Source organism: Mustela erminea, chromosome 2 (genome assembly GCF_009829155.1).
Source record: "Mustela erminea isolate mMusErm1 chromosome 2, mMusErm1.Pri, whole genome shotgun sequence".
NCBI classification, from domain to species: Eukaryota; Metazoa; Chordata; class Mammalia; order Carnivora; family Mustelidae; genus Mustela; species Mustela erminea.
Genome location: NC_045615.1, coordinates 90,600,440 through 90,672,528, shown reverse-complemented (window position 1 = coordinate 90,672,528; position 72,089 = coordinate 90,600,440). Strand labels below are relative to the sequence as shown.

Genomic DNA, 72,089 nt, shown 5'->3' with positions numbered 1-72,089 from the left:
TTCCACACAAATTTCAGGATTGTTTGTTCTAGCTTTGTGAGAAATGCCATTGATGATTTGATAGCGATGGCATTGAATATGTAGGTTGCTTTGGTTAGTATAGGAATTTAACACTATTTGTTCTTTCAATCTATTAGCATGGAATGCTTTTCCATTTGTTTGTGTCATCTCCAAATTATATAAGTGTTTAGTAGTTTTTAAAGTATAGAACTTTTACCTCTGTCAAGTTTATTTCTAGGTATTATTTCCAGGTATCTTATGGTTGTGGTGCAATTGTAAATGGGATTGATTCTTACATTTCTCTTTCTGCTGCTTCAGTATTGGTGTATAGAACTGCAACAGAGTTCTGTATGTTGATTTTGTATTCTGTGACTACTAATTTTGGGTATCACTTCTAGCAATGTTTCAGTGGAGTCTTTTGGGTTTTCTACATAGCACATGATGTCATCTGAAAATAGTGAAATTTTACTCTTTTGTTGATTTGGATGAATTTTATTTCTGCTTGTTTTTTGATTGCTGAGGTTAGGACTTCCAGTGCTATGTCAAATAACAGTGGTACGAGCGGTCATCCCTGTCTTGCTCCTGACCTTAGAGGAAAATCTCTCACTTTTTTCTCATTGAGGGTGATATTAGATGTGGATTTACTTTATATGACTTTTATTACATTGAGGTATCTTCCCTCTATCCCTATTTTGTTGAGGATTTTTATCATGAATGGATGTTGTACTTTGTCAAATGCTTTTTCTGCATCTACTGAGAGGATCACATAGTTGTTATCCTTTCTTTTATCAATGTGATGTATCACTTTGTTTGATTTGTAAATGTCAAACAATGCTTGCAGGCCAGGTATAAATCCCCTTGATGGTGGTGACTGATTCTTTTAATATACTGTTGGATTCAACTTGATAATATTTTGTTGAGAATTTTTGCATCTTTGTTCATCAAGAATATCGATGGAACTTCTCTTTTCCAGCGGAATCTTTGTCTGATTTTGGAATCAAGGTAATGCTGGCCTCATAGAATGAAATTGGAAGTTTTTCTATTTCTATTTTTTTTAATAGTTTGAGAAGAATAAGTATTATCTCTTCTTTTTTTTTCTTTTTTTTTAAGATTTTATTTACTTATTACACAGAGAGAGATGCAGCAAGAGAGGGAACACAAGCAAGGGGAGTGGGAGAGGGAGAAGAAGCAGGCTTCCCACAAAGCAGAGATCCTGATGTGGGGCTTGATCCTAGGACCCTGAGACCATGACCTGAACCTGAGGCAGACACCTATTCCCCTGTGAAGCCATCTGATCCTGGACTTTTGTTTGTCAGGAGATTTTTGATTACTGACTCAAATTCGTTGCAGGTTACCAGTCTGTTCAAGTTTTCTATTTCTTCCTGTTTCAGTTTTGGTAGTTTATGTTTCTAGGCATTTATTCATTTTTTCCAGGTTGTCTCATTTTTATAATAGTCTCTTGTAATTTGTATTTCTTTGGTGTTGATTGTGATGTCTCCTTTATCTTTTGTGATTTTATTTATTTGGGGGCTTTCTTTCTCTCTTTCTTTGGTAAGTCTGCCTAGGAGTTTACCAATTTTATTAATTTTTTCAGAGAACCAACTCCTGGTTTCATTCATGTGTTATACTGCTTTTTTAGTTTCACTATTATTTATTTCTGCTCTAATCTTTATTTTTTTTTCCCTTCTGCTAACCTTAGGCTTCCTTTGTTATTCTTTTCTAGCTTCTTTAGATTTAAGGTTAGGTTGTATATTTGAGATTTTTCTTGCTTCTTGAGGTAGGCATGTATTGCTATATATTCTTTCTGAGGACTGATTTTGCTATATCCTAAAGGTTTTGGACCCCGTATTTTTTTTTAAACATTTTATTTATTTGACACACAGAGAGCACAAGTAGACAGAGAGGCAGGAGAGAGAGAGGGGGAAGCAGGCTCCCTCCTGAGCAGAGAGCCTGATGCGGGGCTCGATCCCAGGACACTGGGATCATGACCTGAGCTGAAAGCAGAGGCTTAACCCACTGAGCCACCCAGGTGCCCCTGGACCCCGTATTTTTAATTTTATTTGCTTCCAAGGATTTCTTTATTTCTTCTTTGATTTCCTGGATAAAACATTTATTCTTTAGTAGCATATTGTTTAACTTCCATTTGTGCTCTTTCCAATTTTTTTCTTATGGTTGACTTCAAGTTTCATAGTATTGTGGTCAGAAAATATGAATGGTATGGTCTCAATCTTTTTGTACTTGTTGAGACCTGATTTTGGCTTAGTAGATGATCTATTCTGAAGACCCATGTGCATTTAAAAAGAATGTTTATTCTGCTGCTTGAGGATGAAATGTTCTAAATATATATGTTAAGTCCATCTGGTCCAGTGTATCTTTCAAAAGCACTGTTTCCATGTTGATTTTATGCTTAGATGATCAGTCCATTTCTGTAAGTGAGGAGTTAAATCATCTACTGTTTTTGTATTGTTATCAATGAGTTCCTTAATGTTTGTTATTAATTGTTTTATATATGGGTGATCCCAAGTTGCAGTCATAAATATTTACAATTGTGATATCTTCTTGTTGGATGGTAGGTTTCCTTTATTATGATAAAGTGCCCTTCATCTCTTGTTACACTCTTTGGTCTAAAATCCAGTTTGTCTATATAAGTTTTGTGATTCTGGTATTCTTTTGACTTCCATATGCATAATAAATACTTCTTCATCCTCACTTTCAAACTGCAGATGTCTCGGTCTAAAATGAGTCTATTCTAGGCAGTAGATAGATGGATTTTTTTTTTTGTTTGTTTGTTTGTTTTTGTTTTTGTTTTTGTTTTTGTTTTTTTTTATTTTTATTTTTTTATTTTTTTTAATCCATTCTGACAGTCTATGTCTTTCGATTGGAGTATTTAGTCCACTTGCACTTAACTTATTTATTTTTTAGATTTTTTCTTTTTTTTTTTTTTTTTTTTTTGACAGAGAAACATCACAAGTAGGCAGAGAGGCAGGCAGAGAGAGAGGGGAGATGCAGGCTCCTTGCCAACCAGAAAGCATGATGAAGGGCTCGATCCCAGGACTCTGGAATTATGTATGACCTGAGCCGAAGGCAGAGGCTTTAACCCACTGCACCACCCAGGCACCCCAGTCCTTACATTTAGAGTAATTCTTATTAGATGTATTTAACACCATTTTATTACTTGTTTTGCCATTGTTTCTGAGGTCTTCTATGTTCTTTTCCAGTCTTCATCGTTATGGTCTTTCCTTCCCCCTCAAAGAATACCCTTTAATATTTTTTGCAGGGGTGATTTGGTAACCATGAACTCCTTCAGTTTTTGTTTGTCTGGGGAACTCTCTGTCCTTCTATTCTGAATGATAGCCTTGCTGGATAGAATATTCTTGGCTGCATATTTTCTGATTCAGAATGTGGAATGTATCATTTCACGCTCTTCTGGCTTGCCATGTTATTGTGGAGAAATCTACTATTAACCTTATCGGTGTTCTTTTAAAATTAGGGACATCTTTTGTCTTGCTGCCTTTAAGATTTTTTTTTTTTAAATCATTATATGTTGCAAGTTTAACTACAGTATGTCTTGGTGTTGTCCTGCTTTTGTTGATTTTGATGGGAGTTCTCTGTGCCTCCTAGCTCTGAATATCTGCTTCTTTCCCTAAATTAGAGAAGTTTTCTAGTATTACTTCTTGAAATAAATATTCTATCTCTTTTCTCTCTCTTTTTCCTCTGGGATTCCTGATACAAATGTTATTACATTTGATGGAGCCACTGAGTTCCCTAAATCTATTCTCATGATCTATAGTTTTTCTTTCTCTCTTTTGTTCAGCTTCCTTATTTTCCATAATTCTATCTTCTATATCACTTATTTCTTCCTCTATTTCTTCAATCCTTGTGGTTATTACATCTACTCTGTTTCAGATCTCAGCTATTATGTTTTTCCATTTCCACCTGCTTTTTTTTGGTCAACAATTTTACTTCTGTGGCAAGGGTTTTTCTGATGTCTTCTATGATTTTCTCAAGCCCAGCCAGTATCCTTTTGACTGTTGCTTTAAATTCTCCATCAGGCATGTCACTTATATTTGTTTCACTTTGATCACTAGCCATGACCTTTTATTGCTCTTTCTTTTGGAATGAGTTCCTCTGTCTTGGCATTTTTGTCTAGGTTTCTGTCTTCTTCTCTGTGTTAGGAAAGCTGTTATGGGGGCTCTAAGGTGGCTCAGTCAGTTAAGTGTCTGGCCTCAGCTAAGTTCATGATTGGGATGTCCTTGGACCAAGCTCCATGTTGGGCTTTTTTTTCTCAGTAAGGAGCCGGCTTCTCTCTCTCCCTCTGCTTGCCACTCCCTCTGCTTGTGCTCTTCTTTCCATCAAATAAATAAATAAAATAAAATAAAATAAAGAAAGAAAGAAAGAAAGAGAAAATCTTTTTATGTTTTTGGGTCCTGAGAGTGATGGCTTTATGAAGAAGAGGGCATATAGTGTTATAGTGTCCAGGGCCTGACACTTCAGGGAATGTCTCTGATGTGTGTTGCATGCCCTCTGCTCCTGTGTTTTGTCTGCTTTACTCCTTTATTCCTCCTCAGAGGCTCTCCTTGCCTGCGGTGGGCAGTGTTTGTGCCTTAGCCAGAGTGGAGCAACTTTTAACTAGGCATGCTAAGGTCTCTTGTTAAATGTAATCTGATGCTACTTCCACTCAAACTGAAGCCTTGCAGAACTGTATGGTCAGTAGATGTGGTTTGTGTAGAGGTTTTGGCTGGCCTTCTGGGGAATGGCCCCATACACTGGTCCTTAGGAACACTTGCTGGAGAAAAACAGAAGCAACAGAGCACAGGGGCAGGACTTGGTATAAGCAGGTTAGGCAGCCAGGGTGAGCACTATGCTGGTTACCAATAGTAGTTTTGTGCTTATGCTGAGGGATGGGAGAAGGTAATGGTGTCAGCCAGATCCTTTGTCCCCAGAGTTAGGTCTCGCTTCTCACAGATGTGCTAGAAAAAGAGCATATAGCCTCTCCCTTCACAGCTTATGCAATCTTAAGATTGGGCCATCCCCTGGTTGCTTGCCTAACTTCTCTTCAGGAGTAGGACAGTGTCCTGAGGGCTCTATTCCATCCAAGCCAATGACTTCTAAAACCCCAGTCTTTGAGACCTATGATTGCAAAAGTTCATGCAAATCTCATTTTCCAAGCCAGTGGCTTTGAGGAAGTGTTTCCCTTGTGGATACCACTCTGTTCTCTCTGTGACCACAGCTGCCTCCTTTCTAAAGCACCGATAATCTCTTTCTCCTCCAAACCATATCTCCGCTCTTCCTAACTTCCTCAGTGTTGTCCCTTATCTTCCTCCAGTTGTGCAGGTTGTTCTTTTAGCCCTCATGTGGATTTCTTGATTATTCAGAATGATCTGATATTTTTCTAGTTGTGTTCAAGGAGTGAGACAAGCTTAGGGTCCTCCTACTATGCCATCATCTTATCTCATCCTACCCTGTGTGGGCCTGATTCAATTAGTTCAAAGCCCTTAGAAAAGAACTAAGGATTCCTGGAAAAAGAAGAAATTCTATCTGTGTACTGCATCTTTGACTAATGCCTGAAAGTTTTTCCTCTTCCCTTCCTGACAATTTACTCCACAGAGTTTAGGATTAACTAGGATGTAATGACCACAGGGGTAGAAAAAGTAGAGGAATAAATAAGTGTGCCCAAAAAATATTTCATAGACTAAACATTAGAATGAGTTTATAGATAATATATACCACAACTGAGATTAAAAAAAAAGACATAACAAGAGAATAAAAATTAGAACTAAAAAGAAGAATAACACAAACAACATTGCAAGTATTTATAGAATGTGCATTCACTAAAGAACTTATGTGGTAAAATTTGTATGTTCATGAGGTCTGATATATTTATACTCATTAATCTCACTTTAAGGATATCATACAAGAGCATCTTGAGAAAGAAATGCTAATCTCCTGACAGTCAATCTCTACATTTTTTGGAATTTATATATGAATCAACAGAGGATTTTGCAAAATGATATTCCAGTTGCTTTTCTGATCACAATTCAATATGGAAATTAAAAAAAAAAGAAAAAGAAAAGGATATAAGGAAATTGAACTAGAATAATAAATAGAGAGAAAGCAGGTATCATCCTCAGAAACAATAAATACATCTTGAAAAGCAATATGCTAATTCTTTGTATACAACATACCTTTTTCCCCTTAAATACCATGAAAGCAAAACCAAATGATTTGCTTTGTGCACCTGGCACCAGACACAATTAGTCATTTCTGAGTATCCTTAGCAAAGCACAGCTTTTCTCATGGATGTAAATGCTTTCAGCTCATTTCAATAAAAGACATTTCTGTCCTGTGGCATCCTTTTTTGAGACAGTGGATTTGGAGCATTTAGATAAAAACAAACTCCCTATGCTCAGAATGAGATTATAGCCACTGTGTGGGCAGAGAGCAAAGGGGTCTTAGACATCAGTCTGCATCTTGTGATATGCTTTCACAGGCTAGTTGGTAAAGATGAGACTCACTCAAAAAAGTAGGGCTGTCTTTATTTCCAAAGTCAGTTCTAACTATGGCATGAGGCTGAAGACCCAAGTATACTGAATTGCTAATTAAGTTAGTAGCAATGGAAATTTCAGCAACCTCAGTTTATGCACTAAAATAGGAGAAAAATCTTAGGAATGCACAGGAGGGTTTTGTTTAGCCATCTCTCAAAATGATGCAATTAGATTTTCTTTTTGTCTTTGTCTGCCTCTGAATTATGAAAATAGCATTCTCAATTTTGCACATTTTCTCTTCTGCTACCATCAACAATGTGGTGCATTTTAATCCTTGTCTTTAGCAACACCTTGAAGCAACTGGAAATTTTGGCTGTTTTGCTTTTTTTTTTTTTTTTTTTTACTTGTGTTTACTTAAATTGTAGCACTCTTCAAAGGAAAGCATTCTTTGAAATCTAAGATCATATTCAAATAGACAAGCTGTTTCTACTTTTTCCATAGTTAAGTATAATATTACAATCAATAAAACAACAGGTGGTTAGTGCTGGACTCTCATAGGAAAAGTAATATGTTAGCTGTACCTATCTCACAATATAAATCTTGTAAAGTTTTATTAATCTTAAGGCAAAATAAGAAAAGGTATAAAGTATAATGTGAAACCATCATGAAGAGGAAGTAAAATGTAAAGGGAATGTAGTTAAAATATTCGAAATTCAGAAGAAATAGGGCAGATCATCCCAAACTGTATTCTCAAAATAACACTGGAATACATACATTAATCTTTTTCCTAGCCTTCCCTCAAGGGATCTGTAGATATTTACCAGGGTGACTGTGAATTGGAGAAAGGAAAATAATCAGATTTTTCCAGTGTTCTCCTCCCTCCACAAAAAGGGATATCCTCAGGGCACCTGGGTGGCTCAGTGGGTTAAAGCCTCTGCCTTCAGCTCAGGTCATGCATGATCCCAGGGCCCTGGGATTGAGCCCCACATCCCCACATCAGGCTTTTTGCTCAGCGGGGGGCCTTCTTCTCCCTCTCTCTCTGCCTGCCTCTCTGCCTACTGTGATCTCTGTCTGTCAAATAAATGGATAAAATCTTAAAAAAAAAAAAGGGATATCTTCAAATACAGCATTCAAAATCACAAGGTTCACAATGTCCAATGGCTTATTACAGGCTCTGATGGGTCCTGAATTAAAATATAAAATAAAACAAAACAAACCATCAACTAAAATTTGTGTCAGTTTGTCCAAGTCTCAAACTTACGTGACCATTGATAGCTCTTTATGGAATCTTATATTTCATCAAAATATCATTTTGTGCATGTGTTTAAGTAAAGCTCCATTGGAATATTTACTTCACATTGTCGATTTATTTTTTAAAAATCAGTTGTTGTTGTTGTTGTTGTTTCAAATGAGGTTAATTGCTGGGTTTTTTTTTTTTAATCCCTCTCATGTTTTTTTGGAGACCCCAATCACATCCAGTAATGTCGCTCTCAGTCCTCTCTACAGATTCATTCCCTAATCATGTAAATAGTTTGTATAGAAGTTCACATACAATGGTAAAAATATTAGATTGGCAGCTGAATTATCCACAGAGACCTGGCAGGCCAGAAAGAAGTTCACATTTCTATAGTCACATTGCTTATCATTCCTCAAAAGACTGTTTTATTCAATTTTCTTTCTCCTCACATCTTTCCTTTCTCTCTTAATGCTGGTGACTTTTTTTTTTTTTTCCCACTGAGAAAATAGAAGAAATAAAAACAGACCTGCTCATCTTTCCATGAACAAACCTGTCAGTGTATCTGCCCTCACATATCCTCCTTTTTGATGTTACAAACAATCAGATCTATAGAAATATTTCCAACTTAAAACAAACAAAAACCTCTTTGATACTCTGTGCCCTCACATAACTGGTTGCTACCACCTTCACATCTCCCTGTCCTTTTCTAACATTATTTTTAACAAAATACTAATTTTGACTGATAAATTAAATACTAGTAAGTAATTGCTATTGCTAACGTTATCAGAACCTTCACTGGCTAACCCCAGTGATTAATGTTAACCAACATACATGATGTTAAGAATCTTTTTATACAATACACTATCCCTTCTTTCATGAAAAGTTTTCTTCTGTGGATTCCCAAATAAAAACCTCTACTGGCTATTTTTCGTTTTAATTAATCCTATTCATTCAAATTAATCACTTATTCTCCAATTCTCAAAATTTGTGTGTTCACGTTCAGATCTTTTCTTCTCTCTTTTGTGTTAACTATACAGATGCGCATGGATTTGAATTTATTTTATACACTGACAACACTCAAATGTATATATTGAGGCTTAATTTGATATTTCCAGTTCTAAACATCTTAAGTATGAATTCAGCATGTGAAGCTTAACATAGTCAAAGTTGATTTCCTGACTCAAAAGCCTGCTCCTTCTAACACTCTTTGTTATCAGTGGGTGATACCAAAACCCCAGGATTTATCCTTGCTGTCTCATTCTCTGAAATTGCACATGCAGTCTATCAACCAACTGGTTGCTGAGCCATCTTTGAGCTGGTTGCTGACTGTCTGTAGCTTAACTATAGCTTTCAAATAGAACTTCTCCTAATTCCTTCTACTGCCACTAGTCGAAACATCATATCTTTCCCAAATTACTTTTTTTAAAGATATTTATTTATTTATTTATTTGACAGAGAGAAAGAGAGATCACAGTAGGCAGGCAGAGAGAGAGGGGGGTAAGCAGACTCTCTTTGAGCAGAGAACGTGATGTGGGGCTTGATCCCAGAAGCCTGAGATCATGACCTGAGCCAAAGGCAAAGGCTTAACCCACTGAGCCACCTAGGTGCCCCCCAAATTGCTTTTAAAACCTATTAACAAACTGGTCTCTGAAATTTAACCTGATTCACTACCTATATCTTACACAGAACCAAAGTAATCTTTCGGAAACATAGATCAAATTGTATCTCTGTCTTGTCAAAACCATTCAGGGTTTTTCTATCACAGAGCAAAATCTAGATTCTCTAGGTTATAAGGCTCTACTTAATATTTTTTTTTTTTAAGATTTTATTTGCCAAAGTCTCTGAGACTATCTCCTACCTTTTGTTCACCTCTTGATTCTGATTCACTTCCTCTGGCCTTACTATCCTTGATCCTACAAGGGTCATTCCTGTTCACAGGTCTCTTTGTTGTTGTTTTTAATTAGGAATGGTTTTCCCCTAATCTCTATTAGCTAGTTCCTTTATATTATTCTTGTCTATTTTCCTTTTTTATCATCTCAGAAAGGTGATGTCATCCCTCAGCACCTTTACCACCTAATTTCTCCCTTCCCCTCACCCTGCATTCTTGCATCTGGCTTTAATTTTGTGTATGCCATTTAGAATTAACCTGAAACTATAACTTAAGTATGTGTTTATCTCCTGTATCTTCTACTGAAATATGAACTATAAACAATAACACATAATCTGCCAGTTTATTCCTTTATTCTCCTATCTTTGGATAAGACCTATCACAAAATAGATTCTCAAAAATATTTATTGAATAAAATAATTATATGCTTCCTATGTCACATGTTCTGTGCTATATCCTTATTTTATGAGTAAATGACATATGGTTCCTGAAGGAGCTCATACGTAGCAGGGTATCCTGATCCAAAACAATTAAGTATATACTTTCCTCTTTTTACTGTATTTAAAATTTTAACCTAGTAAAACATTATCAAGTTGTTTCAGTTTTTCTTTAAAAATCTTGAAGAATTGGAGTACCTGGGTGGCTCAGATGGTTAAGAGCCTGACCTCAGCTCAGGTTATAATCTCTGGGTCCTGGGATCAGGCCCCATGTTGGGTTCCTGGCTCAGCCAGGAATCTGTTTCCCTCTCTCCCTCTGCCTCTTTCCCTGCTTGTGCTTTTTTTATCTGTCTCCCAGATGAATAAATAAAATCTTAAGATAAAAATAAAAATTAAAAGAATTATTTGGTATATAATGAATTAAGTCAAGTAGGATTGAGTCCTAACTTATAGAGTTATTATATTTTAAATTTACTTTTCCAATATTCTTATTTTACAGTTCTTCTCTATTTCAAGACCTCTGCTTCATGATCTTACAAAAATATTTTAAAGATGCTCTGAACTTAGTGTCTTATGAAGAAAAATGACAATGTAAGCATATAACTAGAATTTAAATACAACTTTGGAGAAAAAATAAAATGCATAAAATAACATATTCTATAATATGTTTTTGGTACAGTGTGATATAAAATGAGAAAGCAATAATAATTAATGCTGCCTATAGAAGTGAAGTTGAGTTTCACATTTAGATAGTGAGGCTCTGGAATGGAAGGTAGAAATTAATGTTATAACTGGCTGTCTACTAGCAAACATTCTTTGTGCTTGATCAGTGCCCACATAGTAATAATTCCTGTACACTTCAAATATATCACTTCGTTAAAGGAAATGTGTGGATATTTCCAAGTGCACTCAAGTCTGATAAAAAGAGTCCATGTATACCACCAGTGTAGACTTAACCATAACAAGTTTATCTAGAAAAACACTATTAAGTTCTCTATTCAAGTATTAAAATCTACAATCTTGTATCATCTGTTGAAACAGTTCTGTCTTTTGACCTCTATCAACTCCCTTGGTGCTCTCATCCAATCTTCTTGCTATAAATGTCACCTAAACACTGCTGACTTCCTTCTTTTTCATCTCCAAATGCAGACATCTATCTCTTTTGCACTCCTCAGCTTGCGTGTTCAGTGACTTATTTGAGTTCTCCACTTAAATGTCTAAACTGAATACTTTTAGTTCCTCCAATTATTCTTAATGTTCCGTTTCCTTGATCTCAGTTATAGCAGCTCTTTCTTTCTAGTTGTTTATCCCCAAAGCTGTTACTCCTGTGTCTTCTCTTTCTCTTACATGTAATATTCCATTTGTCAGGAAATACTGTGGCTATTCCAAGAATGTCCAAAATCTAGTGACTTCTCACCACTTCAACCACTCTCACCCTCTTCCAAGACACCATTACCTATTGTGGGGTTTTTGTAATATTCTTTGTGACATTTTTCTTCTTCTAAGTCAATGATAAGATTGTTCTTCTCTATTCCTTTTAAAGTTAGACATGACAGTGTGACTTGTTTTGGCTAATGAAATGTAAATGGCAGTGACACGAGAAGGTTTGAGAACTGATGCATGTTTTGCCACGTACACTTTTCTATCTTATATCCTGCAGAAACCACCAAGACAGAGCTCTTTCTGGTTTGAGCTTCTTAGTGGCCATGATGACCAGAGGAGCCTTTAAACCTGTGTTGGGCATGAATGTGTAAGAAGTAAATTTATTGGGGTGACTTAGTGAAGTTATGGGATTGTTCGGTACATCAGCATAATCTAGACTATTATAACTAGTATGAATTCCTGAATGGAACCCATACCTCTACCTGGTCTATTCTTAAAAGTGTAGTCAGATCACCCTAATGTAAGGGAAAACAAGTCTTTTCACTCCTCTGACCAAAACCCATGTATGATTTCTCATTTATTTCCAAATAAAAGACAAATTTCTTACTATGACATCCAAGGCCCAATGTGATCTGAGCCCTATTCCCTCTCTGATCTTACTTCTTTCTACTATTTGTCTAGTTCACTCTACTGTAGTCATCTAGTTCACTCCAGCTGTAGTCATCTCCTTTTTCATCATACTTGAGACATGGCAGGCATGCTCCCAACTCTGAGGCTTTGTACTGGCTTGTTCCCCCACCTGAAGTGCTTGTTCTTATATCAGATATTCCTGATGGATAACTTCCACACTTCTTTTAAAATTTTTCTTAAATGTTACTTTCTCAATGAAGTATTTTTCTATTTCTTTTCAAGTTGCAATCTCTCTCTAAAACACATCATGCTCATAAATATTATCTAGTTTTTCTGGCACTATCACCTTATGCATATAATTTGTTAATTTATTATATTTATGGTTCTCTATCTGACATTATATACTAGAATGTGAGCTTCACTAGGGCAAGGGATATTTTGTCTGTTTTGCTCAATGGTGAATCATAAAGGCTAGAACAGAGCTTGACATCATTGAATGTATTACTGATTAAATGATGTATGAATACAATTGTAGAAGAGTTTATTTTTAACTCATTCTATTTTACACATACCATTGAATATCTTATTAAGTAAAATATTATTGGAACATCGACAGAGCCCTGATTCCCAAACAGGAAAAATAATGTAAGCTTATCTGTTTCTGTGATTTTCTGCTTTTTAAAGGGATATGTGTTGGGGTGTGGTCCAAGATGGTGGTATAGGAAGATCCTGAAATTAGCTCCTTCCACAGACACACCAAATCTACAGCTACATATGGAATAATTCCTTGTGAAAAGGCCTGAAAAACAGCTAAGTACCTCCTTCACAACAAATGGTAAGGTGGCCACAATGGAGAAGGAAAGATTTGGTTTTGCCAAACACCACACCATCGGCATGACCACACACAATCAGGAAAGACTCACAAATACAGGGTTTCCCACTGAGGAGTCAAAGGTTGATGACCACATCAAGTACTGCAGCTTGAGATCTTCAATAGAGAGACAAGCCACCAAAGTGTGTGGCTTGGAAGACACATGGGGATCATAAAACCTCAAGGGCTGGAGGGAACTGAGATACTTCTTTTGGAGGGCTCATTGGCAGACTCACTCTTCCTGGAGATGGTCTCAAAAGTAGCAGTTCGAAAAGCACCTAGACTATAGCGAGGGAGACTAATTTGCTAATCTTAAAAGTGCAAAAAAGAGCCCCTGCCAGAACCTCTGGTTGGGTGCTGGCAGGGGTTCTTTTTTGCACTTTTTGTCTATCTTGATAGTGCTATCAGACAAACTCTGACCCTGTACTCTCCCATAACCCCACAAAAGCCAGTGGGCACACTCCAACTCTGTGCTCTCCCCTGCCTTGTGAAGGCCTATGGGAGAGTGCAGTCCATATAGGGGACATTCCTTGATTGCCTGGTTCCAGCAGCCATGGAGCTTTTATTCTGGATCCCACAGAACTGTACATATCAGAGAAACAGTTTTTGGCAGGCTATTAATCTCAGGGTACTCTAAAGACTAATCTGATCTTTCTGTAAAAATAAAAGCCTATTTACTTGCCTTGGAGCTTTAGCCTGAGGGGAAGACATCAGGTTTGCCATATATCTAGAGGCCTCAGAGTTCTTAGGGAACATATGCAAGGGGAGCCATCTTTGCTCCATCCCTAAGCATCACTATAGTTGGTTGGTACTTTCCAGAAAGGAGGTTAGCACTCATCTGAAACACCAGTAATTGCAACTGTCACCCAGATTGCCTGGTCTGGAGGTTAGCAAAGTAAGACATATTTTTATACATAGAAAGCCCTAAAAATTTCACCAAAAACTATTAGAACTGATAAATGAATTCAGTAAAGTTTCAAAGTACACAATTAATATACAAAAATCTGTTACATTTCTATAAACTTACAGTGAGCTACTAGAGAAATTAAGGAACTAAAATAATTTATAATTGCATCAAAAAGAATAAAATGTCTAGGAATAAACTTAAGCAAGGAGGTGAAAGACCTGTACACTGAAAACTATAAGACAGTGATGAAAGAAATTAGACAGAAATAAACAAAAAATATATTCCACATTTATCAATTAGAAGAATTAATACTGTTGAAATCTTCAAACTAGAGATTCAGTGTAATCCCTGTCAAAATCCCAAAGGCATTTTTCACAGAAAAAGAACAAATAACTCTAACATTTGTATGGAAACACAGAAGATAACATATAGCCAAAGAAATATTGAGAAAGAAGAACAAAACTAGAAGCATCACTCTCCCTCATTCCAAAGTATATTATAAAGTTATAGTAACCAAAACAGTATGGTATTAACATAAAAACAGACACATAGATAAATGGAACAGAATCGAGAGCCCAGAGATAAACCAATGTTAATAATGTTAATCAATTTATGATAAAAGAAGAAAGGATATGCCATGGGAAAAGACAGTCTTTTTAATAAATAATACTGTAGAAACTGAACAGTTACATGCAAAAGAATGAAACTGGACCACTATCTTATACCATACACAAAAACTAATTCAAAATAGATTAAATAGTAAAACAAAGAACATAGGGGAAGGCGAAAAAAGAAGGAGGGAAGCAAGCCGTAAGAGTCTCTTAAGCATAGAGAACAGAGGGTTGATGGAGGACAGGTGGGCCAGTAATGTGATAGATGGGTAATAGGTATTAAGAAGGGCACTAGAGGGCACTTATTTTAATGAGCACTGGGTGTTTTATGCAAATGATGAATCATTAAATTCTACTCCTGAAATCAATATTACACTGTATATTAACTAACTAGAATTTAAATATAAACTTGAAACAAAAAATGGGTTAAGTAAAATGTACGACCTGAAACCATAAAATATCTAGAAGAAATCAGCTGGTAATCTCCTTGACACAGGTCTTAGGGATGATTTTTTTGGATCTGATTCCAAAAGCAAAAATAACAGAGCAAAAATAATCAAGTGGGACTATATCAAACAAAAGCCTCCTGAACGGCAATGGGAACTTCCAACAAAACGAAAAGACAATCTACTGAGTGGGAGAAAGTATTTGCAAATAATATATCTGTTAAGGGTTTAATATCCAAAATATATGAAGAATTCATACAATACCAAAACAACAAACAAAATACATCAATCTGATTTAAAAATGGAAAGAGAATCTAAATAGACTTTGCTCATTTCTTAATTGGGTTGTTTCTTGGATATTGAGTTTGATAAATTCTTTGTAAATTTAGTTCATTTTTGCTTTGTTTCCTTTCCCTGTGGTGATGTGTCTAATAAGAAGTTGTTATGGCTAAGTTCAAAGGAGTTTCTGCCTGTGCTCTCCTCCAAGATTTTGACAGTTTCCTGTCCTACATTAAGGTCTTTCATACATTTTGAATTTTTTTTTGTGTGTGTGTTTTTTTTTTTTTTTTTTTTTTTTTTTTTATTTGTGAGTATGGTTTAAGAAAGTAGGGGGCACCTGGGTGGCTCAGTGGGTTAAAGCCTCTGCTTTCAGCTCAGGTCATGATCCCAGGGTCCTGGGTTTGAGCCCCGCATCAGGCTAACTGCTCAGCAGGGAGCCTGCTTCACCTCCTCTCTCTCTGCCTGCCTCTCTGTCTACTTGTGATCTCTGTCTGTCAAATAAATAAATAAAATCTCTAAAAAAAAAAAAAAAATTTTTTTAAAAATGTGGTCCACTTTCATTCTTCTGTATTTTGCTGTCCAGTTTTCCCAACACCATTTGTTGAAAAGACTGTCTTTTTTTCCCTTGGACATTCTTTCCTGTTTTGTTGAAGATTAGTTGACCATAAAGTTGTGGGTCTATTTCTGGGTACTATATTCTGTTCCATTGTTCTATGTGTCTGTTTTTGTGCCAGTACCATACTCTATTGGTGAGTACAGCTTTGTAATAGAGCTTGAAACCCAGAATTGTAATGCCTCCATACATATATATATATATATATATATATATATATATATATACACATATATAATTTATATATATAATTATATATAAATATATATTAAAATATATATATTAAATTATATATATATAATTTTTTTCTTTTTCAAAATTGCTTTGGCTATTCAGAGTTTTTTGTGGTTCACAAAAATTTTAGGATTGTTGGTTCTAGCTCTGTGAAAAAAGGCTGGTACTCTTATGATAGAGTTTGCATTAAATGTATAGATTGCTTTGGCTGGTATAAGCATTTTAACAATGTTTTTTCTTCCAATCCATGAGCATGGAATGCTTTTCCATTTCTTTGTGTCCTCTTCAATGTCTTTCCTAACTGTTCTATAGTCTTCAGTGTATATATCTTTTACTACTTTAGTTAGATTTATTCCTAGATATCTTATTGTTTTTAGTGCAATTGCAAATGCAATTGATTCCTTGATTTCTTTTTCTGCTCTTTAGTTATCAGTGTATAGAAAGGCAACAGATTCTGTACATTGATTTTATATCCTGTGACTTTGTTGAATTCATATACAAGTTCTAGCAATTTTTTGGTAGAGTCTTTCAGGTTTTCTACATAGAATGTCATGTGGTCTGCAAATAGTGAATGCTCGACTTCTTTTTGCCAATTTGGATAACTTTTATTTATTTTTGTGGTCTGATTGTGGAGACTAAGACTTCCAGTACTATGTTAAATAGTAATGGTGAGAATGGTCCTTCTTGTCATGTTCCCGACCATAGGGAACAAGCTTTCAGTTTTATCCCATTGAAAATGACATTAGCTGCGGGTCTTTTGTATATGGTCTTTATGATGATGAGGTGTGTTCATCTATCCCTACTTTGATGAGGGTTTTTAATCAGGAAAGAATGCTATATTTTATCAAATGCTTTTTCTGCGTCTATTGGCAGGATCATATAGTTTTTATCTTTTCTTTTATTAATGTGGTGTATCATGATTTGTGAATATTGAACCACTCCTGTAGCCTAGGAATAAATCTCACTTGATCATGGTGAATATTTTTTTTTCTTTTTAACCAATTTTTAAAAATTTAAATTCAATTGATTAACATATAATGTATTGTCTGTTTCAGGGGTACAAATCTGTGATTCATGAGTCTTATATAATACCCAGTGCTCATTACAACACATACCCTCCCCAATGTCCATAATGTACTGGGCAGAAGACATGACTAGACACTTTCCCAGAAAATACACCTAGAAGAGTAAAAGACACATGAAAATATGCTCAACACCCCTCATCATAGAGAAATACAAGTCAAAGCTTGATGAGATACCATCTCACACCTATCAGGATGGGTAAAATTAACAACACAAGAAACAACAGGTGTTGGCAAGGATAATGAGAAAGGGGGACCCTCTTGCACCGTTGGTGAGAATGCAAACTGATACAACCACTCTGGAGAACAGTATGGAAGTTTCTCAAAAAGTTAATGACTCAGTAATTGCACTATTAGGTATTTGCCCATAGGACATAAAAATACAGATTCAGAGGGACAGATGCACCTCAGTGTTTATAGCAGCATTATCAATAATCAAACTATGCAGGGAGCTGAAATGTCCATCGACTGATGAATGGATAAAGATGTCATACGTGTGTGAGTGTGTATACACACTATATACTATATATATATATAAAATATATTATATATGTATATACATGTATATATGTGTATGCATATATGTATATAATGTATATATACATATATAGTATGCTATATATTCATAGTGTATATGTGTCTATATACACACACACACATACACAGTGAAATAGTATTATCCATCAAAAGGAATGAAATCTTGCCATTTGTAATGAATGGATGGAGCTGGATTGTAGTATGCTAAGTGAAATGAATCAGTCAGAGAAAGACAAATACCATATGATCTCATTCATATGTGGAGTTTAAGAAAGAAAACAGATGAAAATTTGGGAAGGAGGAAAAGACAAAAAAAAAAAAAACAAGAGAAACAAATTGAGACTGTCAATGATAGAAAACAAACAGGGTCAATGGAGGGAGTTAGGTGGGAGATGAGTTAAAAGAGTGATAGGTATTAAGGAGGACATTTGTTATGAAGACAACTGGGTGTTGCTTGTGAGTGATGAATCACTGAATTCTACTCCAGAAATGAATATTTCACTCTATATTAACTACCTAAAATTTAAATTTAAAAAAAGAAAAAAAAATAGACATCGTTACAAAGAAGACATACAAGTTGCCAAAAGGCACATGAATACATCCTCAAATTCCTTAATCATCAGGGGAATGTAAATCAAAATCACAAGATGCCATCTGTTAGCATAGCTATTATCAATGTATCATATATATCTATATGTATAACAAAAATCCTGTTTCCCACCTATTCATCCTTCTTCCTTCCCCCACCACCCCTGAAAATTGATCCTTTTACTCTCTCAATAGAGACAAGAAAAAAATCTATATTTTTAATTAATTACCTTTATTTTTTCTTTTGTTGTTGTTCTTTCATTCACTTTTAAATGAACATTCTATGTCATTCTATTTTGCTGTTCTTTTAACATATCTATTATACTTCTTTAAAAAAAAAAAAGATAATTGTTGTCCTAACATTTGCAATATACATTTTTAACTAATCCAAGTCCACTTTTGAATAATACCATACCACTTAAGTAGTGTAGATCCCTTATAACAGAGTATGTCAAGTTTCTCCTATTTTTTCTTTACAATCTTGCTGTTATTCATTTCTACTACATCATTTTTTATTTCTGGTATTTCCTTTTTTTTTTTTTTAACATTTCCATCCTTCCATTTACCTTGCCCATATGTTCTGGCATATTGTCTACCTTATCCATTAGAACCTATAGAATATTAATCATAGTTCTTTTAAGTTCCTAGTCTAATAACTCCAGAATTTTTGTCATATCTGTGTCTGGTTTTGATACTTTGTTTGTCTCCTCAGACTGTGATTATTGCCTTTTAGCATGCTTTATAAGTTTTTGTTGAAAATCAGACATATATTAGATGGATAGGTCTTTACTGTGATGTTTTATGTCATTGGACTAGGAATTCCTCTGTGGTTACTGTTTGCTGTTGTTATGGTGTCAAAGGCTAAAGTTTCCTCTAGTGTCTTGTCTCCCCTACCCGTACCATTGTTTTTAATTGTCCTTGGATGCTCCTTAAATAGGATTTGGGGTTTGAAGTTCTTTTTTAGCTGTCATTCCTTTTATCATAGGAAAGGCTTATTGATAGTGAGGTGATGTGAAGGTGAGGGAAAGGAAGCTTTCTCTAATCCTGTGAATAGGGTTTGCTCGTTATGACCCTTAAACCCTCTCACTGGTGTTTACTGGTATTCTTAGATACCAGATATGTGTTGCATTTTAGTAGTAGATAGTAGTGGCCTAGAACTTTTAAAAGACTCGAATTTATTCTTTTCAGTACTGACATTTTTGGCATACGACCAAGCCCTGGACATGTCTGCCTTTTTCATGATCCTAAAATCTCCCAGGAAACTTCCAATATATTCACCTTACAAGATCCGTGGGCTCTGTATCTTAAGTCACTACAGTTGGATCTTTTACTCTTTGCAAATATAATTGCATCATTTATTCACCAGAGATTAAGCTGAAAACAGTCTCTTATTACCCATCATCTAAGGATTACCAAGAGCCTTACTTTTTTGTTTGTTTGTTTGTTTTTCCCATGCCACTTTATTTTATTTTTTTTATTATTATTATTTTTTTATTTATTTCCAGCATAACAGTATTCCCCATGCCACTTTAAATCCACAGAGATTCTGAGGGGAAATCTGTATTGAGACAGTCTATGTTTGAGCTTTTCTTTCTCTTTTTACTTTCACTCTCTCTTTTTTCCTCCTTTCCACCTCCTCCCTTCCCTCCTTTTTCTTAATAGTGCCTAAAGTCTTCTAGATTCTGATCTTAATTATTTTTTCATAGTACAATTTTCCTTCAAATGCATGGGAATAATGATAATAATTCACATTGAAGTTTCATTTTTGGTATACTGATAGCTCCTTGAATGACAACCACTTCTTGCTTGGTGGGATTCCAGGGAAGTATCTTTATTGTTTCTAAAGAACATATGAATCTGCTATTATAACTTACATTTGTTTGCTATCTTCTCACTTGAAGTACTTCTAGGACCTTGGCCAACTAGTCATTATGCCTCCAAAGTATATTTTTGTTCTTTAGTTGAGACTTTAGCAAGATTAATACATGAAAAATAAATGAAATAAAGAAATCAAAAGCTGAGAATAAATGACTTACTTATATTCAATCACTTTTAGAGTAGGTTGTTTTAGTTGGCACTACTTCCATCTACCCCTGACCCCAGGGTACTAATCTTACTTCTCCTTCCTAGTACCATATGGTCAGGGTTTTCTTGTCTGTGGTCTTCTATTTTATTTTCAAATAGGTAAATACTTACGAATTTATAGAGTACTATCCACCTAATCTCTACTTAAAAAAGCAAAACTCAACATTGCTTAGAATTTAAGACTTAGCACTCTAACTCACTGGAAGGTTCTTTACTATAAGTTCATTTAAGACAAAGTTGGCTAGAGATTTTAGGAAATCCTTCAACTTTTCACTTTTGCAACCTCTTACCCCTGCAGTTTGTATTACTGTTGTGGTCTGAGTGTGTTTCCTCGGAATTCACATGGCAAAATCCTAACTTCCAAAGGTTATGATATTAGGAGGTGGGGCCTTTGGGACATGCTTAAATCATAAGGGTAGAGCACTGATGAATGTGATTCATTTATGACTTATCAAAGAGGCTCCAGAGAGATCCTTAATCCCCATGTCATGTGAAGATACAATGAGAAGTATATGACCCACAAGATGGTCCTCACTCAACCACACTTGATAACCTGATTTCAGACTTCTAGCCTCCTGAACTGTGAGCAATAAATTTCTATTGTTTTTAGAAACAGAAACAGTATTTTACGCTGTGTTATTTTGTTATAGAAGTCTAAATATACTAAGAAATATCACACTTTGTATGCCCCAGCCAATAGTGAAAATGTTCCTAAAGTCACTGGAGTATTATAGATGAATAAACACATTAATGGTTTGCTTCAAAAATAAGAGGAAATAGTCTTCCCAAAGACATACAGTAGTTACAAAGTAATCTTTGTGAGCTAGTTAAGTTTCCTGACTGAGGCTAACAATGCCACTATGTATGTTAATTACTTATAAAAATACTTGAAAGAATTACTTTTTAGGATTGTAACAACATTCTAAATCAAAATCCAATGTATTTAGAGAGTATTAGAACATTCTGACTCTTGAAAGGAGGAGCTTTTGGGGGGGGCTGTGGGAGGGAAATGCTGCATTACAAATGAGAAATCCAGCCAATCTAAGTTGTCAAATGAGAGTCATATTCAAATGGAAAAAAAAAAAAAGTAAAATACTTGCATATTTTAATATATTGTAAGTCAGTCTGATATTGAGATTCAGATAGCATGGATCAGAGTTCTATTTTAAGGTGGAATAGAACTATAATATTGGAAATGGATTACTTATTTTTCTCACTTATTTCCTTTTACCTCTAAATTGAAATCATCAGATAATTGAAGGATGAAAATGCAACTATAATTTTTAAATGTTCACTGTATGTTTTGGCCTACCTCTAATATTTCTACCACTTTTTATAATTAATTGAATTGTTTAAAAACAGTTGAGTCTTGATCATACCAATATTTTGGACTAATGGTAAGACTCAGTTTTTTCTCATGATTTCTGTGATTTTTTCCATGTGAGTCAAAATAAACTATTTTTACTATAAATATTTATTCCCTCAATAACAAATTTTTAAAAACATTCTGAAATAAAAGCCATGTAGTTACTTTTTATTCAATCATTATTTTGAACAGATTGCACTGAGATTTTGAAAACTCACATTTATTCCAATCCATCAATTGAAATTTAAAACCAAGAGTAAAGATACTGTTTTTAATAAAACCTTAGAATAATGTTTTTAAAAATATGTTCCATTTATTCCTTTTATCTCTTGAAAATGTGAGCAAACAGACTGCAATACAGTAAAGGAATTGGAAAACCTCCAAGTATATTCAAAGTAAACATTTTTTCAGAGCAGAATAGTAATTAGCTAACACACTAAAGAATTTCTTCTGAAAGCATCTTGCAAAACTTAAGAGATTTTTTCTTAAAACATATTCATGCCTGTAGGTAGAGATCTGCCTATAGGTGTTTATCTCCCTGTCTTCCCTGAAAATGAAAAAAAAAAAAAAAAAATAAGGCAATTTTTTTTTTCTAGCAGTATATATTAACCTTCTGTAGTCTGAAAGAAATGTCTGAAAGCATATGTACCTACAGATGGGAATGCATTAGCAAGATTTTCTGCTAAAGGCCAATATCAGTAAATTAGACCAGACTGTGTATAAGTTGGGATAATCAAGGGGAAACACAAATAATGATACTAAATATAAATTAATAATATGTCACTCTGCATAAAAAGTTAGAGAAGTAGATATTGTATGCTTGTTTATTTTGCTTAGGCCTTTTCTTTAGGATTATGAGTTATATTTTCAGCATTCAATGTCTGCTGGAATACTGGTATCCCCCCCAAATAACTAATTTTTAAGGTAACCAAATTCTGTAAAGCCTCTTTCTAAGAGAAAGAAACAGAAACAAAAGATAAAAGATCAGAACAACAACTTTTCTGCTTAAAGGGTTGGTTAAGGTGGTAACACTTTTTTTTTTTTAAAGATTTTATTTATTTATTTGACAGAGATCGCAAGTAGGCAGAGAGGCAGGCAGAGAGAGAGGGGAGAGCAGGCTCCCTGCTGAGCAGAAAGCCCGATGCGATGCGGGACTCCATCCCAGGACCTGAGATCATGACCTGAGCGAAGGCAGAGGCTTTAACCCACTGAGCCACCCAGGCACCCCGGTGGTAACACTTTTACTTATGACTTCAGAATAGCTTAACTGTAAGTCGAGGATCTGACTCTCTATGAAATACTTTCATAAGACCAAGTCATTATTTTCATACCACCCAAATACTATTATATCTAAATCTTGACTCAGTTTTAGCATTTATGTATTTTTTTTTTTTAACTGAGTTCTCTAACCCTATATTTATCCAAAGGAATTTCAAGTGATAATTAAAAAAAAAAAAATCACATTGCCCAAAAAACATCTTTGTGCATTTCTCTGTTTATATTTTATGAAATATAGATCTACAAATCCACAGTGAAATTCTCATTTCACATCATGATCATATACTCCACATGCTTACACCATCTGCATATAACGTACATATACATCCAGTCATAAAACTCCCATAGTCACTGCATTTACATATTACCTTAGAATTTTCCAGGAAATAAACTTTCATTGTCTTAATTCTTAGAACAAACCTGTGAAGAGATTTTACTGTACTCAGTTCAGGGAAATGGAAACTATGTTTTGTAGAAAGCTAATTGCAAAATAATAGTCATATTAAATGGCGAGCTCTGATTTCTAAATCAACTAGCAACAATTTGTTTAAGAAGCATACTCTTAAAAGCTTTGAATGCTAGAGCTTATTGTAAATTCCAAGTGGAAGTGCTATATGGTTATACTCTTAACACTAGTATATTAGTATAAAATGCTAGGATATGGTTCACAGGTGATGGAGTTATGCCCAGCAGGTGGAAAGGGGCAGTGAGTAGACAAGAAAAAAGGCAGAAATTCAAACTGGTTTGAAGAGGGATAGAAGCTTGTTATAGGAGATACACCATTTTCCACTTTGGCTTAAGGTCTTTCCCTTTCTTTTCTTTTCTCCTTTTCCTTTCCTTCTTGTCCCTTCATTTCTTTCTCTTATCAGAGTGGGCTACCTCTTTCTTGATTCTCTTCTTGCCTTCTGTGTGAGGAGGCCAATTTCATATGTAAGTCAGAGAATTCCATACATTGTGAACAAACAACACTCTAGAAGCTGGCCCTGCTCCTAGGACACATATACAAGATATCTTCTGGGATTAACCCAGGAATGGACTTAGTATGTTCTCAGTTATAAACAATTTCAGCTTTGATAGGTGCCAAAATATTTTCCAAGGTTATTATACAAATGCATGCCTACATGTCTATATGCAATATATAAAATTTGCTGTCATTAACTCTTGGCATTTTCAGACTTTGAAATAAGAATGCTGTGGCCATTAGAAGAATGGACAACCTCCTTCTTGACAAGTTTTTCACATTTCTGCAAATAACATTTTCATTCTCCCAAATTCAATTTTCACTCCTTCATTTTCTGTACTGCTTTGCATAGGTAAGAGCAACCGACACTACTTTAGTTACAACTCTCCCGCACAAACTTTCTGTTCTATTTTATTTTTCTCATAGTAACTTATTACCTGTGACAACCTAATAAAACTTATGTACTATAGTGTTTTTGATTTTTAGAAATCTTTTGTTCATTACTGTATGTAATTTCCTGGAAAGATGTCTAGTAGATGCTAATAGCTCAATAAATGTTCATTGAGTGAATGAATAAATAAATGCCTATGTAGTTGGTCAAACAATCTATAACGCGGATTCTTAAGAATATACATTTATGTCTGAGAGGTAGTGTAATAGAGTTCAGAAGCAGCTCTGAAGCTTTACCACCATCTGTATTCACCGTTGCAGTGTAATTTTGTAGTGCCTACAATTCTGACTCCGGTTTTACGAATATTGCTATTTAGGAATTGCTTTAGTCAATAGGATGTTAGTAGATTTTTACGCAAGCAACATTTACAAAACACTTCAGTGACTGGATTTGCTTTCACTCCAGCTTTCTGCCTTTTCTATGATAATATGTATGAGCTATCTTAGTGAAGGATGAAAACATGTGGAATAGAAGTGTTACAGTCAAAGCCATCCTACGTCAAGCAAGAGATAGTTGGCTTTACGTATGTGAATAAACCCAGTTAATATCAGTGTACCTGCCTTAATAGACTATTGCTGATTATGGGAAAGCACAGATCGGGTTAGAAAAGTCTAACCCAGATCTACTGAAATCTTACTGACTCATGAACTAATAACTTTCTGTTGTTTTATGTCAGCAAAACTTAATGATAATTTGATTTGCATCATTATTTTAGGAAGAGATAGCTGTTAAAGATCATTCTACTTGGAGCCACTCTTATGACCACAGGTGAGTAGCAGTCAAAATCAGGATTTTGAGTCTGAATTTCATCCTTGTAAAATCAGATAGTAGGATATTACTAACTATTTGCTGATTTACCTTAGCAAAGGAGAACTTAGTACAAAGGAGACCCATGAGCACCACAATCCAATAGAGCTTTTTTTTTTCCAAATAGAGGGGAAATCACCTGAAATACGGCCTCTGCTTATATGGAATAAAAGTAAAGGCAAAAATAAAATTACATATGAAAAGTTAATGAAGTTTTTAATATATGTAGAGTAAAATATATGTTTCTTGGTTGTACACATAATCCTTATCCAAATCTTTCCTTTAGCAGACTGATAAATAGTATAACTGGCAATACAGACTGACAAGAAGGAGTCCTTTTACCCTTAGTGTACCTGCACTCAAAGGGAAGTTATTACTGATAAAATTTATCTTAAATAATACCTATCAAAAATCATTCCTGCAAGTATTCCCTATCAATTTGACTAATCAGACTAGAACAGCAACAGTAATCAGAAAAGCTGTCAACAGCAGTGACATATTACTGACAATTCTGAGAAATGATCAAAGGTCAATCTGTCAGAAGCAGGCAAGGATAAGACACGGTGCAATGAAGCCTCCCTCCCTGCAGGACACCCAGGTCAACTTTGGCAGGAATCCTAAGTCTGGCATGCAGTGGTAACCTATACATTTGAAACCAACAGTCCTTTACTGTGCTCAGTCTGTGATAGTAGATGTGTTGTCATATACCTTACAAAGATAGATTCAGGCTGTTTTGGAAGCAATATGAGTCATTCAGTTTCCATCCACAGCTTGATTCCAGTTGATGCTTTCATAGGAAAGGTCCTTCTGCGAGCATCTACATGAGAGATTCATGTGATTCAATCAGTATCTGCTGATTTTTACCCCCCACAGTTCACGTGATCCACACACAAAAAAAGATGTTTTAATCATTACTCTGTTGTTTTCCAAAAAGCAGACCAAATAGCTAGCTGGGTTACAGCTACAATTCAAGATCCAATGAAAGTATCACCAGACTCATCAAGGGAACATAGGTCAGTGTATAAGAATGTGCTTGAGTTATGCCCATAGAGCAAAGCAACTACATTCCTTTCAGATCTGCATAGCTGGCCACAGCAGCCTAGTGGACGCATTTAATTTTCCAGATAACCAGGACCAGGCATTTAGGAGAAAACTTTTTGAATCATGGGCTATGGTTCAGGCCATTTAGTGGGGGACATGTTTCTCCCAAAGGAACAGCTGCTACTCTTTCATGTAAAACAAAGATGCCTGCTAGAACTAAGCTGGAATCATTCACCCATTATTCAGAACAGAAGAGTGACAGGAATAAGATCTGATTGAGGCACAGTTTGGAGCCCAAAGACACTGGTTATAGAACATTTCTTAAACTGTTTAGAGATTATGTTATTTTATCGTTTTCTGAACCATATGCATATATGTGTGTGCAGGCATATACACAGATACATACATAACACTCTCATGAGTGTATATATAAAATAAAAACAAATCTTAGCATGATACTTGCCATTTGAGACTACAGTCTATTCCCTTTTCTTCTTTCTACTGAAGTTTAAAAATTAAAAAAAAAATTTAAGTTTTCTTTCTTCAAACCTGAAATACAAATAAAGCTTTCCTGTTATAATGTAATGAACGTAAGCCTGATATATACACATTACATTATAATGTAATGAACGTAAGCCTGATACACACATTCCTTTATTTCTTTAATCTGTAAGAGTCTTAGAATTCTCAGCTCATTTGTTTACCAAATGGACCTGTGCTGGGTTCTGGCAAGACAAATAGATCAGTCAAGCCTCTTCTTTACCTCCAGTGTATCTATTGTTCTCCTACCCTGTCTTAATGTCACATGGCAAGGAGCCCATCCTGCAAAGCAAAAAACCGAGTTTCAACTTCACAATAAACCCCCAGGCTGAAGTGCCTCTACATGCTCCTGATAATCTCTTCAAATAAGGTGGAGTTCTTTTCCTGACACCATCCTGGAAATAATGGCATATGCCCTGACTCTCTGAGGACGTTCATTATGTTGGATATTAAGGAATGCTAGGTCATGACACGACTGTGTCACATTGCAAAGCACATTGCGTGGCCACTCTACAATTCTCAATAGCACTCAAGTTCCTATCCCCTAGGAAACAGGATTACTTATTTAAATCATATTGTAACTCACCACTTAAACCTTTCATGGCTTACATGCTTGGATTCTTCAATCTGCTTTCACATGTAAGCCTCTGTAATTAGTTACAAGTCATTCCCACACTGTTTTGTGTTTCTCACACCTGTGACCTATCCTTCAAATCATTTTTACCTTCCATAATCCCTTCTAATGCCCTCTATAACTACCCATCATCAACTAATAACTCCACTATGTTCTTAACACTTCTTACAATCTTCTGTAATATTCCTAAACACAAATGAAACCTATTTTCCTCAAATTTCAGCTTCACGTGTATCTTTTCCAAAGACACATTTTCACCTACCATGCTACACATGTATCAGTTCATTCATCAGTCCCTCCTTTCCTGACTCTCCTTTAAGACCTCCCCTCACCATTTTCACATAACCTGCTGCTTTGAAGACCTTTGTTCTTCAAGTGGACCACTCTCATATTTTTGTTTGCTCATTTCATATATAGAAAGACTTGTGGATCTGTTTTGTAAATATGTTTAATATGTTAATATTTTAAATATGTAAATATGTTTATAAATTATTGTGCCATATGACATCAAAGTCCAAAGTAATGATCTACCAAAATTTTCACCTCTCAGCTTCTTCTTTCTCAACTCCTATGACCTCTTCTGTGCTGCTGTACCTGCCAATATCTACAAATATGTCATCTGTAGAATACTAAGTCATCTCGTCTTGCCAATATACATTCAGATGTCTAAATTTAACAATTTATTTTTTAATTTATTTTTTAATTTATTAATTTGACAAAGAGAGACAGCAAAAGAGGGAACACAAGCACAGGCTTCCTGCTGAGCAGGAACACAATGCGGGACTCCATTCCAGGACATGGAAATCATGACCTGAGCCAAAGACACAAGCTTAATGACCGAGACACCCAGGTGCCCTTATATTTAACATTTTAGAGAAATATTTCAGGATGATGGCAGCTGTAGCATATTGTTTGAAGTTGTTAGCTGTAGCACATACTCCAATGTTCAGCTTTCTGTCTCATGGGGTTTTCATTCCACTGATGCTCTACTTTCTCTGTATTCATCAGTCAATTTATTTATTTATTTATTTATTATTTTTTGAGAGAGAGAGAGAGTGACAGTGTGTATGAGTCAGGTGAGGAACAGAGGGAGAGGGAGTATGAGAAACTCAAGCAGGCTCCACACTCAGTGAGGAGGAGCCTAACTCAGTGCTCAATCTCATGACCCGAGCCAAAATCAAGAGTAGGGTGCTTAATAGACTGAGCCATACAGGCACCCCCATCAGTCAATTTCTATACTCACTCTACTCAATCTTTAGATGTTGTTAAATATAAGTTTAGTTTAACCTTCCAGAGGGCTACTTGTCTTTTAGGTATACCTGTCTTATACAGTCTCAACTACAGGTGTATTCAACTGTCTACCTACCCAAATCTAGACAGATGACTCTTGTTCCATACAGTAAATTGGTACCATTGGGACCACTGTCATTGTATGGTCGTTTGTTGCATGGGCTGTCAGTGCTACTCATCAATCCTATCATAATAATCTCCCCACGGAGATGGGATCAATTCCCATTCCCACATTCAAAATTTGGTTTGGATATTGAAGTGGATGATGCCTGACAGGTGCCAAGAGAGTATGAAAGTTTCATTACTCACAAAATGCTGCAGGCCTCTGAAGTTGGTCTGAAAATATTTCAGGAAGTCAGGGAAAGGAAATTGGACTGAGGTTTTCATGGTGGCTAAAGACGTCCAGGGTGACACCTCCACTTATGTACTTTAAGCAAAACTTGCATGATTAAACTTCTGCACAAAGTCAGAGGGAGTACTCAGGATTCCTTATTAGCCTGGTAGATGTGGAGCAGAAGGGAAAGAGGGAGGAGTGGTGGCTTAAAAGGGTCAGTGGTGAAACATCAAAAACAACTCAGACTCTTTATTACATCGACTATTGTCACTTGCTTAATTTTCTATTTCTCATAATGGTCAGAACTTTCCCATTCTTTACAAATTTCACTATCCTTTATCTGAATTTTCAACTTACTCCTCATTTAGAAAATAGTTACCACATGAGGACTCTAAAAAGATCTGATTCCTCCTGCCTTAAAAAATATTTACCTGTATTTATAGCCAGTTTCGTTCGTTTGTTTCTATTCTTGCTTTGACTGCATTCTCTTTAACATTTCCAGGGACATGGTTTTATTATCCCCTCTGTCTTATCAGTAATTATAATAGATCGATTTTGAGTTTTTCCTTCAGTTGAGGCATAAAAAAGAAAGAAAAGCATGCGAAAAGTATTTGTAAACCATTGAGATTGATACAAAGGTAACAACTGCATAGCCACCAGATAATGAGACAGAATACTGCCAGCATGTCAGACCAGCAATCAGTGTTCATGCCTCTTCCCCACAGGCAGCTGCTTTCCTAAGTCCTATCACTCCAGTGTAGTTTCACCTGATGGTGACTTTTAAACAAATGAAGCATACAAAACATTCTTTTATTGCAGTCATTTTTTTTTTTTTTTAGGGTCTGTTTCTTGGGGTCTGTTTAGGAATTCTCCCTATCCAGCGTGATGAAGATATCCATTCTCCTGCATTATCATTATTTAATTCCAGTGTTCACCTGAAATTGGTTTTGGTGTATGATGTGAAATAGTGTGAAGTTTACATGACAGAACTCGAAGCTCTTACAAACTACATAAACACAGGCAGGGAAAAAAGAAAATGACCATTACAAAAAGAAGCTAAAAGTTACAATAATAAGGGAAGTTGTTTTTTTTTTTTAAGATTTTATTTATTTATTTGACAGAAAGAGACACAACAAGAGAGGGAACACAAGCAGGGGGAGTGGGTGAGGGAGAATCAGGCTTCCCACTGAGCAGGGAGCCTGATGCAGGGCTCAATCCCAGGACCCTGGGATCATTACCTGAGCCAAAGGCAAACACCCAGGTGGCCCAAAAAGGTAAGTTTTGATTTAAACTATGATTCTTCAGGACAAAAAGATGACAAGAAGGAATAAGGAAGGGCCCAGTGAGCATCACTACCCCCATCTATGTGCCAACAGAGGGACTGGTACCATTAGAAATTGGCAAAATCTGTATTTGTGTGAGAAGAGCTTTCTGACAAGAGTAGTGTCTGTGAGCAAAAAGAACACAGCCAATGTTCACTCTACATCATGGCAGAGAGAAAGTGGGGGAGATTGAAACCCTGACCTCTCCCACGACAGCTGATTTCCTGTCAGGGCTTTCTTTTAGCTGAGGGGAAGATTGTCCACTTTAAGGCACTGGAGGGACCAGTTTCATAGGTTCAGTGTACTGCAGAGATGGTCACAGAATTATTCCAAAAGGCAAAAGAACCAGCACAAATTCCAACAGAAGCACTAGCCAAAAGTGCAAAACCTAGGAGACATTTGTATATGGGGAAATTGAATGAACAAAATTTCTTGAAAGAAAAACAAATATAATAGAATGTGCAAAATGACTGGTTTGTTAAACAAAACCAAGATAAGAATGTGGAAAAAGGCAAGCCAAACGTGTGGGGATCGGGATGATGGGAAAACAAAACAAAACAAAACAAAAAACAACCAAACCTACAGAAAAACTTAAATGTATGAAATCCAATTTTTATGTATTGTACTTTATGAGATGTACATTTAGTGATATTTATATAAATCACTTCTGAGAAATTCTGTTTGGTGGGGACTATACTAGAAACAGAAGCAACAGAAACACTACAAAGAACTCTACTGTGATTGTCTGGCCATGAGAAGATTACTATCTGCCAAGGATAATTGGCTGTAGAAATGGAAACTATAAATTGAAAAGAAGTTTGGGAGGACAAAAGTTCTTGGCATATTTGAGGTATTAATGTGGTAGGCAAGAAAAAGAAACATATTTTGGAGCAAAAATGATGAGTTTACTTCTTAGATAAGTCACAGATGGAACTGAATATAAAATTGTGACAGGAGGATATCTGGACTGGAGTCAGGTTTTGGAATTGTCTCTTGGTAGGTGTGTTCTCAGAGAGCACAAATTCTCCAAGGGACTTATTATAAATATGTCAACAGAGGGCAAAAGAATGAACCTATTCAGGTGTTCACAAAGCATGGAGTCCTGAAAATATAGTGAGATGATAGCATAGTCAACTTATTCAGATAATGTTGGAAAGACAAAAACAAACATAATAGCAAAATAATAGTAAAGTAATATAAAATAACAGTAAAATAAGTTGTATAATATAAAAAGTGTAGTAATTGATATTCCATGTATTAATACATTTATAAATTAAAATAATATAAGTAATTCCTTTAAGTTAAAAAGTAGTTTACTAGTTTAGCCTCTTTTCTCATGGGACATGTATATAATTGTGGGGAGATCTATATATAAATATTGTGGAATATTATCTTGGAGAGAGTATCTCAATTGTGCTTAAATGAATAAATTTCTTATCTACCAAATAAATCTTTTTTTTAAAGATTTTATTTACTTATTTGACAGAAGAGAGATCACAAGTAAGCAGAGAGGCAGGTAGAGAGAGGAGGAAGCAGGCTCCTGGCTGAGCAGAGAGCCTGATGCGGGGCTCGATCCCAGGACCCTGGGATCATGACCTGAGCCAAAGGCAGAGGCATTAACCCACTGAGCCACCCAGGCGCCCGTACCAAATAAATCTTTACATAAATGGAATTCATATAACTCCATTTTACTATACTTTCAAATTTACTATTTCCAGATGTCAAACTCATATTTATTTATGTATTATTATTATTATTTTTTAAATATTTATTTATTTATTTGACAGAGAAATAGCACAAGTAAGAAGAGCAGCAGGCAGAGGCAGGCAGAGGCAGAGAGAAGCAAGCAAGGAGGCTGATGTGGGACTTGATCCCAGGACTCTGGGAATACCACCTACACTGAAGGCAGCGGCTTAATTGACTGAGCCACCCAGGCATCCCATCATTCTCATATTTATTATAGCTTTTTTACAAATTGAAAACTCATACCTGACTTATTTAGGAATAATTTTCAATTTATGAGTTTTCTGAACAGGGTTTTTCATATCATCTTAATATTTCCTAGATGGAAAGTAAATCACAGAAAATCTTATAGTTTCAAAATAAAGAGAACATTGATAATTTAAACATTAAAAGACTGCTTTTTTAATTAATTATTGTTTCTAGCCATCATTACAGTATTATATGATATAAAATTATATGCACTGTATAGTACCAATAAATAACAATTGTTTAATTTAATGCATTTCAAAATATATTAATCTCAATCTATTTGATATTAATATTTTTATTCATCACTCATCATTCCCAGTTCCAGAATAAGAAGAGATTATTTTTCTTTTGAGGGGAAAATGTGGGATTAAAAAAAACCTGATGGGGGAGGAGTCAAGATGGCGGAGAAGTAGCAGGCTGAGATTATCATCAGGTAACAGGAGATCAGCTAGATAGCTTATCAAACCATTGCAAACACCTACAAATCCAACAGGAGATCAAAGAGAAGAAGAGCAACATTTCTAGAAACAGAAAATTTACCACTTTCTGAAGAAACCGGCGGCAAAGTGAATCCAAAGCAATGGGAAGATAGACTGTGGTGGGAGGGGCTGGCTCTCAGCAAGCAGCAGAGCAAAGGAGAAAAAATCAGAACTTTTAAAAGTCTGCTCCACTGAGGGACATTGCTCTAGAGGCTAAAGTGGGGTGAAGCCCACGTGGGGTCAGCATGGCCCCAGGTCCCACAGAGTCACAGAAGGATCGGGGGTGTCTGAGTGTCGCAGCACTCGCAGGTATTAGAGCGGGGAAGATGGCTACAGAGACAGAGCTGAGGAGGAAACACTCAACTAAGGGTTACCTTGAACCATTCACAGGCTGGGTGAGCTCAGAGCGTGGCGAGAGGCCAGAGAAGCAGGAGTGATTGAGCGCTTTTCTCTGAGGGTGCACTGAGGAGTGGGGTCCTGAACTCTTGGCTCCTCCGGGCCACAGATTGGGAGGCTGCTATTTTCATTCCTGTCCTCCAAAACGTATGAAAAGCATTCAGGAACAAAAGCTCCAGAAAGTGAACCCAAGTGGATTATTTAGCCTCGCCCCTGGAAAGAGCAGTGCAATTCCACTTTGGACAAAGACACTTGAGAATCACTACAACAGGTCCCTCCCCCAGAAAATCAACAAGAAATCCAGCCAATACCAAATTCACTCACCAAGGAGAACAGCGGAATTCCAGAGGAGGAGAAAGCAAAACGTGGACTTCATGGCTTTCTCCCCATGATTCTTTAGTCTTGCAGTTCATTAATTTTTTTAACTTTATTTTTTTCTTCTAATATATTTTTAACTTTTACCCTTTCCTCTTTTAACATTTTTTAACTAGTTTATCTTAACAATACCTTTCATAAAAAATAATATTTTTTGAACTTTCATTACCATAGTAATATTTTATCCTTCATCGTACCTAATTTTATTTTTTGTATACACATAGGGTATTTTCTTCTAAAAAATTTGGGGTACAACTTCTTCTAATAAGTCAAAATACACCTTAAATGTATCTCTGGGCTTGTTCTAGTCTCCAGCCTGAGCAAATTCTCTCCACTTTCTTTTCCTTTTTTCTCCCAACCTACTTACTTTATCAACTCCTTTTTTAGAAACTTAAATTTTTTTTTTATCTTTATACTCATATTCCATTCCTTCATTGTGTTTACCCTTATATATGTTTTTCATTTTTAACATTTTGGGAGGTAGTTTCTTCTAAGAGACCAAAATACACCTAAAATTAAGTGGGGAACCCTGTTCTAGACACCAGTCTAATTTATATATATATATATATTTTATTTATTTGGTTTTTTTTCTTTGTTTTCTTTTTTTAATTTTCTTTTTCTGAACTTCTTTTTATCCCCTTTCTCCCTCCATGATTTGGGGTCTCTTCTGATTTGGCTAAAGCACATTTTCCTGGAGGCTTTGCCGCCTTTTTTAGTATTTTATTTGCTCCTTTATATATTCTTATCTGGACAAAATGACAAGGCAGAAAAAAATCACCAAAAAAAAAAAATAAAAAAAAATAAAAAAGAGCAAGAGATAGTACCAAAGGCTAGGGACCTAATCAACACGGACATTGGTAATATGTCAGATCTAGAATTCAGAATGACAATTCTCAAGGTTCTAGCTGGACTTGAAAAATGTATGGAAGATATTAGAGAAACTCTCTGTGGAGAGATAAAAGCCCTTTCTGGAGAAATAAAAGAACTAAAACCTAACGAAGTTAAAATAAAAAAACGTATTAATGTGCTGCAATAAAAAATGGAGGCTCTTACTGCTAGGATAAATGAGGCAGAAGAAAGAATTAGTGATATAGAAGACCAAATGACAGACAATAAAGAAGCTGAGCAAAAGAGAGACAAACAAATACCGGGCCATGAGGAGAGAATTTGAGAGATAAGTGACACCGTAAGACGAAACAACATTAGAATAACTTTTTATTCTAGAAATAAATAAATAATATTTTATTCTAGAAGGTATATGGGAGAGAATTATTGTAGAGAACTTCCCTAACATGGCAAAGGGGACAAGCATCAAAATCCAGGAGGTGCAGAGATCCCCCCTCAAAATCAATAAGAATAGGTCCACACCCCATCACCTAATAGTAAAATGTATAAGTCTTAGCAACAAAGAGAAAATCCTGAAAGCAGCCTGGGAAAATATTAGATTGGCAACGGACTTATCCACAGAGATCTGACGGGCCAGAAAGAACTGGCAAGTTATATTCAGAGCACCGAATGAGAAAAATATGTAGGCAAGAATATTATATCCAGCTAGGCTATCATTGAAAATAGGAGAGATACAAATTTTCCAGGATAAGCGAAAACTGAAAGAATTTGCAAACACCAAACTAATTCTACAGGAAATATTGAAAGAGCTCCTCTAAGCAAAGGAATACCCTAAAAGTAGTAGATCAGAAAGGAACAGAGACAATATACACTAACAGTCACCTTACAGGCAATACAATGGCACTAAATTCATATCTCTCAATAGTTACCCTGAATGTTAATGGGGGAAATGCCCCAATCAAAAGACAAAGGGTATCAGAATGGATTAAAAACAACAACAACAACAACAACAACAACAACAACAAAAGTATGCTGCCTGCAAGAAACTCATTTTAGACCCAAACACACCTCCAGATTTAAAGTGAGGGGGTAGAAAACAATTTACCATGCAAATGGACATCAAAACAAAGCTGGGGTGGCAATCCTTAGATCAATTAGATTTTAAGCCAAAGACTATAATAAGAGATGAGGAAGGACACTATATCATACTCAAAGGGTCTGCCCAACAAGAAGATCTAACAATTTTCAATATCTATGCCCCTAATATGGGAGCAGCCAACTATATAAACCAATTAAGAACAAAATCAAAGAAACACATAGACAATGATACAATAATAGTAGGGAACTTTAACACTCCCTTCACTGAAGTGGATAGATCATCCAAGCAAAAGATCAACAAGGAAATAAAGGCCTTAAACGGCACACTGGACCAGATGGGCATCACAGATATATTCAGAACATTCCATCTCAAAGCAACAGAATACACATTCTTCTCTAGTGCACATGGAACATTCTCCAGAATAGATCCCATCCTGGGTCACATATCAGGTCTCAAACAATATCAAAAGATTGGGATCATTCCCTGCATATTTTCAGACCACAATGCTCTGAAGCTAGAACTCAATCACAAGAGGAAATTTGGAAAGAGCCCAAATACATGGAGACTAAACAGAATCCTTCTAAAGAATGAATGGGTCAACCAGGAAATTAAAGAAGAATTGAAAAAAATAATGGAAACAAATGATAATGAAAACACAATGGTTCAAAATCTGTGGGACACAGCAAAGGCAGTCCTGAGAGGAAAATATATAGTGATACAAGCCTTTCTCAAGAAACAATAAAGTTCTCAAATACACAATCTAACCCTACACCTAAAGGATCTGGAGAAAGAAAAACGAAGAAAGCCTAAACCCAGCAGGAGAAGAGAAATCATAAAGATCAGAGTAGAAATCAATGAAATAGAAACCAAAAAACAATAGAACAAATCAATGAAACTAGGAGCTGGTTCTTTGAAAGAATTAATAAAATTGATAAACCCCTGGCCAGACTTATCAAAAAGAAAAGAGAAAGGACCTAAATAAATAAAATCATGAATGAAAGGGAGAGATCACAACCAATACCAAATAAATACAATTATAAGAACATACTACGAGCAACTCTATGCCAACAAATTTGACAATCAGGAAGAAATAGATTCATTCCTAGAGACATATGAACTACCACAACTGAACCAGGAAAAAATAGAAAACCTGAACAGACTCATAACCAGTAAGGAGATTGAAACAGTCATCAAAAATCTCCAAACATGGGCGCCTGGGTGGCTCAGTAGGTTAAGCCGCTGCCTTCGGCTCAGGTCATGATCTCAGGGTCCTGGGATCGAGTCCCGCATCAGGCTCTCTACTCAGCAGGTAGCCTGCTTCCCTCTCTCTCTCTCTGCCTGCCTCTCCATCTACTTGTGATTTCTCTCTGTCAAATAAATAAATAAAATCTTTAAAAAAAAAAAATCTCCAAACAAACAAAAGCCCAGGGTCAGAGTGCTTCTCAGGGGAATTCTACCAAACGTTTAAAGAAGAATTAATTCCTATTCTCCTGAAACTGTTCCAAAAAAAAAAAAAAAAAAAGAAATGGAAGGAAAACTTCCAAACTCATTTTATGAGGCCAGCATCACCTTGATCCCAAAACCTCACAAGGATCCCATCAAAAAAGAGAATTACAGACTAATATCCTTGATGAACACGGATATGAAAATTCTCACCAAAATACTAGCCAATAGGATGCAACAGTACATTAAAAGGATCATTCACCATGACTAACTAGGATTTATTCCAGGGCTGCAAGGTTGGTTCAACATCTGCAAATCAACCACTGTGATGCAATACATTAATAAAAGAAAGAACAAGAACCATATGATACTCTCAATAGATGCTGAAAAGCATTTGGCAGAGTACAACATCCCTTCCTGATCAAAACTCTTCAAAGTATAGGGATAGAGGGCACATACCTCAATATTATCAAAGCCATCTATGAAAAACCCACTGCAAATATCATTCTCAATGGGGAAAATCTGAAAGCTTTTCTGCTAAGGTCAGGAACATGGCAGGAATGTCCATTATCACCACTGCTACTCAACATAGTACTAGAAGTCCTAACATCAGCAATCAGACAACAAAAAGAAATGAAAGGCATCCAAATCAGCAAAGAAGAAGTCAAACTATCACTCTTTGCAAATGATATGATACTATATGTGGAAAACCCAAAAGGCTCCACTCCAAAACTGCTAGAACTTGTATAGGAATTCATTAAAGTGTCAGAATATAAATAAATGCACAGAAATCAGTTGCATTTGTTTACACCAACAAGACAGAAGAAAGAGAAATTAAGGAGTCCATCCTATTTACAACTGTACCCCCAAAAATAAGATACCTAGAAATAAACCTAACCAAAGAGGCAAAGAATTTGTACTTAGTAAAGTATAAAGTACTCATGAAAGAAATTGAGGAAGACACAAAGAAATGGAAAAATGTTCCATACTCCTGGATTGGAAGAACAAATATTGTAAAAATGTCTATTCTACCTAAAGAAATCTACACATTTAATGCAATCCCTATCAAAATCCCTTCCATTTTTTTTTCTCAAAGAAATTGAAGAAATAATCCACAACTTATGTGGAACCAGAAAAGACCTTGCATAGCCAAAGGAATATTGAAAAAGAAAGCCAAAGTTGGTGGCATAACAATTCCAGACTTCAAGCTCTATTACAAAGCTGTCATCATTAAGACAGTATGGAACTGGCACAAAAACAGACACATAGATCAATGGAACAGAATAGAGAGCCCAGAAATAGACCCTCAACTCTATGGTCAACTAATATCCCGCAAAGCAGAAAAGAATGTCCGATGGAAAAAAGACAGCCTCTTCAACAAATGATTTTGGAAAAATTGGACAGCCACATGCAGAAAAATGAAATTGGACCATTTCCTTCCACCACATATGAAAATAGACTCAAAATTGTTGAAGGACCTCAATGTGAAAAAGGTACCCATCAAAATCCTTGAAGAGAACACAGGCAGCAACCTCTTCAATCTCAGCCGCAGCAACTTCTTCCTAGGAATATTGCCAAAGGCAAGGGAAGCAAGGGCAAAAATGAACTACTGGGACTTCTTCAAGATCAAAAGTTTTTGCACAGCAAAGGAAACAGTTAACAAAACCAAAAGACAATCAACAGTATGGGAGAGGATATTTGCAAACAACATATCAGATAAAGGGCTAGTATCCAAAATCTATAAAGAGCTTAGCAAAGTCAACACCCAAAGAAAAAATAATCCAATCAAGAAATGGGCAGAAGACATGAACAGACATTTCTGCAAAGAAAACATCCAGATGGCCATCAGACATATGAAAAAATGCACTACATCACTCGGCATTAGGGAAATACAAATCAAAACCACAATTAGATACCACCTCACACCAGTCAGAATGGCTAAAATTAACAAGTCAGGAAATGACAGATGCTGGCGAGGATGCGGAGAAAGGGGAACCCTCCTACACTGTTGGTGGGAATGCAAGCTAGTGCAACCACTCTGGAAAACAGCATGCAGCTTCCTCAAAAAGTTAAAAATAGAGCTACCTTATCACCCAGCAATTGCACTACTGGGTATTTACCCTTAAGATAAAAACGTAGTGAACCAAAGGGGCACGTGCACCTAAATGTTTTTAGCAGCAATGTCCACAATAGCCAAACTATGGAAAGAACCTAGATGTCCATCAACAGATGAATGGATAAAGAAGTGGTATATATAGAGAATGGAATACTATGAAGCCATCAAAAGAAATGAAATCTTGACATTTGCGATGATGTGGATTGAACTAGAGGCTATTATGATTAGTGAAATAAGTCAATCAGAGAAAGACAAATGTCATATGATCTCCCTGATATGAGGAAGTGGAGATGTAACATGGAGGGTTTGGGGGGTAGGAAAAGAATAAATGAAAGAAGATGTGATCAGGAGGGAGACAAATCATAAAAGACTCTTAATCTCACAAAACAAACTGAGGGTTGCTGGGGGGAGGGGGGTCACGAGAGGGTAGTGGGGTTATGGACATTGGGGAGGGTAGGTGCTATGGTGAGTGCTGTGAAGTGTGTAAACCTGGTGATCCACAGACCTGAACCCTGGGGATAAAAATAGATTATATGTTTATATAAAAATTTTAAAAAATAAATTTAAACACACACACAAACACACACACACAGAACCTGATGATGTACACATATACACATATTTATGGCAATGGGGTTTTAATTTATAATTTCTTTATAAGTAATAAATTATTACATGTTTTTATGGAAATATGATAAAAGGCATCTTGTTAGAAACTATGGAAACAATAAACTTAAAATGGAAAATAAAGAAATATTACTTTCTTAGAAAAACAACTGGATATTGTACATTTTAGTCACAATTTTCTCTTTCTTTAATATCTTGATATTAAGCCACATGCTTAGAAGAATTATTTGCTAGATTATAATGCTCCATATTAAAAAAATACTTATTTAAATTTAAGTTTCTTGGGGCTCGTGTGTGGTTCAGTTGGTTAAACATCTGACTCTTGGTGTCAGCTCAGGTCATGATCTCATGGATCTTGAGATCAAGCCTCGGTGGGGCTTTTTGACTTATCGGGATTTGGCTTGTGGATTCTTTCCCTCAGTCCCTCTCCCAAATCATAAGCTCTTTCTATCTCTCAAATAAATAAATACATTTTTTTTAAAATTGAGTTTGTTATTTCCTCTCCAATTTGCTACATATGGATCTCAAAATTATTCCAAGGATAGGGAACTGCCTCTTAGTTATCCCCAGGAATTTTAAAAGACCATTGCTTAGAAATCTAAGCAATGGCCCAAATCTATCAACATTAAATAGGTAAACTTCCTTCCCTCCCTTCCTCCTTCTTTCCTTTCTCTTTCTTTTTCTCTTTCTTTCTCTCTCTCTCTCTCCCTTCTGTCTCCTCTGTTTCTTTCTCTCTCTCTCTCTCTCTCTCTCTCTCTCTTTTTTAAAGATTTTATTTATTTATTTGACAGAGAGATCACAAGTAGGCAGAGAGTCAGGCAGAGAGAAAGAAGCATGCTCCCCGCTGAGCAAAGAGCCTGATGCGGGGCTCTATCCCAGGACCCTGAGATCATGACCTGAGCAAAGGCAGCAGCTTAATCCACTGAGCCACCCAGGCGCCCTCTCTCTCTTTTTATTTCACAAAGGAATACTATACAACCATATAGCCATATAGGTACACATAAAAGCAAAGAGGAAACTCACATTCATAATATTTTAGTTAAAGAAATCAAATACCTGAGAATCTGTTCTGTATGTTTCTAGCTATATGGAGTCAGAAAGAGGTCATACTGACCTATGATGATAGTTGAGTGTTTGCTAAGGACTAACACTAGCATATGTAAGGAAGACCTCCAGGGAATGTAAATATTCTATATCTTGATCTATTACATGAATATCCGTACATGTAAAAATTAATCAATGACTACACTAAAGAGTTATGGATTTTACTGTAGTCAATGAGAACTGTACTTTTTTAGGATATAACCTGGGAAAATTACAGGCTCTTTAGAGAAGTCCACACTTATATCATGGCATCAGAATTAAATATTTTTCTAGTTTGCTTAATGTTTATTAGAAATGGAGGGGTTTTTATTTTATCGTTTTTGAAAGATCTTTTTGCTGAATATAGAATTACAGTTGTTGTTTTTTTTTTATTTTTTTCCTTTCAGTATTTTATTTTATTTTATTATTTTTTTTTTTTTAAAGATTTTATTTATTTATTTGACAGAGAGAAATCACAAGTAGATGGAGAGGCAGGCAGAGAGAGAGAGAGAGGGAAGCAGGCTCTCTGCTGAGCAGAGAACCCGATGCGGGACTCGATCCCAGGACTCTGAGATCATGACCTGAGCCGAAGGCAGCGGCTTAACCCACTGAGCCACCCAGGCGCCCCACCTTTCAGTATTTTAAAGACATTATGTCTCTGTCTTTTCACTTGCAACGTTCCTGATGAGAAATACACTGTCATCTTTATATTTATTCTTGAATACCTCATTGTTTTTATTCCCTTTAGGATTTTTTTCCACTAATTTTGTGCAACCTGGTTATAGTTATGATATGGCTTGATGTAATTTGTGTGTGTGTGTATCTAGTGCTTTAGATTGTTGAGATTCTTGAATCTCTGGGTTTATAGTTTTAATCTAATTAGGAAAATCTTAAGCATTATTTTTTTCCATATTTTGCCCTTCCTTCTCTCTTAGGTACTCAAATTACTTATGTATATACTTTGTTTGGTGTCATTTCCAGCTTATTAAAACTCTGTTAAAATTCTTTTTGGAGGTGGTCTTTATTCTGTGTTTGTTTTTTGATAGCTTCTATTGCTATGTCTCCAAGTTCATGAATTTTTTCAGCAATGTCTGATTGTTACTTCCATTCCTTGTATAGAGACATTATAAATATCATTTCAATAAGTTTGATCATGAGATTTTTAAATATTTTCTGTGTCTATATTTAACATATTTGATCTTCCTCTAGATTCATCAGCATATGGGGTTCAGTTACAATAATTTTATTGTACTTGTCTCCTAATAGTAATGTTAGTATCAACTCTAGATTGGTTTTAAATTATTGAATCCACCCCCTCCTCCATTATGGGCATATTTTCCTGCTTCTTTGCCTTCCTGGCAATTTTTATTGGATTCTATGATTGTTAGTGTTTGCTTGTTTAATACCGGTAGTTTATATATTCCCATATTCTTTAATTTTTGTTCTGGATTTTGTTTTGAGGTTTATATGCAGACTGGGTAATGTTTATTCTAGAGTTAATTGTTCCTCAATAGGGAGAGAAGACTTTTGAGTACTGTATATATGATTCAGTTTTTCCAGTCTGGCTGGTGTCAGTAAGCACTGCTCTCATCCTGTGTTAAGTTCAGGATATGGTTTATTTATTTATTTATCAAGTATAATTAACATATAGAGTTATATTCGTTTCAGCTGTATAATGATTCAACAATTGCGTACGTTAGTTGGTACTCATCATGACAAGGGTACTGTGTATTCTTAATACCCTCCATGTATTTGACCCATCTCTCTACCCATCTCCCTCTGGTAACCACCAATTTATTCTCTATATTTAAGAGTCTGTTTTTTTGTTTGTTTGTTTGTTTTTCCTTTGTTGTTGTTTTTTTTTTCCTTTGTTTTGTTTCTTAAATTCCACATGTGAGTGAAATCATATGGTTTTCATCTTTCTCAGACTGACTGACTTAACTTAATGTAATACCCTTCAGATTCATCCATGTCACTGCAGGTGGCAAGGTTTCATTCTTTTTTATGGCTAAATAATATTCCATTGTGTATACATACCATATCTTCTTTATCCATTCATCTACTGATGGACACTTTGGCTGTTTCCATATATTGGCTATTGTAAATGATATTGCAATAAACATAGGAGTGTGTAATCTTTTCAAATTATCTTTACTCATCCATTTAGATTTAGAGCTAGCCAGTCCTCTGTACATCTCTACCCTCTCTAACACCTCTCTATATTCTTCTATGTGATTTCTAGCCACCTTGATCTCTTCTAATTCTCATCTGTATTTCCTCATTCCAGAGAATCCTCCTACTAGTCCTTCCTTAGTTTCCTATTCTAGAAACTTGGCTTGAAAATTCATGGTGTAAGCTTAAGCAGTTGTAGAGCTCATTTAATTTGTTTCCTGCCCCTTAAGAATCACTAATTTTCACTGATTGATGGAACTCTTAGATTATTTATTTTATTAAGGTTTTTAGGTGTTTCACATAGAGGGTAAATGTAGAAGCAGAAGTCAGCATACAATACTGAAGAACAAAATAACTGCAGTACTTGATATATATATATATATATATATATATATATATATATATATATATATATGATAGAATATTTAACCTAAGTAATTCTAGAAGTTAATTCACCAAATACTTACTCATAAATAAGAAAACAACTATAAAATATGTAATAGTGTGTTGGATACAATAATCTTATTTTAAAGTTAGATTTTGAATAGGAATAGAACTGCCAGTAGGGGTTCATAGTGTTTGAGGAGGACTGTTTGCTTTATTTTTGTGTGTGTATATATATATATGTATATATATATACATATATATATATATATATGTATATATATATACATATATATATATGTATATATATTTCATTGTTTCTTCAGTTTGGAAAATTCTGTGAAAGTAACGTAAAATGTTGATTTTAATCTGTTCACTTTCATCATCTCTGGAAGCAAAATATGCTTGATATTTTACTATACTCTGTATCTCTATCTCTTAAGAAATTTCAAGTTTTATTTCTCTGTGAATTTCTGACATGTCATTTTTTTGTCAAATTTTCTGAACTGTTATCCAAATTGCCTACTTCCCTCTCTCTTTCTCTTTTTTAAAAGATTTATTTATTTACTTGTGTGTGAGAAAGAATGATAAGGGGGAGCGGCAGAGGAAGAGAATCTTCAAGGAGATTCCTGGATGAGTACAGAGCCTGATATATGGCTTGATTCCACAACCCATGAGATTAGGACCTGGGCCAAAACCAAGAGATGGATGCTTAACCAACTGAGTAATCTAGCCACCTCTTGCCTACTTTCTTTTTTTCTATGTATAATATGCCAGTAAATGCTTCTATTGTATTTTAATTTGAGTCACAATATTTTTCAATTATAGATTATCTTATTTCTTTTTTATAGTATTCAATTATCTGATATAATTTTTTAAAAAGATTTTATTTATTTATTTGAGAGAGAGAGAAAGAGAGTGAGAGCCCAAGAGCAGGGGGAGGGAGAAACAGACCCCTACTGAGCAGGGACCTCCCCATTGTGGCACCCAATGCCAGGACCCTGCAGTCATGACCTGAGCTGAAGACAGGCACTTAACCAACTGAACCATCAAGACACCCCAAAATAAAAGGATTTTTTGAAAACTTACCTGAGGAATATTTTTTTAATTTAAATTTCAAGAATAGTTCTTTGTATTTTATGGGTATTGGCAAACTGATGCTAAAGTTTAAATGGGGAAAAAAAATAGAAGAGCCAACACCATATTGAAGAACAAAGTAGGAGGGGTAATGCTACCCAAATTCAAGACTTGCTATAAAGTTGTGGTAATCAGGTCAGCATGGTATTTGTGAAAGTACAGATGAGTAGGTCAATAGAACAGAATAGAGAACCCAAAAACAGAACCACATAAATATAGTCAACTGAACTTAGATAAAGGAGCAAAACAATACAATGGAACAAAGACAATCTCTTAAACAAATGTTGCTGGAACAACTGGACATCCACATGCAAAAAAGTGAATCTAGACAAAGACCTTACACCCCTCATAAATATTAACTTTCGAGTTAGCTTTAAATATAAATGCAAAAGTATAGAACTCCTAGAAGATAACAGGAAAACACTTAGATGACCTTGAATATAAAAACTATATTTAGATACAGCACCAAAGACATAATCTGTGGAAGAAATAATTATTAGCTAGAGTTCATTAAACTTAAAAACAACAACAACAACACGCCTCAATTCTGCAAAAGACAGTATCAAGAGAGTAAGACAAACCACAGACTGGGAGAAAATATTTGCAACAGAATACATTTGATAAAGGACTGTTATACAAAATATACAAAGAACACTTAAAACTCAATGATAAGAGAACAACAACAACAAAAGCAATTAAACAATGCACTAAACACATTAAAAGACACATCACTGAAGAAGATATACAGGTGGCAAGTGAACATTTGAAAAATTCTTTGAAGAACACGCCATCAGGAAATGAAAATTAAAACCACAGTGAACATACCCTTTGGTTCAAACAACCAAAAGGTCCTTTAAAAACGTTTGTTTATAATAATGACCATTCATTATTTTAAAGGCATTATTTTTAATGAAAAAGATACATGGGTACACTCTTATTGGGAGGTCCATTTGGACTACTTATGTTCAAATCCTAGTACCATTGTGGAATTGTGTGACTTTGTACTATTTATTAGTTTTTTTAAGCTACAGCTGTTCCATCTGTATAATGGAGATAATAACAACACTACTTCACAATAGTATTATGATAATCTACATAATTTTCTTGATGCCTAGTTTATCCTGATTAATTTTCAATATTTATTACCAAGTGAATTTGAAAGTATGCTTTTTGATTAGTTTTTAATACTTTAAAACCACTTGAAAGTGCCTCTGCCTCTTTCCATTAAACAACCTCAGCAAACATATACAAGTGATTAATGTAACAAGTATATATTGTGATTAAAAAATATGTTTATCTGACATGTTCAATGGACATGTGCAATAGTCAGGTCATGATCCTAGGGTCCTCGCATTGAGTGCGGCGTGGGGCTCCCTGCTCAGCAGGGAGCCGGCTTCTCCCTCTGCCTGCTGTTCCCCCTCTTTGTGCTCTCTCTCTGACAAATAAATTAATAAAACAGCAAAACAAACAAACAAAAAAACAAAAACAACAACAACAAAAAAAACCCAAAGCAAAACAAAACAAAACCATGATTTCTTTCATACCTTGAGATTTTAATTTCATAAGTTAAAATATCATAAATGAAACAAAATAAACATACATATAATAGTTTGTATAAGTGGTTAGTGGAATTCTCCTTTATTATTTTGTTAGTGTTAAGGAGAAAAAAAAAAGTATTTATTTTAATCTTCTCTTTTTTATACGATCTATATTGGTTATAAATTTATAACAGTCAGTTGGGTGGGGGTATCTGTAGCGGAGGCTTCTTGGAATTGCAATAATTTTAAAAATTAAAATTAAAATTTAATTTTAAATTTTTATTTTATTTTAAAATTATTTAAAATTAATAATTTTAAAAACAAGTTTGGGGGTGCCTGGGTGGCTCAGTGGGTTAAGCCTCTGCCTTCGGCTCAGGTCATGATCTCAGGGTCCTAGGATCAAACCCCGCATTCGGCTCTCTGCTCAGCAGGGAGCCTGCTTCCCCCCTCTCTCCCTTCCTCTCTGCTTACTTGTGATCTCTCTCTGTCAAATAAATAAATAAAATCTTAAAAAAAAAAAAGGTTTGGAACATCTTGTTTGATTACCATTTTATTCTTGCTAAAAGCACACGGAAGTGTTTGGCCTCTCACTGGAGCTTCATTTTAGAAAAACACATTATGAACATTATATAACATATGTATTTTCTTTCAACCTAAAAAAACTTTTAGATCATAAAAAGAAAATGAGGATTATTATCAGGTGCTGCAATAAAAGGATGAACTAAAGAGCTGCTCTTGGTTTTATTCATGTAATCTCATTTTAAGAAATGATGCTGGAATCAGAATAAAGAACATAAGCAGGAAAGTCTGTGGTATTTTCTAATGACTAATCTTCAGTCGACTTCTCAAAGCATCCTTATATTAAATTATGAATCTCTGATAGATGTTCCTAACCCAGCTCTGACAAAGATCCTAAAATAAAATATAGTGATACCACAATATTTCCTCATTGTAACCCAATTTCCCTCAGATAAACAGCTTTTATGCCAAATAGAATATGAGGAAAGAAGACAGTGTTTATAAGAAAAGAAACAGAAAAAAATACGAAGATGTTTGGGGAATCTGTTTCAGGATGTATTTATATGGACCAAACTATACTCTTAATCTTATTTTTTTTCTTCTAAACAGAGATATCTACAGGTAGAAGTATAAGGAATTATCACTGTTATCAGAATAATGTACTGTAATGGGTTAGTGGTCAAGATCTTGGGAATTACCCAATATGAGAAAGACCCAGTGTATTTCAGTACATTGATTAAGACCAGAGAATGTAGCACAACTAACTGGATGCCTAGTACTATTAACAGTATTCTTTGGGTCACATAATATTAACAGCTGGTAGTGATGGGGATACCTAGAAAAACTATTATGCCTTATATATCAGTATGTTGAGTAGACTTGACAAGGCTTCATGTAATGACACGTGAGAACAGAAAAAAATGTTTGGTGGGGGATCAAAGGAAATAACGGAAATTGCTTTAATCTTGAAAATATTACTTCTTATAGTGTTGTCCTATATATGTATATAATATATATATTATAATACATTACATATGTATATATAAATTAATGAATATTAATTTTCTCTCCAATATTTTGTTTTGAGAAAAACAATACAGTTGGCAATTCTTAAATAAAGGTACCTTTAGAAGTCAATAATGTACCTAATGAATCAGATCTTTCCTTGTCTGTACTCAGTTTCTTTCATTCTTTACTTAATAAACCTTTGAAGTGTGTTTCCTCACAGCTGAGCACTGGGTACAAAATGACAAAGCATGACTGAGAACATTGGAGAGTAACGTTAGTAAAGTAACTGTAATAAAATAAATAAATACTTGGTATAGAAAACAAATTGCCACAGGAGTACTTCTATTGCCAAATTATGGGCACAGAGTTCCTAGAAAGAACAACCAGTTTTTAAAAGACTTCCCGTAAAAATTTAGCAACATTTCTCTTGTAAGCTATAATACTTATCAGCAACATTGCAAATATTGGACAGAGGAAATTATATCATTGGGAGATGTGAGCCAAAAATGGCTGGGAAACTGAAACAATAGGAATAATGAAGACATGTTGGGAAGCTGGCAATTGGGAGTATTTAATGAGAATACTGGGTATTCAGTAAATATCTAGATAAGCAGTTTTCTCTTCTAGAGTAAAATGATGAAGAGTCTTATGTTTTAATGAGATTTGATTATATGAGACATGTGATTGAAGAAAATTCATATTATTTCTTTATACTAATGTTCTTTTTCTAAGGTAAGTAGTATTAAGACTAATAAAATCACAGAGACTGATAAAAACATGTGAAATCTTTGGACATTTACTTCCATACTGTGTTGGCTTATATTGCTCATAAAGTTGTAATTTTTCTTATGATTAAGTTATAAAATGCCCACCTTAAAATCTGGGTATTATTACTTGTGGGTAAATCTGTCAAATGACATGGCATGAAATATGCTAATAATATTGATTAATATTAGACCTGGCAATACTAAGTTGTCTTTATTTATGCATTATTTAGGTATATTATTTTGGATAGCTCTAAGGTTGATAGACATAATATCCATGAAACATTTGGTGAAAGTATTGGCTATATCTTAATCGAGATTTAAGACTCTAAGATTTATTAGAGTTATTTATTATTATTATATTATTATTATTATATATTATATATTATATATTATAGTTAGTTATTATTTATTATACCTAAAGTAATTTAGAGTATGTCATTTTTGCCAATGAAATAGATCAATAGAACAGAATAGAGAATCCAGAAATAGAAGCACACATATGCTCAACTTATTTTTTAAAAAGATTTTATATATTTATATGAGAAAAAAAGAGAGTACAGCAGGGGGAGCAGAGGCAGAGGAAGAAGCAGGCTGCTCACTGAGTAGACAGCCCAATGTGAGGCTCAATCCCAGGACACTGGGAACATGACCTGAGCCAAGGGCAGACAGTCAACCAACTGAGCCACCCAGGTGTCCCTCAACTTCTTGTTTTAATAAACTTAGATTTGATAAACTTAAGTTTTAATAAACTTAGATTTACGTTCACAGAAAAACTGAGTGTAAAGTACAGAGAGTTTCAGACAAGCATCGCTGTGTAAGTTTAAGATATATGGCATGATGGTTTGCTTTACACATATTGTGAAATGATTACACAATAGGTTTAGTTAGCATCCATCATCTCATACAGATAGAATGAAAGAAATTAAAAATTCTCCTTGTGGTGGGAATTCTTAGGATCTACTCTCTTTGTACCTTCCTCCAGTTCTGCCTGAAGGCCAGGGTTGGTGGGAGGTGTGCTGGATAATATTCCCTTATGTATATGGATACTACCTCACTATCTTTTCATCCCTCAACACATACTTAGGTTGTTGCCATCATTTGGTCATTGTAAATAATACTTCTATGAACATAGGTTCGCAGATATCTTTTCTAAGTTAACTGTCATTTCCTTTGGATATATTCCTAGAAGTGAGATTGTCAGATCATATGGTGGTTCTGTTTTTAATTTTGGGGAAACTTTTGACACTGGCTTTTTATCCTAGTATAAAATTTCCTTGAGATACATCCAAGCATTATTTACAATGACCAAGTGATGACAGCAACCTAAGTATATGCCCCACCCTCTTTACCCCCCAGCAATCCTGGCCTTCAGGCAGAACTGAGGAAGGTACAAACTTCTAGTGCTAGGGATATAATGTACAATATCATGACGATAGTTAACATTACTGCATGGTACGTGGGAAAGCTGTTAAGAGAGTAGATCCTAAGAGTTCCCATCACAAGGAGAATTTTTAAAATTTCTTTTATTCTATCTGTATGAGATGATGAATGCTAACTAAACCTACTGTGCAATCATTTCACAATATATGTGAATCAAACCAGTGTGTTATATAACTTAAATGTATATAGTTATGTATATCAATTATTTCTCAATAAAACTGGGTTGGAAACATGAGCTGCTACTGAAATATTGTCTTGTAAACATAGCAAACTTAAAGTCCTAAATTATCTTTCAAGTAGAAAAGTAAAGATTAAAAAGAAAATAATTCTGTATGAACTCATTCATGAAATATTTTCCAAATGCCAAAATTATAGAGATGAAGAACAAATTAGTCAGTGCTGGGGTTCAAGTATAGTGGGATAAGATAGATATGACTGTGAAGAAATAATGAAAGAGATCTTTGTGGTGATGAAATTATTCTGCATTTTGATTGCAGGGCTGATAATATTTTACACATCTGATAAAATGACTTGGAACTATTCATAGACATTGTACTAATGTCAATTTCCCAATTTTATATTGGGTCTCTGAAATTTCCTGTGTATCTATAATTATTCTAAAAACAAATGTTGCAAAATAAATTAAAACATGAAATTAATTTAATATTTAATCCAACAGGCCAAATATTGTTTCACTGTACAATCAAGACAAATGTATCAATTAAAATAACATAATTTCCCCCATTCTATTTGAGTTTCTCTTATAACTTTCTAACTCTATTCTATTAATCGATGTGTGGGTTCTCTAAACAGTACTACACTCATGATTTTTGTAGATTTATAGTATATCTTGAGGTCAGGTAGAGCTAATTCTCCCATTACAGGTGAAACTTTTAATTTAAGCAGTCAGAAAGCTTTAAAATACTTGAGAAGATTAATTATATCTTCTAAGTATACTCTGTACTAATGTCTTTAAATTCACTGTCTTTTTTGTTATTTTATCTCTGATTTCATCTAGTGAAATTGTCCAAAATTTCTCATTGCAGTCTCGATCATGAGACTATAGGACACCATTTATACATTTCAATAATAAAATTCAAAAGAGAGGCTGCTAGTGGCTCAGTCAGTTAAGCATCTGCCTTCAGCTCAGGTCATCATGTCAGGGTCCTGGGGTAGAGTCCTGCATTTGGCTCTCTGCTCAGTAGGGAGCCTGCTTTTTCCCTCTGCCTGTAGCTCAGCCTGCTTGTGCTCTCTCTCACTTTCTCTGTCAAATAAGTAAGTGAAATGTTAAAAATTTTTCAAAAAATACGTTGATATTAAATTGTAATGAAGACATTCATCAAATTTTAATAACAAATAATAAATAATTTTATTATTTAATAAATAACAATGAATAAATTTCAAATTTATTTATTTATAAAATAAATAATAATAAATAATTTTTAAATTATAATAATGAAGATATACACCAAATTTTAAATGATTCACTATTGCAATACTGCTCAGTACAGACTGAAATTTAGTATCATATATGTAACTCTTAAATTTAATCCAAGAGAATATAATCACAGAAGTCCCAAGAGAATTTGACCTATTAAATTTATAATGTACACTTAAGAAAAGAATTAAAATAGTTTCCAACTTCTTTTGAATTTAATTTTACACACATACATCAAATACAACTTATGAGTAAATGAATCAGACGTAAAAAATTGTGTGTGACTAAAAAAAGAAAAAGAAATGAAATTATTTTTGTTTCAGGTAAGACATACTGTTTTCTTTCCTGGCTCTCTTCCTTGATCTTCAGCTTTCAGTCTCTTGAGATCTACATTAATGATAAGAATTCAAGAACACATAGGTATGGGAATCAGTAATTATAAAATTAAAATAAGTTTCTAACAATGGTTTGTATGACAAAACTGTTAAAATTACAATAGCCTTTAAATGTATTTGCCAACTCCTTTGATATTCTTACTTCTGAGGAAATAGCAGATTATAAGCATAGTATCTGCAACATGGTAGAGCACAATTCTGAATACAAACAAACAAAAATAATATTGAGACTGATGTTCTTGGTATATTAAACATTTGGTGTCTGGAAGAAATCCCAAAAGATAATTTTGAGGAATATTTGTGTGATTATTCTATACTCTTATTACTTTACTTATAGATCAGTGGAAGATAACAGAAGTAGAACCTCACAAATAAGCCCAAGTGATTTCTGACAAAGGTCCTAAAGCACAGTTCATTAGAGAAAAACAGTAATTTTTTTCAGCAAATAATGCTGAAGCAGTTTGATGTTTATAGATAAAACAAGACAAATTAAGAGTTACATTTCCTCCTAAAGGCAATGGAGGGGGCTAAGCAATATTATTTGTGTTTTGATTTACAGTTTATTGTCAATTACATTGCTTTTAGTTGTAACTAACAGAAAATGCAAGTAAATCATCTGAAATAATCAAGACTTATTGGGTCATTCAACTGAAAGAGCTAGATCTAATTCAGAAAACAGACTTGATTTGATCTGGAATCTACTTTGTTTTTCTCCAAATTCTTATGTATCTGCCTCTGTTTGGATATTGGCTTCATGTTTAGTCTGGATCCCTTAAAGGTGAAGATGACTAGAGAAATCATCCATCCTCACTAGCATGGAAAGAAGTTTTAAGGCTTTGTGTTTACCAAACTATTTATTCAATGCTTGTTATCTATGGAATGATTGGGATAATTAGATTGGTACGGTTACCATAATAATCTAATTGGCTCAGAATCTGAGTGACTGGGGTTCCACATCATTCTTGAAAATGAATGTGAAGTTAATTCTGTCTAACCAACTGAGTGTTCTTTTTATAAGGAGGTTGTTGAGAAGTGATTGTTGTGTTGAGATATGCTGGATATTTTGTATCTGTTTCTCAGTCAGAGAGACAAAGTGAGCCATGAAATTGGGATAAATTATGGGTGAGATTTGGTTGCAGTGTTACAGCTAAAATCCTTGAGAACTTGCTTGAATAATGGGATATTGTTTCTGTAAAGAACTGGGAAGATAAAGATGAGAAAGAAAAAGAAAAAAGAAAATAATGTAATTGAAAATATTGTGTATCTCAGTTGTTGGTGCTGTCGGAATTTTGTGAAGGACAAGTTATTTTTAAGAACATGTTTATGAATATTTGATACTTTATATGAAACACTGACAGTACACTGAGACTTGTAGAACTGATGAAAAGTGATCCAGGCAGAAAGAGGAAAAAAAAAATGTTTGACTCAATGGGGCATCAAAAATAAGCACACATATTTCAATAAAATGTGATATTCCCTCCTGACTCCCACTACTCCCCCACTAAGATATTTAGGTATAAACAAGTTGCAACAAAATAATAGGGATACATATTTTGGAATACATACAGAATCAAAAATGGTTTTATAAGGGCCAGTGTAAAATGTTTAAATAATCAACTATATTAGAAAATGTTATGGAATTAGAGCAGGGCTTAAGAACTGAATTAAACACTACTTCCCTAACCTTGAAGTGCATGAACATAGAGTTGTGGGTCATAATCTAAAGTAGGGTTCAGGTAGCAAGTCCAGAAATGTGTTATTCATTTTCCCCATAAAGATAAAATGAGAAGGAATGTGTGGAATCAAAAGAGGGAGGAAAGTCAGAAGGTGCCAAAGAGCTCAGAGACACTAAAAGACTAAAGCGTAGTCTGACCTAAAGAAATTCCAGGAATTCTATTTATTTTTGACAGATTTCAAAGAAAAAAACATCGTGAGAAGAGTGACATCTAATATATATATATATATATATATATATATATATATATATGTTAATGGACTGAGCATGTTCAGTTGAACCTCCCTGAATTTTTGAGCGAGTATGCCCCAGGAACAGATTTGTTTCCTTCCATCTCTCAGTCAAAATCCTCAGCAGGCTTTTTCTCTTTTAGAAGTCGACAAAATGATTCTAAAACATATATGAAAATAATAGCTAAGAAAAGTTTGACAAATAATACAGTTGAAGGATTATGCTACCAGATTTCAAGCCTTCCTGTAAAGCTACAGTTTACGAATGGTGAAAGGACTGACAGATCAACTAATGGAACATAAGGGCACTCAAATAAACTCACTCATATATGGTCATTTTCTTAAAAACAAATGTGACAAGCTAACTTAATGGGAAAAGGATAGACTTCCCATCAAATGGAGATAAGTAAACTGGATATCTACAATATGTTAAAAAAAAGAATTTGAACAAATTTTACATGTTATGCAAAAATTAAGTTCAGATGGATCATATAGGTAAATGTAAATTATAAAGGTCCCACAAGAAACTAAAAAGCATAATCTTAGATATGATATAAAGAATACTTAAACCACACACAAAAATAGACTCAAAATGGATAAAGGACCTCAATGTGCGAAAGGAGTCCATCAAAATCCTTGAGGAGAACACAGGCAGCAACCTCTTCGACCTCAGCCGCAGCAATATCTTCCTAGGAACAACGCCAAAGGCAAGGGAAGCAAGGGCAAAAATGAACTATTGGGATTTCATCAAGATCAAAAGCTTTTGCACAGCAAAGGAAACAGTTAACGAAATCAAAAGACAACTGACAGAATGGGAGAAGATATTTGCAAACGACATATCAGATAAAGGACTAGTGTCCAGAATCTATAAAGAACTTAGCAAACTCAACACCCAAAGAACAAATAATCCAATCAAGAAATGGGCAGAGGACATGAACAGACATTTCTGCAAAGAAGACATCCAGATGGCCAACAGACACATGAAAAAGTGCTCCATATCACTCGGCATCAGGGAAATACAAATCAAAACCACAATGAGATATCACCTCACACCAGTCAGAATGGCTAAAATAAACAAGTCAGGAAATGACAGATGCTGGCGAGGATGCGGAGAAAGGGGAACCCTCCTACACTGTTGGTGGGAATGCAAGCTGGTGCAGCCACTCTGGAAAACAGCATGGAGGTTCCTCAAAATGTTGAAAATAGAACTGCCCTATGACCCTTAATTGCACTATTGGGTATTTACCCTAAGGATACAAACGTAGTGATCCAAAGGGGCACGTGCACCAGAATGTTTATAGCAGCAATGTCCACAATAGCCAAACTATGGAAAGAACCTAGATGTCCATCAACAGATGAATGGATCAAGAAGATGTGGTATATATACACAATGGAATACTATGCAGCCATCAAAAGAAATGAAATCTTGCCATTTGCGACAACATGGATGGAACTAGAGCGTATCATGCTTAGCGAAATAAGTCAAGCAGAGAAAGACAACTATCATATGATCTCCCTGATATGAGGAAGTGGTGATGCAACATGGGGGCTTAAGTGGGTAGGAGAAGAATAAATGAAACAAGATGGGGTTGGGAGGGAGACAAACCATAAGTGACTCTTAATCTCACAAAACAAACTGAGGGTTGCTGGGGGGAGGGGGTTTGGGAGAAGGGGGTGGGATTGTGGACATTGGGGAGGGTATGTGCTTTGGTGAGTGCTGTGAAGTGTGTAAACCTGGTGATTCACAGACCTGTACCCCTGGGGATAAAAACATATGTTTATAAAAAATAAAAAATTAAAAAAAAAAAAGAAGTACATGAAAGGACTAAAAAAAAAAAAAAAGAATACTAACAATAGGAACAGAAATAATGCATCAAATTTCATCAAAACTAAACATTTGCTTTTTAAAAGTCACTGTTAATAAAAATAAAATAAAAACCATGTACTAGGATATAGCATGATATTTACCATATAAATATCTAATTAAAACTTATATCCCTGGGACGCCTGGGTGGCTCAGTTGGTTAAGCAGCTGCCTTCGGCTCAGGTCATGATCCCAGCGTCCCAGCTCCGCAGGGAGCCTGCTTCTCCCTCTGACTCTGCCTTCCACTCTGTCTGCCTGTGCTCACTCTCACTCTCTCTCTCACAAATAAATAAATAAAATCTTAAAAAAAAAATAAAAACTTATATCCCTAATGATATATTTATATCCAGAATAATATATAGATAGATATAGATATCTTGAAAATGATTGACAAAATTATAATCCAATAGCACAGAGGATTACTTGGAAAAAGAAAGACTTCAAAAAAGGCAATGTATAAATGGCCAATGAAAAGACACGTGACCCAATTAGTCTAGAGGGAAATTAAAATTAAAACCATAATGAGATTATACTTCACACCCTAAGGATGTCTAAAATCAAAGGGATTAATAATACCAAGTGTCTTAGAGGATATAAGAGAATGAAATCATAAAAATTTGGAAAATAGTTAACATTTCCTTGCAAAGTTAAATATATACCAGCAACATAACCCAATAATTCCATTCCTAAGTATATACCTTAATGGAATGAAAAAAATGTACAGAAATTTCACAGAAACTTTAATCATAAAAAACAAAAGTTGGTGAAAGACTGTCCATCTTTAGGTGAGTTGATATACACTTATATAATAGAATATCACCTAGCAAAAGGAGCAAACTAAAGCTTTTCTAAAAGCATGAAGAAAGAGTATCATTTGGTTGAGTAAAAGAAACCCAACACACACTAAAATGTGCCCTACATATTTACAGTTAATATTAAGTTCTCAGGGTGTCCAGGTGGCTCGGACACTTGGTTAAGGGTCTGCCTTCAGCTCAGGTCATGATCCCAGGGTCCTGGGATGGAGTAGGGCATCAGGGTCCCTGCTCAACGGGGATCCTACTTCTCCCTCTCCCTCTGCTTATACCTCACACTCTCTCTTCTCTCTGTCAAATAAGTAAATAAAATCTTTAAAAAATACATTAAGTTCTCAGTCAGCAGAATTAAGATTTGAAGAAAAGTATCAAGTCAGTGGTTGCCTGGGGTTGAGGGACAGAGAGAGAAAATTCAATGGGGTACAGGAAACTTTTGCGGATGATGGAATATGTATCTTGTTGAGGTGGTATTTAAACTAGGCTTATATCTGTCAGTACATATTGATCTGTAAACTTAAATCTGTGTATTTTATTTTATGAAAATCAGCTCAATAAATGGATTATAAAAAACAGACAATCTTAAAAAACAGACTTTGTGAAGTACAGAGCTATAATTCTTTGTCACATAGTAGCCCAAAGTGATCTTACAAATCCTAAAGAAATTGGGAAGCTTGAAAACAATTAATGTTAGCAGGGAACCAAACACTTTTACACACTTCATAGTTTATAAAAATTTTAAAAATTATTTTCACATATTGTAATTAATGGAAAAGTTTTGGAAGCTTGAGGCTTTTAGGATGCCACTATTGGCAGATAGCAGAGGCAGAAGAAAAAAGGGAGATACACAGATTAATAGGCTTTATCTTTTCTTTGCTTTATAAATCACTTTGGATTTGAAAACATACAAATAATATTAATAAGAATAGCTAGGCATTTGGAGTAATAAGGGGAAGCCAGACAAGTTTTTACTTCAAAACATGTCATGCTTGACTAATAAGTGAACTCTCCAGCAATAAGATCAAGTTTAGCTTGAAATTATGGCCCTGTGAAAATTATGAATTTTGTAAAACATCTCCCCTCAGATGTATCGCCTTCTCCTTCTTTTGTTCTTTCTCCCTCTCTTTCTTCCTCTTTTTATTAGTAATGCAATTTTTTGTCAGTAAATTGGATTATACCCTGTGTTCTCATTTTAATGCAATTTATATACAACATGCTGCTGCTATTTTTTTTTAAAGATTTTATTTATTTATTTGACAGAGAGAGATCACAAGTAGGCAGAGAGGCAGGCAGAGAGAGAGGGGTAAGCAGGCTCCCTGCTGAGCAGAGAGCCCGATGCGGGACTCGATCCCAGGACCCCGAGATCATGACCTGAGCCGAAGGCAGCTGCTTAATCCACTGAGCCACCCAGGCGCCCCGCTGCTGCTATTTTTAAATGAAAAAATGACCCATTGTTATAAATTAAAACTTGTCATGTTTCTTTTTGTCCCTGGAAATTAATTTCTATTACTAAGAATTTTGTCTTACTTTTCCCCCTGACAAGGCAAGGCTTACAGGTAGAAGTACCTGTAAGAAAATACCTCGTGCTAAGTTTCTGCCTCTAGGCAGAGATCCTGGCAGTGTTGCTCTACGCACAGTTAATTGACCATATCATAAAGATATGTATTGGTAGACAATAAGAATTGATGGATACATGAATGTTTGCAACATTTGGGTAGAGTTTTAGTCAGGAGTGTTTTGACTCTTTTCATCTGGGTACAGCGTATAAATCTGTACATAGATCAGTTTTGAATACATACTTTTGCTTTTGTGATGCTAGGTAGATCTACTTTCCAGCAGGAAAGGTAATCAAAAGTACACATTCGGGATGCCTGGGTGGCTCAGTGGGTTAAAGCCTCTGCCTTTGGCTCAGGTCATGAACTCAGGGTCCTGGGATCGAGCCCCACATTGAGCCTTGCATCGGGCTCTCTGCTTAGCCGGGAGCCTGCTTCCTCCACTCTCTCTCTGCCTACCTCTCTGCCTACTTGTGATCTCTGTCAAATAAATTAATAAAATCTTAAAAAAAAAAAAAGTACACATTCTACTTCCCTTAAGGGCTGCCAATAAAATTTGCATTTAAGTTGTATATGTGGCCTTGAACAATAGGTTCTAAAAGACACAAGATTTTGGTTGAAATTGAAAATAGCTTTGATGTTATTTTGGTGTCCTTTGTGTGTGGGTATGCATGTGCATGTGTGATTTTAGATTGTCACATTCTACCTGTAAATACTGTTGTGAAACACACAGACTATTATGTAACTACTACACAGTGTGTTTGCCAAAAACAAGTAAATAAACATGCAATGCTTTAAAGTAATGGCATAAACAAACATTATAGTCTCTTAATCTATGCTATGAGGGCCATTTATTTTTAAGGTTGCCACTTTGAATTTCACTGAATCCGAACAAAACAACACCACTGAAGTGATAGTCTTCCTTTATAATTGTCAGTATCTGCTCAAAAGCTCTCTTCCATCATACTTAAACAAAACTGTCATTTTGCAAAATTGGGTTATTAATTTCCCCAAGGAATGAGTCTCAACCTTTGTGGTACTTTTACAATATAATTATTAAGAGAAAGTTCCTGAATACTTAACGAAAGGTATTTACATCATATAAATACCTTCACTCTTCTGGTCTGTATGCAGTGGCTGCATTACCATCTGCCAAAGGTTTCAGTTGACTGATGCTGAAGCAATAAATTAATACAGTAAAAGATGGTACCAACAGTTTTAAACCAATTAAAATGTTTGAAGCAGGCTCAATGCATGTTAAAATATTATGCCTATTCCTGCCAATAGTCATGCAGGAAAGAAATATAATGAGTCAACCATAGCTGAAGAACAGAGAACAATAGAGTCAGGGTGTTCATTGCAGGCTCTTGTAGCAAAGGATCATATAATTAAAAAGTAAATCCTGGCAGGTGCCCACCCTCGTCACCACATCACCCATAAATCTCAGGCGAAGGTGCAACTTCTTTGACAAAGTTTGGTATTTCATATCTGTTTGAGAAATCTCTACTGATTGGGATCTATTAGTAGAAAATTAACATTTAATTTCCAGAATTGCCAGATATCATTATAAAGAGAAGATAGACACTGGCCACAAAATGACTTTGAAAAATATTTTTCTGTCTAGTTTGTTGTTGTTTTGTTTTAAAGCTAGTTTTTATTTTTTAATGCAAATGTCTAAAAAGTAAGCAAGTGAAGATTTTATAAAATTCTCTCAATGCATAGGTGAGTTCCATCAGGTCATTTAAGATTGGAAAAGCAAGGGGTTTATCAGGTTTCATATACACGATAGTAAATGTTATCTCTCAGCACAATTTTAAGTATTTGCAAATATGAACAGCCAGGTAAATTCACATTTCTAAGGCTGGTAATGTGCACCTTAAATTCTGATTATTAAATAAAATGGATGGGTCTTAGTGGTGGAAGTTTAGTTCTGTAGTATTTCTGAGAGGTGTGCTCTGTTTGATGGCTACTTAACCTTAGTTTCATTATTTGCAGTTAAATTTAATTATAGCTGGCACTTGAAAATTTGGGTTTGAACTCTGCAGGTCCACTTATATGCAGATTTTTTTTTTTTTAACATTCCCAGTCAAAAGTAAGCTATTAGTGGTTAAGCTTTGGGGGAGTCAAAATTTATTCTTGACTGCTATGGGGTTGGCACCTCTAATCCCTGTGTTGTTTAAGGGTCGACTGTATTCCTTCCTCAAGCCCAAATTGTTGATCCAGTCTTTTGATTGTGTGGGCAATTTTAGGGACACTAACATAAAAACAAAACAAAACACACTAGGAATTCCTAAATACCGTTTTATCTATATCTATCATTTATTTCCTATCTCTACTTATTTTTTTGAGTATAGTTGACATACGATCTTATATTAGTTTCAGGTATCCAACTTAGTGATTTGACAAGTTTATACCTTATGCTATGTTCACCACAAGTTTAATTACTATCTGTCCCACTATATAGCTATTGCAATATCAATGACTGCATCCTTTATGGTGTGCCTTTCATTTCCATGACTTATTGATTCCATAACTGGAAACCTGTATCTCTCTCTTCTCTTCACTCATTTTGCCCATTGCCCCACCTCATCCCATCTGGCAACCATCAGTTTGTTCTCTGTATTTATAGGTCTGATTCTGCTTTTTGTTTTTTTATTCATTTGTTCTATCTTATTAAACGAGTTTTATGAGTACTATGGTGATGACACAGACTGTTTCAAATGTCAAGCGTCTCTGAGAAATATGCCTAGACAAGCTTGGCTTACACGTGGCCCCCCTGAGTCCTGGAGTACAGTGAATGGCCTGATCACAGTCATGTGTGCACAGCTGAAACCAAGGGGTCAGGCAGATTAAACTCCATTGAAATATAGAAACAATCTTACTCCCAAAGTGGGAAAATACTGTTCTAGGAAAACAAAACAGTTAATGTCCACTACAATGCTGATTTGATGCTCCCTTTTCTGCTCACATTTTTTTTTTTTTTTTAGTTTCCTAAACATATCTTGCCATGTAATTGTTTATTTGGCCAAACACACAGTAATTACATGCATGGGTGAGTAATTACATCACACAGGATGATGTCACACTTCCATGATTGCTCCTGTGATAACCTCTAGTGCCACTGCCTGCAGACAATGCTTCACTGTCATCAGTTACAATCAAAATAATTGGCAAACCTAATAGCAAATATTTCTGAGTGCTATGTGCCACACACTTTTCTAAGCATCTTGCTAACATTGAGAAAGAACCATTATATTAATTAAGGTATCTGGAAGAAGAAAAATTTGGGTTTGAATTGTTCCTCCTGATGGGAGCTTACCATTCTAAGTTTTTATTTTTATATGGAAATTATTGTAGCTCTTATTCCATTGCCTCATGATGATATTTATTTATTTGTCTTGTGATATTTAAATGAAAACCAGAAATAATTAATTTATTTATTTATTAGGTATTTATGTGTATATTTATTTTAGAGACAGAAAGAGAGTGTAGCAGGGCAGGGAGAGAAATAAGAAGAGGGAGAAAGAGATTTAAGCAGGCTCAATGCCCAGCATGGAGCCCAATGCAGGGCTCAATCTCAAGGCCCAGAGATCATAACTTGAGGCAAAATCAAGAGTCAGTAGCTTAACCGACTGAGGCCCCCAGGTGACCCAGAAATCTACACATTTAGCATAATATCTGGTATATGCCTAAGTTCCAGCAAATGTTATTTGTTAATATCATATGCAAAGCCAAGATTTTGCATAATTATGTTATTTGTATTAATTATGTTAGTTATGTTACATGACTAAAATTTTATCTGACTTCAGAATCCTTATTTTAAACATCGCATTTTTCTTCCAGGAACTCATTATTAATGAAATAGATTTTCTATTATATTTTAACTATAATACATAAAGTCAGAATTTTTATGCGAAAGATACAGTTGGATGTATAGGAAGCTTAGATGCTACTTTACATATGAGGATATTGGAGCAAGAAAATATTCAGTTCCATGTCAAATATCACAGAACTGGCTAATGGATGAATTGAAACCAGAAATTAAGGCTTTTAACTCCCAGTTTAGTACTTGAAAACGATGTTACATTGAAACAATTAAGAGAAAATATGTAACATATATGTGGTTTCTGAACTATCATAATAAATTAAAAATCAATACCAGTGATTCATGACCAAATTTTAAAAAGAGTATGTTCAATAATACTGAAGTTACCCCCTTCATCTTCACTATCTTGAATTTTACTAACACCTTTTTTTTTAATGCTACCATATCTGTATTTGTCTACTTGTTTAATTTTGCTTGTTTTTGAACCTTATACAAATTGCATCAAGCTACTGAATATCATTAATCTATTATAATGACAGAAGACCTGATATGTTACCCCTGTCATGTAGAATATAGAGCATATTGAGGGGGGGGAAATAGTTTATTGAAGGACTTCACTGTAATGTAGTTTCTTAGCTGTATTTGTCACTTTCTGAGTATCCGTAAATCATCTGAAGCCGTCAAGAAGAGAAGACTCACATGGGATATTTATCTATACTGGGAGGACAAATGTAATTCTTTAAATAAGACAACCCACTTTATGGAAGGAATCTGTTAGTTTTCAGAAATAATCATGAATACCAACCAAATGGAAACAGATTACTCGGGTGAAAAATGAGGCACTATTAAAATATAAAATATTAGATAGTGTGAATGCTTTTTCTGCTCACTCAAGAAACAAACACAGCGTGTTAAAGCCAGCGAAATCTCTCCAGTAACACACCTAAATAAAAGTAGAATCACATTTGAAATCATGTGACCCCTCGTGATTTGCCCATTTCTCCCTTATTCTTTTGAATTCTCTCCAGACCCCCTATCAAATCCTCTATCAATTTGCATAATATATTTCATTTGTCATCACTGATTAATAATGTGATGAAATAAAATAAGTAACATATTTTGTTCTCTCTCAATTCCAATATATTTAATCACATATACTGAAATAAAAACTGCCAAAGATATGCAAGGACAACATGAGTAATAAAAATATTGTGTTCCTTCTCCTTAAACACCTTTGGTTTCACATAGAGAAAGTCCTAACTAGGATCAACTGGATAACTTCATACATTCACAGTGCTACTCTCCCAACTCTGCCTGAGGGATTTTACTCCCCTTCAACCGTTTTACCAGTTCTCCAAAACTGCAGTCCAAGAATTACCTTCTCTAGAAAGCCAGCTTCATCGTCGAGTCAGAGAAAGAATCTTTTCCTCTAAGAATCCATAGCGCCCATTCATATGTCTGTTATGAGCCATCATTACTTTGAACTGTGATCATGATGTTTTTGACTACAATAGCTTTGAAGATGGGAATTATGTCTTATTTATCCACTCTCAACATGAAACAAACTATTATGTAGATGGAATACTTTTGAGGACTGGAGATGAACTAGTGGAAAGAGTTTCTTAGGTGTAATCAACAGAACAGTTTCTTTTTTTTTTTTTTTTTTTTAAGATTTTATTTATTTATCAGACAGAGAGTGGGGGATGGGGGAGAGAGCGAGCACAGGCAGACAGAATGGCAGGCAGAGGCAGAGGGAGAAGCAGGCTCCTTGCTGAGCAAGGAGTCCGACGTGGGACTCGATCCCAGGACTCTGGGATCATGACCTGAGCCGAAGGCAGCTGCTTAACCAACTGAGCCACCCTGGCGTCCCAACAGAACAGTTTCTATACAACAGTGGTCATATATTCTCTTCTCCTTGTCTTTCCGAATTTTACTAATAATCCTAATGCTTCTTAGCAGTTTGGGTTAGATTACATTTATTTATTTATTTATTTATTTATTTAAAATCAGGGCTTCTTTTGTGAATTAGCTTAAATATCAGTATACTCAAATAGGACGCATACTATGGTAATACCTAAGCCTTTCTTTGAATTTAGCAATAATAATGCTTCTAAAATATAAGCTATATTTTGCATTATCCTGTACGATCTTCATAGCTTATAGCCAATATGGCAAAAGTTCAGCAGATTTTGAATGGAAACAAAGTGGATCACCCTGGAAAGGACAATGATCAAATAATAGCATAGGTTTAATATTGTTAAAATTGTGACTGTTAAATCAGAAGAAGAAACTGTTGATTTAACCTCCTTATATGAAACATAGCACTGTGTTTACCTACATTTCAAATAAAAGTGTCTTTTTATGATCACATGCCTAACATTAAATTTGGGAAGCAGCTATGTGCATGAGTGACTTTTGAAAAGGATAAAAAGGGTTCTGCAGATCAGGAAATACCAGTTTAATCACAACCTTACTTATTTTAAAGTTTGCGAAACATATTTCAATTTAAAATAAATACATTCCATTGAATGCTAAATGATTGGCATTATGCAAATTAGAGATAGACCATTATAATAGTGCTTCACACAGGTGTACTGTATTTCAAAACTACCATCACAATAATCGATTCAGTTTTCATTTGACGAGCATAGAAACTGTATTGTAAGCTTGCCATGCTTTGAGATTTATCACTAAAAAGCTGTCTTTAAAGCATTTCTGAGTTGCAAATTAATTATAATGAAGCACCATTATGAAGTTATTATTGTCAATGCATTTTACATACTTTGCAGAGTGCTTTTACAAAAATAGTCATGTTTTTAAGGACCATCATCAGACACATATTCTGATTGCCAAAGAATGAATAAAATAAATAAAAGAGTCAATTACATTTGGAATAGAATTAGAATTAGGTACAGATGAAATTGACTAAAATAGTTTATAGCACATTTGGAAATTTTGATAGTGTAATAGTATTCTTGATAATGATAACTAATATTTATTGAAAGGTTACTGAATATTCTAGGCACTATGATAAGGCAAAATGGATCTGAATTATTTTAAGACTTTATTTAACACACAGAGAGAGAGAGAGAGAGAGAGAGTGAGAGAGGGAACACAAGCAAGGGGATTGGGAGAGGGAGAATTAAGCTTCCTGTGGAGCAGGGAGCCTGAAGTGGGACTCGATCCCAAGACCCTGGGATTATGACCTGAGCCGAAGGGCACACGTTTAATGACTGAGCCACCCAGGCATCCCAGATTTGATTTTTTTTTAGTGATTTTCATGTTACTTGAAAGTTATTTGTGTCTTTTTCCATTAATAATCAGTATCAATGCTGTTCATTTAGAGATGATGGAGATGAAAGGTAAATGTAGATAGATAGGTAGATAGATAGTCTTATTTTGCCTTGTAAAAATATTGAAATTTCTTGGGCTGAGAAATAAACACTTACATTCTTCTAATGTACTGATCATCAATGTATACCAGTATGCTAGACATACACTATGAAAATGAATTGTTCCCTGATCATTCATTTTGCACTATCGTATAAGTCCATATAGATATAAGTGGAGTATCATTTTGCTAATATTTGGATTGTAGATATGTTTCATCACTTGCTTTTTTTTTCTTGTTTGAAGTGAATATGTTAAAAAAAATTAAAAAAAAATAAAATTACATTTAAAAATTTAAAAAAATGTGTTAGAATATAGTTTTCATTTTGACTGTAGTAGTAAGCAAATACTTTAGGACATTACTAAATCTTCTTTTGTTATCGCATCACTTACATATTATTGCCTAGCCAACCATTACAAACTTAATGGCCAAAACACAACCTTTTTTTTTAAATCACAATTCTGTGGTTTGGGAATTTGCAGAAGTCAGACTTCTAGGATCTTTCCATAGTTTGGCTGTTGTGGACATTGCTGCTATAAATATTCAGGTGCATGTGCTCCTTTGGATCACTACATTTGTATCTTCAGGGTAAATACCTAGTAGTGTGATTGCTGGGTTATAGGGTAGCTCTATTTTCAACTTTTTGAGGAACCTCCATACTGTTTCCAGAGTGGCTACATCAGCTTGCATACCAAGAGTGTAGGAAGGTTCCCCTTTCTTCGAATCCTCCGCAACACCTGTCATTTCCTGACTTGTTAATTTTAGCCATTCTGACTGGTGTGAGGTGGTATCTCATTGTAGTTTTGATTTGTATTTCCCAATGCCAAGGGATGTTGAGCATTTTTTCATGTGTCTGTTGGCCATTTGGATGTCTTCTTTGCAGAAATGTCTGTTCATGTCCTCTGCCCATTTCTTGATTGGATTATTTGTTCTTTGGGTGTTGAGTTTGATAAGTTTTTTATAGATTTTGGATATTAGCCCTTTATCTGATATGTCATTTGCAAATATCCTCTCCCATACTCTTGATTGTCTTTTGGTTTTGTTGACTGTTTTCTTTGCTGTGCAAAAGCTTTTGATCTTGATGAAGTCCCAGTAGTTGATTTTTGCCCTTACTTCCCTTGCCTTTGACAATGTTTCTAGGAAGACGTTTCTGTGGCTGAGGTTGAAGAGGTTGCCACCTGTGTTCTCCTCAAGGATTTTGATGGATTCTTGTCTCACATTGAGGTTTTCCATCCATTTTGAGTCTATTTTTGTGTGTGGTGTAAGGAAATGATCTAGTTTCATTCTTCTGTATGTTGACTGTTTAATTTTCCCAACATCATTTGTTGAAAAGACTATCTTTTTCAATTAGACAGTCTTTCCTGCTTTGTTGAAGATTAGTTGACCATAGATTTGAGGGTCCATTTCTGGGCTCTCTATTTTGTTCCATTGATCTATGTGTCTGTTTTTGTGCCAGTTCCATACTATCTTGATGATGACAGCTTTGTAATAGAGCTTAACGTCTGGAATTGTGATGCCACCAACTTTGGTTTTCTTTTTCAATATTATTCTGGCTATTTGGTGTGTTTTCTGGTTACATATAAATTTTAGGATTATTTTTTCCATTTCTTTGAAAAAAAGTTGATGGTATTTTGAGAAGGATTGCATTAAATGTGTACATTGCTTTAGTTAGGGATTTATTCCTGGACTACAAGATTGGTTCAACATCTGCAAATCAATGTGATACAATGCATTAATAAAAGAAAGAATAAGAACCATGTGATACTCTCAATAGATGCTGAAAAAGCATTTGACAAAGCACAGCATCCTTTCTTGATCAAAACTCTTCACAGTGTAGGGATAGAAGGTATAAACCTCAATATCATAAAAGCCATCTATGAAAATCCCACAGAGAATATCATTCTCAATAGGGAAAAATTGAGAGCTTTTCCCCTAAGGTCAGGAACACAACAGGGCTGTCTACTATGTTATTCAACATAGTACTAGAAGTCCTAGCCTGGGCAATCAGACAACAAAAAGAAATAAAAGGCAACCAAATCTGCAAAGAAGAGGTCAAACTCTAACTCTTTGTGGTTGAGTTCTGTTTTTAATAGAGTGTTTTCAGTTGCCTGGATCTTATCCCGGGAAAGATCAACAGTAGACCTGAACCTTAGACTATAAGATTGGGCTGGAGCTAAATATCTGTAAGTGGACAGCATAGGAGTGGTAGTGGTAGCCATGAGTATAAATAACAAAATCTGAATCTCAAAAACTGTTAGTTAGAATAGCAATTAAGAAGGGAAAAAGGGAGAGAAATCCACAGAGAAACTGAGGAGGAAAGCAGAAGAGTAGTATCCCTGAAACCAAGAAAGGAAAGTGTAGAAAAGGAGCTCATTAACATTAGTGGGTCAAGTTAAAATCAGCACTTAAAGTAATCTGGGAATTGGGCAATTGGAAGGACACTGTTAATTTTGGCAGTACTGGTTTCAGTGAAATGGCAAGGTGAAAGCCTCAGTGGATGGACTGAGAGACACATGACAATTTAAGAAGTGCCAATGACATGTGAAATTCTCAGTACAAGGGGATGGGGGTAGAAAATGATCGTTCAAGTGAATTCTGGAGCTGATAGTTTATTTATGTTAAAGTGAGGAATTAGAGGCAAAGCAAGGGAATAGAGACAGTAACTGGGAGAGGTTGTGGATGGTTAAATCTGGTTTTTAGATGGATGTCAACCTAAATCTAGGTTATGCATTGAAAATTGAGAAAACTTACATCATTCTTTTAAATTAACTAGGGTAGATATGTTGTAGACAAGTTTATAAGGGCAGGAGAATAACTGAGGTATCTCATCTTAAATAAACTTTCCCTTTGTAGTGGGTTAGTGTCCCCCAAAAAGATATGATCAAGTCTTAACCCTTTGTCTCTGTAAGATTATTTAGAAATAGAATATTTTCATATATAATTAAGGAAGGATCCCTAAATGCAACCGTCCTGGGTTAGGATGTCCAAAAAAGGTTATCCTTACAAGAGCCAGAAAAGAAGGCACAGAAGGGAAAGCCATGTGAAGATGAAGACAGTGATTGCTGCCATACAGCTACAAGTCAAAGAATCCCAAGGGTTGTCGACAGCCAGCAGGAGCTAAGAGAAAAGTATAACACAGGTTCAGCCTCAGAGTCTCCAGAAAGAACCAGACCTGCCAACAATTTGGGTTTGAAATTCTGGCTTCCAGAACTACGTGAGAATACATTTCTTTTATTTTATGTCATGCAATGTGTGTGTGTGTGTGTGTGTGTGTGTGTGTGTGTGTGTGTGTGTTACAGCAACCCTAGGAAAGTAATACAATTCTATTTAATTTTTGTGAAAGCATATGTGTTCAGTCACAGTTACTTGCCTGGCACCTTGGCATTAAACCAGAGAAGGAAGCTTTTTGCTGTATGAAATATGGGGTAAAGAAACTAAAGACTGAGCAGTTTATACTTAGTTATTATTTATGGTTCAATTTTATTCTTACTGAGAATATATTTTTAATATATTTCTTTCATTTTTGAATTTATATATCAATCTAACCCGGACTGTAATTTTTCGAGAGAAAAAACTCATTTAACTTATTCCTATCTTTAGTGTTGCTATGAGGATAGACCTATTATCCATTAATTCTCAGTTATTTTTATATATTGGTACAATTTGCAAGAAAATATTTTTTAACAAAAACATTTTTCTTTCTTTATTTTTTTAATTAATGTATAATGTATTATTTGCCCCAGGGGTACAGAGCTGTGAATCATCAGACTTACACATTTCACAGCCACTCACCATAGCACATACCCTTCCCAATGTCCATAACCCAGCCACCCTATCCCTACCCCCTACCCCCCAGCAACCCTCTATTTGTTTCATGAGATTAAGAGTCTCTTATGGTTCACTTCCCTCCTGATCCTATCTTGTTTCATTTTTTCCCTTCCCTACCCCCACAACCCCAGCCCTGACTCTCAAATTTCTCATATCAGAGAGATCATATGATAATTGTCTTTTTCTGATTGGCTTATTAAGGAAAAAAAAAAACAACCTTTTTTTTTTTTAATTGAAGAAGTACAAGTTTCTTTTTTATTTGAAGGTAAATACAGACAAAAGTGAATATTTTCTATAATTTCCTTCATTGTTTCTTCATGAAAAAATTCATTACTAAAGAAAAAATGAGATAGAAATAATGTATATAACAAAACAAACTTTTTTTCAGATAAGTGAGCAAACACTCAATATTTATCCAAATAATTTGACTTGTAGTTACCTGAATTTTAGCAATACAGTCTGTAGAAATTAAACATTATTTCAAGATTATTTCTGCTAATTTTTATTTTAGGGACATTTTAATTAAAATAACATTGACTATTTGGAAACTTCCACTGTAAATAACTAATCAAAATCTGCTGCCCTATGTGCTATGGACGGAATATTTGTGTACTTGCAAAATTCATATATTGAAACCTAACCCCCAGATGATGGTATGAGGAAGTGGGGTCTTTGCAGGTGATTAAATCATTAAGATAGAGTCCTAATAAATGGGATTAGTGTCCTCATATGAGAAGCCAAGAGAGATTCCTTACCCCTTTCATCATGTGAGGTTATAGGGCAAAGGAGGCCATCTATGAACTAGGAAGCAGGCTGTCTTAGATACCAAATATGTTGTCTCCTTGATTTTGGACTTCCCAGATTCCAGAACTCTGAGGAATACATTTCCATTGTTTATAAGCCACCTTGTCCATGGCACCCTCTTATATCAGCCCAAGGAGACTCAGAATTCTAGTTTAAAAATACAGCATATAGTTTCACTTATTTGTGGAGCATAACAAAAAGCATGGAGGACAAGGGGAGTTAGAGAGGAGAAGGGAGTTGGGGGAAATTGAAAGGGGAGGTGAATCATGAGAGACTATGGACTCTGAAAAACAATCTGAGGGGTTTGAAGCGGCGGGGGGGTGGGAGGTTGGGGTACCAGGTGGTGGGTATTATAGAGGGCACGGATTGCATGGAGCACTGGGTGTGGTGAAAAAATAATGAATACTGTTATGCTGAAAATAAAAATTTAATTTAAAAAAAATACAGCTTGTTTTCAAGTTTCTAGCAATTCTTTATAAAGCTTGTAATCACTGGGCCACATGAGATTATGTGCTGCAACAGAGACTGACAGCTTTCCACAATTACTCATTCCACTTCTTTGTAGTTGGGCACAGAGCTATGATGTTGAAGACTTTATTCTTAAGTCTCTTTGTAGTTTGATGTGGCCATGCTACTAATTATAACAAAGGAAATGAAAATGACAGTGATGTATATAGTCTCAGAATGTACATCTCTAAGGTATTGTTTGCCTTCTACCTCCTTTCTTTCCCTTTTCTGACAGGTGTATAAACAGGACAGTGAGGGCAGTTCACCTGTGGTTTGGAAGCATCTACCTTAACTAAACGTCACCACAATGTGTTGTGTAAGAGACCAATACATATAATTCTCTGGTATTTGTGCTGCATCTTTGTAGGTTATGTTCTTTACAACAAGACAATAGCTCACTAAATAACAAGCTATATAAACATTTGTTGAATTATGTACCTGGATATTATGTGAAACAAATGACATTGACCTCTTGAGAATTCAGAAGTGTATGCCAACATTGGAAATTATTTTTAGTCAAATTTATTGCTTTGTGGGTTTGTTTGCTTTGTTTTTCCCCAGGAGAAAAGAAAATAGAAAATTCAGACTGGAAATCACATACCTGCTGAAAAGTTAATGTAGATCACTGCTTCAGACAATTTCTTAAACAAAAAGACATGGTTTCAAATTAAAGGGTGGAAACCTTTAAAAAAATAGGAATCAGGGAAAGGCAAGAGGTGGTAATTAATTAAATAGGAAGTGGTAGTAAAGTGCCACTGTGAAAAAAGGTCAATGTTATTCTCAAATGTACATACAGAATAACTTCTTGTAAAGCAGACAAGTTAATATTTGAGAAAACAGTCTTGTTTCTAGGACATCTAAATCTCACTGTGATGCATTATCCTTTTGCTTAAGGAGATAAAATAAATTTCAGAAGAGGAAAATAATTCTGTGCTTAAGAAAACATATTTTCTATATTTACAGTGGATCTATAGTAGTTATCATCCTCAAATTAATTAAGTATATTTCCCCTTCCTTAAAATAATCCTTGTTTTATTGTCTGTATAAATACCGAGTCAGTTACACCCTGATTTTTAAGGAAAAAATATCACCTAATTTACATGTGACATCCAAATGATATATTTGATGTTCACTATGTAACTGAATTGCTGTGATCAAATATTTGAATTAAGAATAAAAACAATTTTAATATACTATACAAAGGAAAGATAATAGCATTACATGGAAATTATTTTAAATGTTTATTTTGAAATCAAGCATGAGTATTTTTAGAGTGATTTTAATTAAAGCCTAATTTAGGACTTAGAATTCAGAGGATTCTTTATAATGTGACATGATATATTAGTTGGGGAGGGAGATAATTGGCTAATAATCTAAAAATCAGCCATCTACCTGGCTATTCCTCCTTCCTCCTCCCCCCCAACCCCACACAGAAAGAAGGCACCCTTCATCTGTATCAATTAGGTTTCACCAATGATAATGGTTTTCATTTAAAATAAACACATGTTTAATTGATCTTATGTGTAAACACAGGTAAGAAAATTCTCCCCAACCTGTTTTCTCAGTTCTTCTGCTAGGAGTCTGAATAGGACAACTTCCAATCATTTATGCCAGGTTTATGCTTCTAGCCCTGTTAAAATATGTGTCTCTCAGGGCACCTGGGTGGGTGGCTCAGTTGGTTAGGCAACCGATTTGATTTCTGCTAAGGTTACGAGCTCAGGGTCATGGGATTGAGCTCTGCATGGGGCTCCTTACTCAATGGGGATCCCACTTGAGATTCTCTCTCCCGCTTCCTCTGTCCCTTGCCCCCCTTAAAAAAATTCTACTCAGCTGGGTAATATTTATCATGTTTTACAAGCAATAAATACTCTATCCTTGTGAAGGTAGATGTATTCACCAAACTCAAGCTCAAATCTCTCTCAGAAAGTCATGAGGTTTTGCCAAAATTTTG

At 35.0% G+C, this 72,089-nt stretch overlaps 1 long non-coding RNA gene across 2 annotated transcripts; it reads left to right on the top strand.

Annotated features, from left to right (window-relative positions):
- Positions 1 to 23,946: 23,946 nt before the first annotated feature.
- LOC116584721 lies at positions 23,947 to 70,453 on the top strand. Of its 2 annotated transcripts, none has more exons than XR_004283301.1 (4): positions 23,947 to 23,997; positions 24,132 to 24,270; positions 25,085 to 25,137; positions 70,374 to 70,453. It is a non-coding gene; the product is annotated as an uncharacterized LOC116584721 (long non-coding RNA). The 2 variants fall into 2 exon arrangements; XR_004283302.1 differs by having other exon boundaries at positions 23,972 to 24,034.
- The last annotated feature ends 1,636 nt before the right edge of the window (positions 70,454 to 72,089 follow it).